Raw genomic sequence first — 72,089 nt, forward strand, 5'->3', positions numbered from 1 at the left:
GGTTGGTTTCCTAGCTTCTAGAGGTTTTGAAAGAATGGTTGCAGCTTGGGAAGATCCCTGTGGGTGTTCCTGTGTTTGTGCTTCCACAGGTTCAGGGATCATAGCTGTGCTAGATTGTATGTTTGATCTCATGTCAGGCATAGGGTAAGGGTAAGTCCTAAACCTCTCCAACATGAATGGAGTGATGCTTAGACTTACATTTACCTTATTCATTGTAGTAAGTGAACCAAATATTATTTTGAACACTTGCTTACAATTGCCTATTTTTGTACTATATATTCCATTCAATAAGTGTATGTCTGCTACTTTATTATTTAAAGTGGACATAACAAATCTAGGAAAAGAAATTTCCTTACCTCTAGATGTCAGGGGCATTGTTAGCCTGGTTGTAAGTTCTTCCAGGATCAACAGACCAACATTCAAGTATCTATTGTGGGCAATTAAATACACCAGCTTTTGCACAACACTTGAAACATTGTCATACCCTGTCTTCCTGCATGTGAAGACTGAAGGGTTTTTAGCACATAAACGCAGCGAAAATGTTAAATTTAAATCTTAAAAAAAACCAAAACCCTCCGCAGGATCCATGCGAAAAATAATATTTAATTCGTAGTTCAGTATGTTTACCTTAAGAAGCTTTACTTTATTGAAAAGATGGAGGTCTTTAATGGCGATCCAAAAACGATGAACGAAGATCCTTAGCAGCTGCTCCTCAAGTGTGAAACACTCCACCGGTATCCACCAAGAAAACGATGTAATGAAGGAGGAGGAGATAAAGAGAATTAGGGTTTTGTAAATCTTTTTGGTTGAGGCAAAAATAGGGTTTATAATAGTATATTTATAGGCAAAATTTTCAGCTGAAAATTTTCGCGTAAAATATTATTATTATTAACCCTTTATTATTCTCACTAATAATTAAAACACCTTTTAATGATTAATCCTTTTTCTAAACTCTTTAGAAATAATTCTCTCACTTGATTTAATTTCCAAAAATTAAATTCTTAATTAATAATATTAAGAACATTTTCTTAATTAATTTATAATCAATTAAATCTCATTTAATCAATTATTAAATTTGCCAATTAATTATTTATTTCATAAATAAATAATTATCAGCCATTATTAATTAATTCCTCCACCATTAAATAATTCTCTTTTATGGTGTGACCCTGTAGGTTCTATTTAATGTAAATTAGAAACTCCTTTCTAATTTCATTCACTCTGGCCAGAGATTCCTGAACTAACATAAGTGGATCAACATTGAACATTTTCTTCCTACACTGGAAGGGGTAGATCCTTTATTGATCATACACTATCTTCGTGTACAAATTCCTATACCCAGTAGAGCCCTTATAATTGTCCCTTGAGACTAAGAACTAAACTAAAGCATAGTTCAGTGTACACAAGATGACTATGATGACCTCAAGTCTAAGGATACTTGTACAACTATCACTATGTGAACAACTGCTGACACATGAGTGAACTCCATCAGTTGTTCAGCTGTGTGAGTCATGTTCAGTGAACTTATTCTATAATAAGCACCTACATACTAGCTATAGTATCACCACACAAATGTCTATGAGAACAGACATCCTTCATAATGAAGCAAGCATAGTATGTACCGATCTTTCCAGATTATTAATTACCAGTTAGTAATCCTACGACCAGGAACTATTTAAGTTTGGAGTTATCATCTTTTAGGTCTCATTATTATGATCTCATCACAATCCATAAAAAGCTTTACTCTAAACTGTGGTATATCTTATTTAAACATTTAAATAGATAGAGCCCGCAATAAAAAAACCAAGTCTTTTATTAATATCAATGAAATCAAAACAAATTACATAAAAGTTATTCCTAAATCCTCATACATGATTGGACTCAGGACATATCTCTTTCAATCTCCCACTTGTACTAAAGCCAATCACTCTGGTATCTAATACCCATCTTGTCTTTATGACGATCAAAGTGACTCTGAGAAAGTGGCTTTGTGAGTGGGTCTGCTACGTTGTTATGTGTGTCAACTCTCTCGACGTTGGCATCTCCTCTTTCAACAATCTGAATTGCACCACCATTCAGAGTAAACACGTACCCTGACATGGATTTGCTATCACTTTCTGATTGAAAACTAGAGTCAGTATAACCCTCTATTTTCAACTCAGATTCACCACCAAAAATAAGAAAAATGTCCTGAGTCCTTCGCAAGTACTTAAGGATGTTTTTCACTGCTTTCCAGTGGTCTTCACCTGGATTGGACTGATATCTGCTCGTCACACTAATTGAATAAGCAACATCAGGCCTTGTACACAACATCGCGTACATGATAGATCCTATTGCTGAAGCATAAGGAATCTTACTCATACGCTCTCTTTCCTCAGGTGTCTTAGGAGACATTTTTTTTGGAAAAGGACACTCCATGGCTCATCGGTATGAGACCTCTTTTGGAGTTTTCCATGCTAAACCTTTTAATCACTTTCTGGATGTATGTACCCTGAGTAAGACCTTTATTCTTCTAGGTCTATCTCTATATATCTTCATACCGAGAATGTAGGATGCTTCTCCCAAGTCCTTCATGGTGAAGTTCTTTGATAGCCATACTTTGACTGATTGTAGCATCGGTATATCATTTCCTATAAGAAGTATGTCATCCACATACAATACAAGAAATGTTACCGCGCTCCCACTAACCTTCTTGTAGACGCATGGTTCATCTATGTTTTTGATAAAACCAAACTCTTTGATTGTCTCATCAAAACGGATGTTCCATCTACGAGAAGCTTGCCTTAAACCATATATGGTTCGTAACAGCTTACATACTAGGTGTTCATTTCCCTTGGAAAGAAAACCCTCTAGCTGTGTCATATACACTTCCTCCTCAAGTTCCCCATTGAGGAATGCCGTTTTCACGTCCATTTGCCAGATCTCATAGTCGTAGTAAGCAGCAATCGCAAGCAAAATCTGAATTGATTTTAACAGGGCTACAGGCGAAAAAGTTTCATCAAAGTCAATCCCTTGCCTTTGTTTGGATCCTTTTGCCACGAGCCTGGACTTATAGGTCTCCACCTGGCCATCTGCTCCAATCTTTCTTTTGTATACCCACTTGCACCCAATAGGCTTAACACCTTCAGGCGCCTCAACCAGAGTCCATACTTGGTTGGTATACATAGATCCCATTTCGGATTTTATGGTACAATGCCATTTCTATGAGTCAACACTACTCATAGCCTCATTATAGGTCACAGGGTTGTCATCATCAATGATTGACAACTCATTGTCATTCTCAATGACAAGGCCATAATACCTCTCATGATGGCGAGACATTCTCCCTATCCTACGAATGGGCTGTTCCACAGAAGGTTGTTCAGTCTGAACAGGTGTTTCCACTTGATCCGTAGTAGTTTGTGCTTCTTGAACTTCATCAAGTTCAATTTTGCTCCCACTGTTTCCTTCAAGGATAAACTCCTTTTCCAAGAAGGTAGCATGTCTGGAGATAAACACCCGATGATCGGTGTAAAAGTAATACCCCAAAGTCTCTTTAGGATATACCAAAAAATTACATTTTACGGATCGAGATTCCAGCTTATCTGGGTCAACTTTCTTGACATAAGTTGGACATCCCCAAATCTTAACGTGTTTAAGACTCGGTTTCCTTTCTTTCCATATCTCATATGGTGTTTGAGGAACAGATTTGGAAGGCACCTTATTCAGTAAATATGCTGAGGTTTCCAATGCATAACCCCATAGGAATACTGGAAGATTCGCATAGCTCATCATGGACCGAACCATGTCTAACAAAGTTTGATTTCTCCTTTCAGATACCCCATTTAACTATGGAGTATATGGAGGAGTCCACTGGAAGACTATACCATTTTCTTTAAGATAATCTAGAAATTCTCCATTCAAGTATTCACCACCTCAATCTGATCGAAGAGTTATAATACCGTGTTTGGTTTGTTTCTCCACTTCATGTTTATATTCTTTGAACTTTTCAAAGGCTTCAGACTTGTGTTTCATCAAATACACATATCCGAATCTAGATCTATCATCTATGAAAGTAATGAAGTACGAAAATCCACCCATGGCTTGCGTAGACATTGGTCCACATACATCTGTGTGTACCAATCATAGCAAATCTGCAGCCCTCTCTCCATGTCCACTAAATGGAGATTTGGTCATTTTACCCAATAGACAAGACTCGCATGTAGGATATGATTAAAAATCAAAGGGGTCAAGTAACCCTTCCTTATACAATGTCCGCAGTCTATTTTCACTAATATGACCTAGCCTACAGTGCCATAAATAGGTCAGATTTTCATCATCTCGTTTTCTTTTATTAGTTTGTTCAATCTGAAGTAATCATGCTCTACGTCACATACATACATACCATTATTTAAAATGCCACGTCCAAAAAGAACATTATCTCTAAGGATAGAACATTCATTATTCTTAATAATAAATGAAAAACCATCCACATCCAACATAGGAATAGAAACAATATTCCTCACAATATGGGGAACGTAATAACAATTATTCAAAATAATAGTCTTGCCCGTAGGCATATGTAAACTAAATGATCCTACAGATATGGCCGCAACCCTTGCTCCATTGCCCATACATAGAATCACCTCATCTTTTTCAAGAGTCCTACTTCCCTTTAGTCCTTGCAACGAATTGCAAATATGAGAACCACAGGCGGTATCTAATACCCAAGTAGAAATTTGACCTAGTGACATATTAACTTCGATCATGAACATGCCTGAATCAGAAGCGGTAGTCTTACTACCCTTCTTCTTCTTCAATTCTGCAAGGTAAACCTTGCAGTTTCTCTTCTAGTGCCCCAACTTGTTACAGTGAAAACAAACAGCTAAATTAGGACCAGTCAACTTGTGAGCATCTAGTATGCTCCGGAGTGATAGTGCAGAAGACATGACGAATATAGTGAATCTGTAAATGATAAACACATAACAACACTGAGCAAATATTCAATTTCATTTCAAAACACTATATGAATCGGGTCTTTATTCATAAGTGTCTCCCACTAGTTTATCTAATTTTTTTTAACCTCCTAAGTGAAAATTAAGCATTCATAATGCTAGTGGGAATAGAGATCCTACATTCCATCACACAACCTCGGTTGTGGCACGAAACGTCATGTGATGTTCAATAGGCAGAAAAATCTTGTCAATTACATCTTATGTTATTCCCTAATATAAGTTTAGCCTCTTGAATAATTGAGTTACGACTGTGGCACGACAAACTCAATATTCTAAGTGAAGTCTAACCCAACATTTCATACAATTGAATCAGTCTCCAATGGCCCACGACTGTAGCACGTACCGACCTTTAGATTCTAATTCAATGTACACATCTTTATGTAATAGACAAGAATTTCTTATTTCGAAATCAAAGCCCTCGGCTGTAGCACGAAACGACCATGATTTAAAAATAAGAACCACTTTCTACCATGTTGGAAGCCCGTTGTGTCATTGGCCAATTACTACTTGATATTATTTAATTTTAGATGGATTATATTACGTTACAATCATACTCATATTATAAAGAGATTCTTCCTTTTAAATTAAATATTTCAAATCAATAATCGATAATCAGATGATTCCCAGATCGGGTGGAGCATTGTCAAGAGGCGTCACTTAATAACCCTTTCTTACAGATAGAAATCTGTTGTTGACAGAATCATCCTTTCTCTCAATATTAAAAATTCATATTCAATTACGTGTTTCATAAATACAAGAATCTCATGATCGTATTCATAATATTTATTGTTAAGGCAAGAAACGATTCCTATTCTAGATTTTCTAGGGCACATCTTATATTTATTTAAGTTCACCTAAATCTATCATCGCATGGTAAACATAGGCATATATCTCGTATATAAAATTAAATAAACAAGTAAATGTAAAGTGCAATAAAGTAAATGTGTTTGGTTATGGCCCCATCCTATGTGATCTTTATCAAGCTCATGATAAAGATCAAGGTCAATCTAATATGGTGATGGAAATAAATACAACTACTTATTACATAAGTCTTCTTCTTTGTTTAGACTTCTTGTATGCCTCGTCTTCTTCTTTGTATCACCTCCATTGGATAGCCTTCTTGAGTCTTCAATTACATTACATGATTGAAAGTAAAACTAATCTAATGAACTTACAAGAATTACTCGAGTTACATTCGAGATTTATGATTACAAAGATTGACGACATGCAAGTCGTATTTAAAACTAAAACCAAAACCATTACACTAAGGTCGAGAGACCATAACCATCCACCATTCTCATACAACACATAAAAGTATGTTAAAACACATAATCTGATCTTAACATATCATATTATCCATGATCTAATCATAAAAAGAATATATGACAAAAATCAGAAAAATCAGAAAAATAAGAATCACTGTTTACGGGCAGTAAACGGCGTCAAACGCCTTACAGACAAGTCGTTGATAGCTTTAGCTATCAGTTTTGTTCAGACGCTCGTTTACCTATGGAATAGGGTATTCATTTGCGTAAATCGGACACCGACCCAAATTTCAGCAAATCTGCAGCAGCCAATTCAGAATCCGTATCTAATATGATTCTCATAATTAGAACGAACATAAATCATGTATATATCACTATATATACAGATTATATAATCATCTTATGATTATACAACTCATATAAATATCATATATTCAAAATCATACATATATAAGCATATTATATCAACATCAAATCATGGTGAATCACGTACATGCTCATATATCGAAAACAGTTAAACACATAAACGAATTAAAAACTTTTCGCAAGTAGCTCTGATGCCATTGAAGGGTTTTTAGCACATAAACGCAGCGAAAACGTAAATTTAAATCTTAAAAAAAACCGAAACCCTCCGCAGGATCCATGCGAAAAATAATATTTAATTCGTAGTTCAGTATGTTTACCTTAAGAAGCTTTACGTTAATGGAAAGATGTAGGTCTTTAATGGCGATCCAAAAACGATGAACGGAGATCCTTAGCAGCTGCTTCTCAAGTGTGAAGCACTCCACTGGTATCCACCAAGAAAACGATGTAATGAAGGAGCAGGAGATAAAGAGAATCAGGGTTTTGTAAATCTTTTTGGTTGAGGCAAAAATAGGGTTTATAATAGTATATTTATAGGCAAAATTTCCAGCTGAAAATTTTCCCATAAAATATTATTATTATTAACCCTTTATTATTCTCACTAATAATTAAAACACCTTTTAATTATTAATCCTTTTTCTAAACTCTTTAGAAATAATTCTCTCACTTGATTTAATTTCCAAAAATTAAATTCTTAATTAATAATATTAAGAACATTTTCTTAATTAATTTATAATCAATTAAATCTCATTTAATCAATTATTAAATTTTCCAATTAATTATTTATTTCATAAATAAATAATTATCAGCCATTATTAATTAATTCCTCCACCATTAAATCATTCTCTTTTATGGTGTGACCCTGTAGGTTCAATATTAAGCTGGTAGTAGAAATAAATAATAATAAAACTATTTTATCATTATTTATATAAATTCTCTAATTCATCAAATATGATTAATTAATTAATCATATTTATTTTACATCGTGAGGGATACTTCTCAGCATATCGCGACTATCCGGATAATACGAATTCACTGCTTAGAATACCAAGAACCTATTCAGTGAGTAGTTACCGTACAATTAATTCCTTCTACCCTGCAATGTCACGATTAAATACAAGGTATGGAACTTGTGTCAAGCCTATCTTATTTAATCACTTGCTTTCCCATTCACTATGCTTAGTTCTATTTAATGTAAATTAGAAACTCCTTTTTAATTTCATTCACTCTGGCCAGAGATTCCTGAACTAACATAAGTGGATCAGCATTGAACATTCTCTTCCTACACTGGAAGGAGTAGATCCTTTATTGATCATACACTATCTTCGTGTACAAATTCCTATACCCAGTAGAGCCCTTATAATTATCCCTTGAGACTAAGAACTAAACCAAAGCATAGTTCAGTGTACACAAGATGACTATGATGACCTCAAGTCTAAGGATACTTGTACAACTATCACTATGTGAACAACTGCTGACACGTGAGTGAACTCCATCAGTTGTTCAGCTGTGTGAGTCATGTTCAGTGAACTTATTCTATAATAAGCACCTAATACTAGCTATAGTGTCACCACACAAATGTCTATGAGAACATACATCCTTTATAATGAAGCAAGCATAGTATGTACCGATCTTTGCGGATTATTAATTACCAGTTAGTAATCCTACGAACAGGAACTATTTAAGTTTAGAGTTATCATCTTTTAGGTCTCATTATTATGATCTCATCACAATCCATAAAAAGCTTTACTCTAAACTGTGGTATATCTTATTTAAACATTTAAATAGATAGAGCCCGCAATAAAAAAACAAGCCTTTTATTAATATTAATGAAATCAAAACAGATTATATAAAAGTTATTCCTAAATCCTCATACATGATTGGACTTATGACATATCTCTTTCAAAGACCCTCACCACAGAATCAAAGATGAATGACAACTCTTTCCTTAGATTAGTTTTGTTCAGGCATGACAAGTTGATTCTTCCACCATAGTTGATGAAGTCCAGAAACTTAGTTAGCTCATCAGGAGTTGGCACCTCCACCAGATTTGCAGTGGGTAATCCCAAAGCTAGGTTCACATCTTACTCATTAAACTCAATTTGTTGTCCTCCAACTGAGGAAGTCACCACCATAGATATAGAATTGTCATTCGTCACAGTCCTTAACACAACTGTAGTCCAAAACTCATGCAACACATCCAGGTACAATACTGGATTAGCAGTCAAGGCCCCTGCAATGTAAGGGCAACTCCAAGAGTGGAAGGGGTTTTTGGCCTAAATCTTGGCCTAAATTTGGACCGAGGCAACTCTCTATTCCTACAGTTCGGTCTAAATTTTGGCCCAAATTTATGTATCAATATTTTATTCTTTCAACTATTAATATATTATTATTTTAATGTGTTGATATTAATTCACGTACCTATTAATTCAATTAGACGCGGAATGAATAAAATCATCTTAATTTCAAACTTAATAAATTTATTAAATTAGAAAAATATTACACTTAAACAAGAAAAGTGAAGAAACATTAATGTTATATTTAATTAACTAAAAGAAAAGTAACAAATATTAAACTACTCCGAATTAGTATATTGTTCCCACAAATGCTCGATTAATGAATTTCCACAAGCAATATGAACTTCTTTATTTTTAATATATTATTAATTTAAATTAAAACAATTCATGGTGTTTAATATATTTTTTGTTAAATAACTATTATATATATATATGTGAAAATTTGAAAAAAAAATTAAAAACTACTTAATATATATATAATAACATTCAATTAACAAATTAACGAATATGTAAAACATAAAAAGATAATATTTAATTATTAAAAAGATTTAGGTCGGTGAATAGTGTCGGCCTAAATTTAGGCCGACACTATTCACTGGCCTAAATTGGAATGAGGCAATAGACCACTGTTGGGTAGATTTGGACCAAAATCGGTCCAAATTTAGGCCAATAGGCCACTCTTGGAGATGGCCTAAGATTCAGACATAAATTTCACAAACCCCTTGAAGCTATCAGGGGCTTGGTTAGCATCAGTAAAAACAAAATAGTTTGTTCCTTTCTCTGGGATAGTTGCTCTAACATTGTTTTGTGCCATTGTAGTTTAGTGAGTGAGAAAGGGTAAGAAGAATTTTTGAGAAAGGAGTAAAAATGAGAGAGAAATTGTTTTTTTTTGAAAGGCTAGGTCACTTGAGATCTCGAAAGTTGTAAGTATGTATATGTATCGAGAAGTCTGGGTATTTATAGTAAAAGTAAATGACTTGTCGAGAACTCAAAAACAGACGTTTGAAATTTATCTATCGAGAAGTCATTTTAAGAAATGAAGTACATATCGAGAAGTCATTTTAAATTACTCTTATAGAGAACTAAAAATTGACTTATTGAGATGTCAAATAAATACCCAGTCTGTCCAAAAATGGACTGATTTAATTCCAACTTTTATTTGAATAAATTCAAAATAAAATTAGAATAAATTTTCCAAGAGTATTTTACCAAAAGAATTTATTAAATTAAATTATTTCAGTTCTGAGTTATTGATAAGTCAAAAATTGTACTTGTAGAGAACTCTGTGAATGAACACTGCTAGAGAACTCTATAAGGACTTATCGATAAGTCATATTTAAGCCTATCGAGAAGTCACTCGAGAAGTCATTAAATTGACTGCTCGAGAACTCACTCGAGAAGTCCTAAAATGACTTGTCGAGAAGTCAATTAGACTTATCGAGAACTCAATTCTCTATATACTTTTGACCAATATAATTCTGCCTTATGTTAATTTTACATATTAAGGATGTAAATTTACAACTGAGCAGTTTACTTAGAATTTGAAAAATTCCAAGTTAAATTTTGAATTTGAAAAATAAATATGCAGAGATTTCTGAAATATTTATAATTTATACTTCAGTTAATTTCCAATTTAAATCAAATAAAGATTGATTTATTAGAAATTAATCTGCTGCAAAACATTAGCTGAGTTCTTGCCTTAGGATGAAGAATTAAGCATTCCAATTTCACCTACAAGTCTAGTGAAAGTTGCTTCATCCAAAGATTTAGTAAAAATGTCAGCTAGTTGTTTTTCTGTTGGAACAAAAATGAGCTCAATGATACCATTTTTAGCATGTTCTCTAATAAAATGGTACCTTATATCAATGTGCTTTGTTCTAGAATGATTAACTGGATTAGCTATTATAGATATATCACTAGTATTGTCACACATGATAGGAATTTTGTGTAACACTAGGCCATAATCCATTAGCTAATTTCTAATTCAAAGCACTTGAGCACAACAACTTCCTGCATCTATGTATTCAGCCTCAGCTGTAGAAGTTGATACATATTATTATTTTTTGCTATACCAGGATACAAGTCTTTGTCCAAGAAATTGACAGCTTCCACTAGTACTCTTCCTGTCAATCCTGCATCCAGCAAAATCTGCATCTGTGTAACCAATAGCTTCAAAACCAGTTCCCTTAGGATACCATAATCCTAAGTTTAGAGTTCCCTTCAAATTTCTGAAAATCCTCTTTACAACCATCAAATGTGATTCTTTTGAATTGGCTTGAAATCTTGCACATAGACATGTAGCAAACATGATGTCTGGTCTACTTGCAGTTAAGTAAAACAATGATCCAATCATCCCTCTATAGCTTGAGATATCAACACTCTTGCCCTGTTTTATCTTCATCCAACTTTATTGCAGTAGACATATGTGTAGATGCAGGTGAACAATCAACCATACCAAACTTTTTCAATAAATCCTTGACATATTTAGTTTGGCTGTGAAGATCCCATCACTTTATTGACTGACTTGAAGTCCAAGAAAGTAACTCAGTTTCCCCATCATACTCATTTCATATTCACTTTGCATAAGCTTAGAGAATCTTTGGCAAAACTTCTCATTTGTAGAACCAAAGATGATATCATCCATATAGATCTGAACTAGAATCATATCCTCACCATGTTTCTTGCAGAAGAGAGTCGTGTCGATAGTGCCTCTAGTAAAACCATGCTTCAATAGGAATTCTGAAAGTGTGTCATACCAAGCTCTAGGTGCCCGTTTTAGTTCATATAGAGCCTTGAGTAACTTGTACACAAAATTTGGAAATTCCAGATCTTCAAAGCCAGGCGGTTATTGCACATAAACTTCTTCTTCTAGCTCACCATTCAGGAAGGCACTCTTGACATCCATTTGATACACTTTAAAATTTGAGTGTGCAACAAATGCTAGAAAAATCCTTATTGCTTCAATTCTTGCAACTGGAGCAAAAGTTTCATCATAATCAATTCCTTCTTCTTGTGAGTAGCCTTTTGTAACCAACCTTGCTTTGTTTCTGGTAACTATACCATTTCCATCCATCTTGTTCCTGAACACCCATTTTGTTCCAATAATGCTTCTATTCTTTGGTGCAGGAACTAATTTCCAAACTTTATTTCTTTTAAACTAATTCAGCTCTTCCTGCATGAAAGATATCCAATAAGGATCCAGTAGAGCTTCATCAATTTTTTTAGGCTCTACTTGAGATAGAAAACATGCATGTAGGCACTCATTAACAGCTGCACTTCTAGTCCTCACACCAACAGTAGGATCACCAATTATTACTTCTCTAGTGTGACTTCTATCCCACTTTCTTGTATGAGTTTGTTGACTTGTGCCTTCATCATTTTCTTCATTATTGGTATGACTACTAGATTCTTCTTCTCTTTCTCCCCCTGAGTTTGTGCTATCAAATTCAGGTGTTTGAGATGAGCTTCCATTTCCATGATTTTCTTGTTCAGTAGACTCTTTATTTGTCTTCTGTTGTGTATCAACTTCATCTTCCCCATCACAATCACTATCAATGTTTAGATTTTCAAATACAAGGGTTTCAGCTTCATTTTCATTAAGGAATTCCAAGCCTGGACACTTGTCATCATCAAAAGTCACATATGTGCTTTCCATAATCTTCTTTTGATCTATCACATAAACTTTGTAGGCTGTTCTTTCCAATGACTATCCCAGAAAGACTGTTTCAAAGACTTTTGAGTCAAATTTTCCTACATATTCACAGTTGTCTTTCAAAATGTAACACTTGCTTCCAAACACATGAAGATGCTTTACAATAGGCTTTCTTTTAGACATGATTGAGTAAGGTGATTTGCCATGTGCTTTGTTAATGAGATATCTGTTCTGAGTGTAACATGCAGAATTAACAGCCTCTTCCCAGAAACTTATTGGCAACTTGGCATCTTGCAGCATTGTTCTAGCAGCTTCAACTAATGTTCTGTTCTTTCTTTCAACTACTCTATTTTGTTGAGGTGTTCTAGCAGCTGAGAATTCTTGAATAATGCCTTTACTTTTGCAGAATTCACTCAAAGTTGCATTTTTGAATTATGTTCCATTATCACTTCTCAATCTTTTTACACAATTGTGATCTTCAGCCTATTTTTCTATCTTCTTGATGTGCTCAATAATGATGTGTGGAGATTCATCTTTAGAGTGCATGAACACTACCCAAGTGTATCTTGAGAAATCATCCACCATCACAAGTGCATAGTTGTTTCTTGAAATTGATAAGACATTTACTGGCCCAAACAAGTCCATGTAAATAAGTTGCAATGATGCACTTATAGAATTCACAGTTTTTGACTTGTGACTTGATCTTTTCATTTTTCCTTTCTGACAAGCTTCACAAACTTCAACTTGAGCAAACTCCAATTTAGACATATCTCTAACTAACTCCTTTTTGACCAAGATGTTAATTGTCTTGAAATTCAAGTGAGACAATTTCTTATGCCACAGCTTGCTTTGTTCTTCTGATGCCTTAGTGTAGAAACAACAAATTCCATCCTTATTTGTTGAGTCTAAGTCTGCAACAAACAAGCTTCCTTTCCTTGCTCCTTTCAGAGCAACTTCACCAGTTTTCTTGCTGATAAAAGTGCATTCTTCTTTGTTGAATAAAATTAAAAAGCATTTGTCTGCAAATCTACTAACATTGAGAAGATTCACTTCAAGACCAGCTACCAGTGCTACATCATCAATGACAATATTTTCAGAAATAATCTTGCCATATCCCATTGTGAATGCTTTGCTGTTGTCTCCAAAGGTCACCAAAGGGCCAGCTTTCTCCTCAAACTGTGATAGCAGGGCTTTATCACCTGTCATATTCCTGGAACATCCACTGTCTATGATCTAGATGACTTTCTTCACTTTACCCTGCACACAATGAGTTTAAAGTATGTTTAACAACCCATGCAGTATTGGGTACTTTCTTCTTGTTAACTGATTTAGCAGAAGTAGAATGAGTAGTTTCAGATAAAATAGAGTTCATTGACTGGTGAGCATTTTCCCTTTCTGTTGTAAACCCAATTCTTGTTTCTTTGATGTCTACTCTCAGTTTGTGGTAACTTTTCATCACTTTCAAGTTGTAAGGAATGCAGTCAAACTTGTCACAGAAGGAGTAGGGATCATTTGCATTTATTTTATTGTATTTGCAGGCTCCTTCAGTTAACTTGCCAACTGCCTTTTTACAAAGGTGAGTTAGGTAATTCGCTGAGCCACATTTTTCACATTTCTCTTTTGGAGCATCTACAACATAAGCAAAGTTGTTACTTTTGTTTATCCCTATTTTCCCATTTCTATTTTTCTTTTTCTTTCTTGCATCTTCAGTTTTGGTTTCTTTAACAGGTGTCTTTGGACTTTGTTTATCCATGAGCTTCTCTTCAGTATTGGAAGACTGAGTTGATTCTGCAGTTTTCTTCTCTTTGTCCTCATCAACAATTTCTTGCTTGATAATCAATTCTTTTTCACTGAAGTTGACTTCACATGCCTTGAACATATGTGATACAACCTTTTTCAGTATAGCTGGAACATTTTCATTAACTGTTGCTTTTCCTTTGTCACCTATCTCTTTCTTCTTGTTGTTCAAGGCATCATAGTCAAGACCAATATCAATATTTGCACATGGTTTGTTTTTCTCATGGTATTGTCCAACTAACTCAGATGCATTTCTGAAGGACTTCAACTTCACCTCATTCTTTTCCAGCTTCTCCCTTAGCACCGCTTCAATTTTATTTGCACAAATTCTTCTTGCAGGCATATCAACTCACTTTTTGCTTTTGACAAAGGTATTTTCTTAACCTTTTTCTGAAATTAATTAATAACTCATTTATTAAATATAGAAACCCCTTTTTTGAACATAATGTGAGAATTTATTGGCGTCAACATACCTTTTTAATTACAGTCGGGAAGATTACCATGTCCCGAGGCCATGCTAAATATGAGCCAACAGCTTGGCGGACCGTCTCTATTTCACCACGTACGGGTACGGGAACCAAGGCTTCTTCTTGGATGCTGCCGTCCACCAGAACACGAACACATCCAGCTGGCATAGGCACTCCATGTATTGATTTATTCATATCTGAGTCTTCCAAAATTATGCCAAATGCAACCTTGTTCTCAATATTGTCCACAGCCAGCTCACATTTTTTTGCACCCTACATTTATAAGGGAAGACAAAAAATAAATAATTTATGCAAGCATGTGTTGTGTGCACTATCACATATTGATACTAGTACATGCTTCTTACCTTTGGGTCAGATGGATCTTTATCAAAAGCAATACATTCATCATCTTTAGCCACCAACAATTCCTTCGCAATAATTGGTTTTACACCTTCATCAAGGATTCCATGACATGATGCTGCTTTCTCAGATAAATTTGGAGAAAATTGAGCCTTTAGAGCTTCAATCTGTGCCGTGAATTCCTTCTTTAATCTATCCATCTCAGCATCCCTCTGTCGATCACGGTCCATCAACTCAGCCTTTGTAATTCTTGTTCGTTTCTCCTTAGGCAAATTGAAAAACAATGTTGGGGTGACAAACCCTCCAACGCCTCGAACCCGTCCTGAATGTTCAGGAGTTTCCAGGGTCGTGCTCAACACATCTACAACACCCAATGGTTGAAATTCTCCATTTTCCTTCTTCTCCAGTAAGGCGTCCTGTCAACAGAAAATAAGAAAACAAAAAGTAAAATTACTTGCTTCGAAGCTTGTAAAATCTACTAAAATATTTTACTTACAATTTTGGCATTTATTTCTTCCACTTCTTCATCATATGTCCCATCTTTCTTCTTACGGCCCTTTTTCCAAAAAATCGCCCTATCTTTCTTCTCCCCAGGCTGCAACCTCCCTGCTTTTATCTGTTTAAAATATAGAAATAATTAAAATCCATGAAAAACAAACAGAAAAGCAGACAACATTGATAATCACTTACTTCCTCTTCTTGTAAACTGATATACCCTTTCCTCGACATGCGGTGTGGATATTTCCGCTTTTTCACCCGCTCGCTCTGATCCTTACGCAATGGCTGTAGAAAAATACCAGTTTTTACTTGCACATCATAATTAAATATAAACAATATTTATAAAATTTTTATACCTCCCACTTCTTCGAAGTCCTATCTGCAACAAATTTTTTCCAAGCATCCTTGCTCACATAGGAATATTTCTTTGGAGGTTTCCTGAGCTTTTTCTTCTGTCCAACAAACGGCATAACATAGTCGGAAGTCAACATAGTTTTGAATTGCCTCCACTTCACTCCTGCCGACTTTAGCACCAAAGCCTCACATTCGGGAGGAATTTTGAATGTACTATGAAAACAATTAAAAACAGATTTAACAACAATTAAAAGCCTAAGAACATGTACAATTAAAAGCCTAAGAACATGTACAATTTTTACCTCAACATCAGACCATAAGTTGGCTTTTAATTCCCGATCCACCTTAGGACAGCTTGCAATATCGATTGGAATCATAGTTGTAGCTAGCATCCCAATGTAGGACTGAAAGTTGTGTCTAGTATCTCCTTCAGGCTCTCTATACATATTGCATCTGACTTTAATTTTCTTTCCCTGAGCTTTCTTGATCACGACTTTGTACATTCTTGAAATACCTTGCGCAGATCCATACCGCTCTTTTGAAGTTTCAGTACTGGTTGCTGGTTGAGTTTCTGTTTCATTTGGTGTTCCTTTTGGTCCTTCAGACCGACCACTGGCAGCTGTTCTAAATTCCCTACTTCTCTTCGGCTTTTTCTGCTTCTTAGCTGCTGGTACAAAGTCAACTGCTTTAGTTGTTGCTTCTTTTGGTTCAGAATGATCAGATTGTTCTGCTGCTTTGATCAGTAGAGGCAACTCATTGGCTTCCTCGGCTGTTTTAGATTCACTACTTTTATTGGACTTTTTCTGCTTCTTAGCTGCCATATCAATCCTTCAATCTATAAAGTGTAAAAAAATATTAGATATGCAGATATATATATAAATAATTAAATATGCAGATATACATCCAGATAGAACATGAATAATTAAATATGTAGATATAGAACATGAATAATTAAATATGCAGATAATTAAATATGCAGCTAATTAAATATGCAGATAATTAAATATGCAGATAATTAGGTATGCAGATAATTAGATATACAGATAATTAAATATGCAGATAATTAGATATGCATATAATTAGATATGCAGATAATTAAATATGCAGATAATTAGATATGCAGATAATTAAATATGCAGATAATTAGATATGCAGATAATTAAATATGCAGATAATTAGATATGTAAATAATTAAATATGCAGATAATTAGATATGCAGATAATTAAATATGCAGATAATTAGATATGCAGATAATTAAATATGCAGATAATTAAATATGCAGATAGAATATGAATAATAAATAATCAACTGATATAAATATGTGTATTAAGCGAAACGTGTAAAGTAGAAGTGCATTCATACAAAATGGTAACATAGTACATTAAGCGAAACGTATTAACTCTAAAAAGAGAATACACACAACATAGTACATACTTTTACAATATATAAATATATTGTTTAGTTTTTAACCCAAATTCCCGCAACATTTTCTCTAACCCTATGCTCCATATCATCAGCAACATCACATGCCGGGATAGTAGAGCAAAATGGCTGATGCTCCATTGTCGTGTCTCCTAGGTCATCTTCATTGTAGATATCGTGATAGTCTCGAGTCGTGGATTTTAATACAATGGACCAGGAAGCATCAACCGGATCTTCTACATAAAACACTTGCTTCACTTGATCAACGGAAACATATTTATCCTTCTTCTGAACCTGTCGACTAAAGTCCACAAGCGTGAAGCCAAGATGATCCACTTTGATACCTCTGTCATTCGATGCCCATTTACACAAGAATAAAGGGGCTTTGAAATCGTGGTAATCCAACTCCCATATTTCTAGAATGATGCCATCAAACATCATATCACTCTCGACCGGATTTAAATCCCTAGCACTACAAACTTGAACCATCTTAGCAACTAAACAAACACCGCTGTTCTGAACAACCCTTGGTTTATCACGATCTTTTGTGAAGTACCGAACTCCGTCAACTAGATATCCTTCGTAAGTCAAAACAGAATAAGATGGTTTGGCAACCAACCATCATATCATTTCTGAAACAGCGGCGCGGTTTTCCTTAAGTTCACTCCTAACCTGTACACATTGTCATTAACTACATATAAGCCACTTATTAATTATATTAAATAAAACTCACAATAAAAGTCAGAATAAGAGAAACCAACTTTTCTTTCGAACCAATCAGCATACAACCGATTATGTTCTCCCATGAGCCAATGAACACTCTTTTTCTTTCCTCGATGAATTTCTTCAAGATACTCCTTATGCTTTCTGATAAAAAAACATCTATTATATTCACTCACAAGAATACTTACCGAAAAGATATGGTTTTACAAGAACGAAAACTGAACTTACATTATATAAGGAAATACTTCAGAATTGTTTAACAGGACAGTTAAATGTGCCTCATCTCGCTCTTTCTCTTCGACTTCCTTCATCTTCACAACAGATAAGGGACCAGAAAGCCTGACTTGGTCTTTGGGAACACCAGCTGTTTTGAAACTCTCTTTAAGAAACTCGGTGTAGAATTCTACCGATTCCTCACCAAGATAACTTTCGGCGATACAACCTTCCGGATGATAACGGTTTCTAGCATAACTCTTCATCACTTTATTAAACCGTTCAAACGTACATCCACCTATACACACTGGTCCACACATACGCAATTCCCAAACCAAGTGGACTATGAGATGTATCATAACATCAAAAAATGAGGCATGAAAATTTTTTTCAAGCTCACACAAGGTCAATATCACATCTGACTGCAGTTTATCTAGTTTCGAAACATCGACTACTTTGCTGCACAAGGAGTTGAAAAAGAAACACAATCGTATTATTGTAACCCTAACATGTTTCGGAAGAACGGATCGAATTGCAACCGGGAGCAACTGTTGGAGGAGGATGTGGCAGTCATGGGACTTCAGCCCATAAATCTTTAAATCAGCCACGGACACGCAGTTTTAATGTTCGATGCATGTCCATACAGAAGTTTCATATTCAAGAATGACGACAACATTGTTCTTTTTTCAGCCTTTGATAAAGTAAAAGCAGAAGGAGGCAAGTAGGTTTTATTTTCTCCTACTTGTGGAGCTAAATCAGCCTTAACACCCATGTCAAGCATATCACGATGAGATGCCTCGCTATCTTTTGACTTATGCCGCATATTTAACAGTGTCCCCATCAGATTATCACACACATTCTTCTCGATGTGCATAACATCGAGATAGTGACGAACGTGGTGAAACTTCCAATATTCTAACTCAAAAAAAAATAGACTTTTTCTTCCACGGACAATCAACCTTTTTGGACTTCTTTACTTCCTTGCCATAAGAAAATTTAATTCGTTCCTGTTGTGCTAACACTTCTTCACCAGAAAGGGGTGGACGTGGTCGCCGAAGCTCTTGTTCGCTGTTAAAAGCCAACTTTTGTCTCCTATAGGGGTGATGGTCAACCAAATATTGACGATGGCCTTAATAATACATTTTTTTACTATGACTTAAATATTTGGAAACGGTGTCGTCACCACATATGGGACAACTCTTGTAACCCTTATTAACACAACCAGACAGATTTGCAAAACTAGGAAAGTCATTTATGGTCCACATCAAAACTACTTTTAAAGTAAAATAGGATTTACTATAGGCGTCATAGACATTTGGTTCACCTTCTACCCAAAGCTTTTTCAAATCATCGATCAACGGCTCTAAGTATACGTCAATATCATTTCCCGGCTCGTGCGGACCAGGAATTAATATTGATAACATTATAAACTTCCTCTTCATGCATAATCATGGAGGAAGATTATAAGCTACCAATACTACTGGCCATCAGCTATACCTATTGCTTAGGCCATTATTAAACGGGTTTATACCATCTGTTCCTAAAACTAATCGAAGGTTTCTTGGATCACTAGCAAACGAAGGCCACCGATAATCAATATTCCTCCATGAAGGAGAGTCGGCCGGATGCCGCATCTGACCATCATTTGACCGTTGTTTTGAATGCCAAATCAACTGTTTAGCGGTATCAGGAGATTTAAACATTCTTTTAAACCTAGGAATGATAGGAAAATACCACATAACCTTGGCTGGACTATTTACCCTAAGTTTACCATCTTTCGCAACCTTCCAGCGAGATAAATGACATTTAGGACACTCAGATCCATTAAGATTTATACACCTGTAGAGTATACAATTGTTTGGACATGCATGAAATTTAATGTACTCGAGGCCCAAGTCAGATAAGGTTTTCTTTGCCTCATACGCATTAACCGGTAACACATGATCTTGAGGAAGAAAAGAACCAACAGAAGTGAGAAGATCAGTGAAGGAGCTATCGCTAATACCAAACCTAGATTTCCAATTATGTAGCTTTAACATTGACTCTAACTTCGTACATTCACTGCCCTTAGACAAAAGTTTTTCTGCATCAGCTACAAACCTATTGAAGTCATATGAATCATGATCGTCCGAATTATAAGTAGCTTCACAAACGTCAACAGTTTCGGATTGAGCATTTTGCTCCTTAGGTAGAAATGTACTACCGACAGATGACCTAACACTCTTAGAACTAGTTTCTCCATGCCAAATCCAATCAGTATACCCCAAACTAAAACTTTTTTCATATAAATGACCCCGTATTACTTTTACGTTATATTTTCTAAAATTACCGCAATGCCCACAAGGACAAGGGATGTTATTAGGATCCTTTGAGTTCTCTTCTGCAAATATTAAGAAACTTTCAACACCTATCTCATATTCTAAAGAATCCCTGTCTTTGAAAATCCACGACTTATCCATTTATTTTTAAGACAAACAGCAACCTAGCAACCTACCTGTTTGTGATTTCAAACATTAAGAAGTAACGCTTAATTGTTTACTTATTTAGGATTAAACATAATTAAACATATAAATTAATTAGGGATATAAATTAAATATACGAATGCTTGTAATATGAATGCTTGTAATACGAATGCTTGTAACACGCATAATTAAACATATAAATTAATTATTACAATTATATATGTTTACACATATACAATTCCACACCTAAACTAAACAAGAACATAAATAAGAACATAAACTAAACAGGATCCATACACATGCATCTATTAAAATTAAACAAGAACATGTATTAAATTAACAAAACATAAAATTAACACATGAAACAAGAACATGCATTAAACACTTAAAAAAAAGAACAAGCATTAAACATATGCATCTATTAAAGTAACAAAAAATACACATGCATGTGAAATCTTACCTAATCGAGCAAACCCCCTTCAAGTTTAACCAAACCCAGCTCCAGAGACCGACCTGTACAAACAAACTCGATTAAAATCAAAACATAAAATTTGAAATTAAATTCGAAAAAAACTTACTTTTCACACACTAATCGAGTAGTCCACACTTCCTTCAAGGCTTTTCAGCACCAATCAACCTCGGTTTATGAATTAATCGAGCTTAATTCATATAAATTTAGGGGTTTTAGGTTAAAGAGAGTGAACAGTAAGTTTTAGGTTAAAGAGACAATGAGAGATGAGAGAGAAAAGAGAAGAGAGACAAGACAGTGAGAGAGAAGAGAGAATGAGAGAGAGAGAGAAGAGAATGAGAGAGCTGAGAGAGAGCATAGAAGGGGGGAAACAGTTTTGTTTAATGGGGGGAAACCGAAAATAAAAAATTTTGGTTAAGAGGGAATTTTTTGGTGTATTAACGGGGGAAAGAAAGAAGCGGGCATTTTTTATTTTTTTTAAAAACGATTATAGACATCGGTTGGTTTAGATACTGATGTCTTACAATACCTTTAACATCGGTTTGAAAGCAACTGATGTTAAAACTGCTTTTAACATCGGTGACATTTCTAACCGATGTTAAATGGGTGATGTCATAGGCACTATTTCTAGTAGTGTCTTTACTATAATGTTAGAGAATTTTCGAGCCAAATAGGCCATTGACTGATCTAGCTCATCCAGTTCATCAAGAGTGTAGAACTCATCTTCCTCCAATTCCAGAATAAATTGTTCCTGTGAATCATATATTCTTTGCTCACTTGTTGAGGCAACTGGAGTTTGAGATCTTGGCTCATCATTAGATGTTTGGATTTCATTGACAATTAAAGCACTTGAGCCAACTATTACATGTCCTTGTCCAGATCTCAATGATTTCCTTTGAATCATTTCTTGTTCATATGTTTTAAGAATTCCATTTAGAACTTCCAGTGTTATTTTGCTCAAGTCTCTCCCTCCCCTGATTGCTGAGATTTTCTGTTCCAAATGATTAGGGAGAGTAAACAAGAACTTTAATTCACTTCTTCAGCTTCATAGTATTTGTCATGGAGCTGCAAGTCATTTATCAGCTTATTGAACCTTTCAAACACATCTGTTATACTTTCTTTTGGCTTGGCCATGAAACCCTCATACTATGAAATCAGTATCCTTCTTTGATTCGATCTAACTTCTTCAGTACCCTCATAGAGTATTTCAATCTTTTCCCATATTTGGTGGCAGTATCACAGTTGACAATGTTGTTGTACATCACTTTGTCAAGTGACTCAATCAATATCAATTGCAAGCCACTATCCATGGAAACTTTCTCCTTTTCAGGCTCAGAATACTCAGAAGGATCTTTTGGAGTATAATGAGCTGGAATAACCATATCACCATCTGTTGATTCTTCAACTCTAACCATAGGAGTGAAGGGCCCATTCTTGAGAATCTGAATATAGAGTGGATTGGCCATCCTGATAAATAACAACATTTTCTTTTTCCAAATAGTGTAGTTAGCTTTGTCAAAGGTAGGAATTTTGATGCTACTGAATTTCTGTGTATTCATTCTTCCAAGATCTTGAATCTGTTTACTTTCAGATTTTGCTCCGATACCACTTGTTTGGAAATGAATAACACACGGGGGGGGTGAATGTATTTTATTGTTTTTAAGCTTTTCTAGAATCTTTTATGGTTGAACAAAGTAAATTAAATCTTGTACTGAAAGTGTGTTCATGCAGAAATTAAACTTGCAAGAATAAAGAACACAAATCTTCAAAACTCACTTAATTTTATATTAAAATAAGAATATTTTGCTACAAAATTTCTAGGCTCTTTGTTGATAAAGAGCTTAGATTTTTCTTGAGATTGTTACAAGATTTTCTATCTAAATTGTTATAACTGGCTAAAGGACCAGTGTTAACTTTATAATTCAGTTAGCTGCTGGTTTACACAGTGTATAATAAGACATGCTATTAGCTTTTGTAAACAGTCACTTGTCATTTCCATTTATAGAAAAGTATATCTTCTATTTTTGTCTTAGCATATCTTAACATCCCGTGTTTACTTTGATCCTCCTTTGTCAGTTAATCTTCACCATTGATCTTGCACATTCTCCAAGCTACTTTTTGTAGACTTGTCAATCCAGCTGTGTGAATTGTTTGTTGATTGTTAATCTTAGATATTGAACTAATTTGCAATTTTGTACTTTGAGATTTTACCTCGAGATCTCCAGTTTGATCTATAGAGAACTTGACATCTCGATAAGTATATTGGCTAATCGAGATATGTAGTACTCTATAGTTAATTTGGCTTGTAGAGCTCTCAAGTTCTTTATAAGAGAATTTTTCTTGTCGAGATCTGTAGTTTTCATATCTTCACTTAGACTTATCGATATATCTGAGTTCTCTAGTGGCTTATTGACTTATCGATAACTCAGAGTTCTCTAGTCAAATTTGACTTGTCGATAACTCAGAGTTCTCTAGTGAATTTTGGCTTATCGATATCTCTGAGTTCTATAGTGGAATTTGACTTATCGATAACTCAGAGTTCTCTAATGAATGTTGACTTGTCAATAACTCTGAGTGTTAGGTCACACACACTGTAGAAGGGGGTTGAATACAATGTATACTACAATCAAATTGAATTAAGAACACAAGTATGAAACACAGAATAATCTTACTAATAAAACAGTATTACAATGGAACCGTTCTCTCTCAGTGATAAACAAATATCATGAGAGCTGCTAGGGTTACAATGAATAATATTCTCGATTAAGATAACACTTATAGTATAAACCCTATGCCGTGTTTATATAGACACACAATTACAAGATAATCTTCTAATTGATATCGAATATAAGTCTGCATCCTAAAATAAATCAATTAGTTATCTTTTCCTCCAAGTCTTCTATTCTTCATAGAATTCTTCTCCATGCATATCTTTTCTTGTTTTAGTCTTGATCTTCTTTCCTTTCAATCATCCGCCTTCCTTATCTGAAAGTCTTCTTAAGTCCTGATATTATCTTCTGATGAATATCTTCTGATATCTTAAGTTCTGATAACTTAAGTTCTAATATCTTAAGTTCTGACTTCAGTATAAGTACTGATTTCCAGTTAAGTCCTGTTTTGTCCTGTTAGTCAAGATCTGAAAACTAAACATAAATCATTATTAGACATGACATCACAAATATATCTAACAATCTCCCCCAACTTGTAAATTAGCATAATATACAAGTTCAATAGATATTTGATGATATCAAAAACATTAAGTATAAATGTATATGAGAATTTGACTAGATAACTACAACTCACAGTTCTTGTAGCTTTTACCATCCTTAAAGTCTGATATCAGCTTTAGCCTGCATATTTTTCAAAGTTTAACAGTTGTAGTCCTTGACTTGGCTTCAGTGTTTGATCTCTTGGATGTCAGGAGTTATTCTGAGATAGTTCTTCAAAAGAGTTCTCTCAACATATTCAAGTTCATTTATCATCCTCCTTTTAGCATCTTTAAGTTCAACTGTATCTTCTCCTGCCTGAAAGATAACAGCCCTGAGATCATTAATCTTTGCTTTCCTTATTTCCTGATCCAGTCTGATCAGATAAGCTTTGTCAGACTTCAGATTAAATTCAATACCCTTAATACCCAGAAATGTAGTGATCTTGGCGGTATTAGGCTTCATCTCAACTAATTCACCATTATGAGCTCTGTACTTTGGATAGTATGGTCTGTCAGACTTTATATAGTAAAGTTTCTTCTATCTTTGAATATCAGATTTTAAGTAACTGGCAGCACCATCTGTTGACCTGTTCTTCACTTGAAGTAGAAATAAAACATGTTGCAGTTCTTCATAATACTTCAGTCAAATTGCATCCTTTCTTATCTGGAATACTCTCCCATTTGTCATAAAATACAACATTATGTCTTCTTTCAGCTTGGAATTGTAAACCATCTGTATAGACTCCAATTGATTTAGTCTTTCTGGAGTTGTCCCTACTCCTGGTTCAGAAAGAGAAGTAGGATCTAAGATAGAGTTGTTTACTCTCTTCTCATCAGCATTACCCAGTCCTGTTTCATCTCTAGCTTCCTTCCCTTGAAGCAATCTACCCTTAAAAACATTTGTTGAAGTCTTCATAGGTTGAGCAGATTGTTGAGCTTTAGTAAACCCGGGTAGTAGAATTTTTGTAATAACCCCAATTTTTTGAAATTTTTGAAACCCTTATGAATAGTGTTTTGCTGAATGAGAAAACTTTTCATACCACACTATGTAGGGGTTCTGTTATTGGTCTTCTGGGATATTATTAGTACTCTAGGTGGTATATAAGTGTATGTAAAGATCGTCAGAATCCAATTCCGAACACTTTGATTTTTCCCGGAAATCCACTAGATACGGAAAGAATTGAGTATAAGGTAACAGGATAAAAAGGATTTAAATTAAAGGATTATAAGAGAGGATCATAAAAGGAATATAATATATTGAGAAAGGTTAAGGGAACCTAAGTAATAAGATCCCGGGTATAATCCCTCAAACGATAAACGAAAACGAAAGTTAAGCGCACCGTATAACAGATCAGCGGTCATTAGGCAAACAATTAGAAGCTAATGAAAGAGATTAGTGGGGTTGATGTCACCCAACCAATGAGAAGAGGGCAAGTAAGGGATGATGACATAACAAATGTGACATAAGCATGACATGAGGGGGAAGGAGGTGTGGTTGATTTAGAACCACACAAAGTTGATGGTTAAAAAGGTAATTAACCAAAAGCAAGCTAAAAACAACCAACCAAAACAAATCAAAGCAAAACACAAATTTTTTTCATCTTCATCATCTTGCTCTCGGCTTTTGAAAGAAAAACAAGGAGGAGTTTTTCAAAAACTCAAGCTACACACCTTCAAAAATTATAAGGTTTGTTTCTTTAGCTTCCATACTTCATAATTTAGTTATGCTATAAGTTTGAATCCAAGAATCCAAGGTTTACCTAGTTAATAAATTCCTAAAAGTTTAAGGTGAATAGTAACTTTCAAGAACAATTTTTTGATTCTTGATTTTATTTGTAAGGACAAGGTAGCTTAAGCATAGATCAAGGCTTCCATGGACATTCCAAGGATCTTTCATGGATTAAAAGCTTCAAGGAAGGTATAAACTCCAAACCCTAGCTTTAGTTTTGAGTATTTAGGAATGGTTATGAGTAGTATAGTATATGTGAAGCATGAAGCTTGTTTGTTTAGAGTTTGGGTTGTAGTGGTAGTGGTATGAATGTTGAATCTTGTTGATTTGTTAAAGGAATTAAGTATAGTTTAAATTCATGATGAGAATAACATAAATTGGAAAAACTTGAGGTGTTGGGGCTGTTGGAGTGTGTTTTGGATGGATGTTGGTTGTATGATTGATTTGTGGTTGAATTGGAAGGGTATAAAATTGGGAAATCGCGTAAACATAGCCGTCGTAATGTCCGATTTACTTTAGGCTGTTTTTGTTCATAACATTTGGACCCGAGAACTCCCTGCTAGATTATGACCATTTCCATGTTTAGATAGTTCATGTTACGAGCTTCGTTTTGATATGTGGTTCGTTGGATTCCGATGAACGGTTTAGGAGAAACGGCCGTTTTTAAGTAACGACGTTTCGCGAACGAACCCTTACCCCTCGCCTTACTTTGAAACATAGATTAAAGACCTTAAAGGACTAATTGAAGTATGAAACATTTATGTAAGGTGTAATAGGCAGTTGGTAAGACACTCGCGAAGGAATCGCCTTAAAACTCATAATGGTTAAATTATTAAAAATGGTGGAGCCGAGGGTACTCGAGTGACTTAAGAGAATTAGTAAGCGCAAAACGAGAGTTATAGTCTAAGTTGGTTAATGTATAGATTTACAAGTGACTTTAGTTTAATTCCAACTTACTTATTTTTTATAGGTTACCAGACTCGTCCCGAGCCATTTATAACCCCCAGTCGCTCAGGCAAGTTTTCTATCCGTTATACTGTTGTTGTGATGTATACACTTGTATATGCATTATCTTGTAATAGATGCATGACGGTTATATTAGCAAATTCTTGCGATATATTGTAGCATGTGATATGGTACATATGCATGCCTGTTTCGTATTCTTGCCATATATATCTGTTGGTTCAGTTGATAATACCTATGCTAGAGAATAGTGGTAAATTGCATATACCCTTAGTATAGGGACCCAAAGGTGAAAATATTTTCTAAAACCGGGAGTCGAGGATCCCGAGTAGATTATATATATATATATATATATTTATATATATATATGGTTATAGTTTTCCAAACTATTAATCGAATAAGGTTTATTCGATAACTTTATTTTATTTAATGAATATTATTTGAATATTCATTCGAGGACTTATGACTCAGTTTATATTATTTAATGATTATTAATTGGATATTCATTGGAGGATGTATGACTCCGTTTATTTTATTTAATGAATATTATTTATAATGTTCATTCAAGGTATTATGACTCCGCTTATTATTTAATAATATTCTTTATTTTATTAAAGAATAATGTTTCGATAATCAAACTTATTTTCGATTATTCAAATAAAGATAGTACTTTCATATAAGTATATCTTTGGTTATTTAATATCCATTTCAAGTATAAGTTTTAAAACTTCTACTTCGATTATTTTTATAAGGATTATCTTTATGAGAATATTATTTAAATAATAATATTCAGATATTTTCTAATATATCGGGACTGATATATTTTAATAAATCAGCAGTACTCCAAACATTCTTAAAAATGTTTTCGAGTCTTCAAAATGATTTTTAAAGTTAGAGTGGACCCCAAAACTCATTATTTTTTATATTTAAGATCTTCCTTTCAAAGGGGATTTAAATACTCGCTCAAAACCTGGGAAATCCAGCTCTGTGGTGCATTTTACATTCACAACGTGGTTGCTGTTTTGAGAAAACTAATGAATTGATTACTTACCCAACGTTCGGGAAGTAAGCCCATCTAATTGAGTCGGCATAAGCGACAGGCCGGGGTACGGTCTATCAAAGTGTAAGTGGCTAGGTGGCAGTCCATCAACGCGTAAGAGGCCGGGTGGCGGTCCAACACAAGGTCCTTATGTGGCCAGGGTGATGACCGGTGGGGGATTCATCCATCTACTAGTAGAAAAGGTTACTTATTGGTATCTTTGCCTGATCAGCAAGATATCAGGTTTATGCCAAAATTTCTTTTCTTTCCAAATTCATTGGATATTGCAACCCTGTTCATACTTTACATGACAGAGGTTTTCAGGAAATGTATGAGAGATATATATAGGTGTATATATATATCGGGACTTAATGAAGTATCTCGTAACTTCATTTCATTCAATAATATTTCAAAGATTGAATCTATTCAAGTATTATCTTGTAGTCTCATCTATGTGATGAACTTTTGAACTAATTATAACTTGAACGGTGGTAGTTCAAGTAGTATTTGGAAAAGATATAAGTATATTGGAGTATCTTGTAACTTCATCTTTTAAACTTATATCTAGTAAAGGATTATCTTATGCATGACAAAGATTTTCAGAAAAACGTTGAGACAAGGTTAGATATATGAGATCACCTTGCAACGGTATTTTTATAAAGTTATACACTGGAACTTTGTGTATATTATACATGGAAGGGGACTTCCAAGATTTTGAAAAGTATATATGTATATATACTGAATATTTTGCGACTTCATCGCATTAAGATATCAAACTTGGTTCATTTCTTTTGACCAAGACTTTCATGAGTACTATGAGAAGGCTCATATATTGTTAATCATTATACATATTATTTTGGTGGGCTTGCTGCTCACCCTTGCTTTCTTCTTTCATCACACAATAACAGATAGAAAAGATGAACAGGACCAAGCTCCCGATTCGCGAGCGGATAGGAAACGTTCCGCAGTTTCCTATAGGCGTTGATGTCGCTGCAGCTGAGGTAGGAACTACCAATAGGCTAGGCTTTCAACTTTTGATGTACCAGATTATGTATATTTATGAATTGTAATAATGGCAAAGAAAATGTAAATTTATTCAGAAAACCTTTTAAGGTGTATTGGTAGATAATTGTGGAATAAAATGACTTGTGATTATTTTTGGATGTTCATCTCTGAGACTATAACGTGTGGTGTGTGTGTTTATTGTGGGGTCACAGTACAGAGTAGTTGATTAATTATTAAGATTGGGTGTTATTAAGGGAAATGGAACTCGTGACAACCCGGATCCCCGACCCCGGATTTGGGGGTGTTACAGAAGTGGTATCAGAGCTAAGCATTATAAACCTCAGAGATGATGCGACGTTAAAATAATAAGTTCACTAAGATAATAAGAACTCTTGCCAAGTTCATAGTCGGACTACCTAACATAGTACTGACAGTTAAAACCCTTATGGGAACCCTTATAAATATCGTGATAGAAGCATAGTTCATTATCGTATATGGTAGCGGGACTCCGAACCCTGAGGTTGAGAAGCAACAACGCGATGATGTTTTATTAAGTTATTGGAGATCAGATTGTGGATCCAATAGAACGTCCTAACGCAGGACCAGATGATGTTCATATTGAGGATGTAGTGGTTGAGGATGTTGTCCTAGATGGGATTGTTGCTGAGGAGAATCTCGTGGAGGATCCTAACAAGAATGAATAAAGGACCACTGAGGAATTGATGACCATGGTTAGGGCGACTACCAGAGGTAGGATTGGCCGGTCACTACCAGAGGTTCGTTCAAGTTTGTAAAGATAGTAGACCCTTTAACGCGGCTTACTCGTAAGACTGAGAAGTTCGAATGGACAGAAAAATGCGAGAACAGCTTTCAAGAACTAAAGTAAAGGGTGGTGACGGCCCTTATGTTGGCGTTACCGGATGGAAAAGGAGATTTTGTGATTTGTAGTGACGCTTCGTATAAGGAATTAGGGTGCTTCTTATACAGCACAACAAGATAATCGCGTCCGCGTCAAGACAATTAAGGGAATATAAAATTCGATATCCCCACCCATGAGTTTGGACTCGTGGCAATAGTTTTGTCCTAAAGATTGGAGGCACTACTTGTATGGAGAGAAGTGCGAGATTTACACAAGCCATAAGTGCTCTAGTGCATTTTCACGCAGAAAGAGCTCAACATACGCCAGAGGAGACGGTTAGAGCTAATTAAGAATTATGATTGGAAGATTCTTTATCATTCGGGGAAAGCCAATGTGGTGGCTGATGCCCTTAGTAAAAAAGGAGAGACTCAAGATAATAATGTCTTTGGGAGAGTTTATAAGAGATTTTGAGAAAATGGAAATGGAAGTGAAGGTAACCGGAGCCGGTACCGAAAAGCTGTTTGAGATTGCAATACAGACCGAATTATTGGAAAAGAATATATTGTGCCAGAAAAAGTGATGAAGGAAGGCAAAGAGCCAAAAATTAGATCAAAGATTAATACCGAGAAAGATGAGAAGGGAATAATAAGGTATTCCTACAGAATTTGGGTTCCAAATGTTCAAGAGCTTAAAGATGAGATCTTAGATGAAAGCTAGTTTGAGGAATAAGATTTAGAGCAAAACCTGAACCTGATAGTCAGGGAGGTCGCCATCAAGAAAGAAAGAACCCATAACATAATAGAGTGGAGAACAAGGTTTTTAATGTATAAGATAACCCCGATTATGGGAGAAGTTTGAAACATTTCATACTAAGGAAACAGAAAGTCGAGTAAGGAAGGGAGACCCGAGACGGTACTCCTATACGGCAATTCATGGACCTGTCTAAAAAGGACTTAGACTATTATCCCCAACCACCACCCTGAGGAAACAATGCGGTGAGAAATTCTTTCAGGACCTTTAAGTCTCTAAGCTCTCAGAGTTCCAAGGAACAGGTTGACCTAGTCGAGGCAAGAGCCTGGCTAAAGGAAATATAGGAATCATTTGAGATTCTAAATGATTGACAAATCACAAAAGACTGTTTTATCACTTACCCTCCTAAGAGAAGGGCCACCACTGGTGAAAGACCAAGAAAGGCACGGAGCCAGAGGTTAGAATAAACTGATTAAAGTTCAGTCAATTGTTTTCAGGAAAGTACTTCCCAAGGTTATGGAGATAGTGTAAAAGCTTTAAAGCCAGAACAAAGGCAGACGAGTATGATGAATTATGAATCTAAGCTGTAAAAGTTATCAAGATTCGTTCTGAGGACACGAATCCAGAATGACGGGATGTTGAAATCAATGCTTATGTTGTGTTGGTTCATGAAATAATGATAAGAGAAAGGAAAATAAAAAAAAAGAAACTGGAGTGGAAAGGAATATAAAGGCAATAGAGTTTGAGGAATGATAAGGGAGTTGGGTATGAGGAAACCCTAAAGACTCGTAGTAATAGAAATAGAAAAGTATGTAATCGTCAGGATGAGGGTGATTCACCATGAGTTAAAATTGATGGTTGAAGGCATAAGAGATACATATATTTTATCCCCTGTAAGTTGGGAGGATTCGAGGAAACCTTGAGATAGTTCGAAGGATAAATAATGAGACGCGGATAGACTGAGGAGACAAGGAAGTAAGAAATTAGGAAAATTGGATGAAGGAAGTGACCCTCAAGAATGTGAAGTGTAAGACCGGTGGCTTGATACCCAGAAAGGGAGACGCCAGGTATGAAAGATATCCCAACATTGAGATGACTGTTGAGGTAAACAACAAAAGTAAATAAGGAATTATTAAGAAGAAGTTCACGTTGAACACGACCAATATCTTCCAGAAAATCCTTGATATCGTTACCAAATTAGGCAAGAAAAGCGGATAACCGTTGTTATCTTTTGGAGGCCATATTGATTGACCTCATTTTGAATACAGATGTTATTGTGAAAATTAGGCATATACTATCGAGGTGGGAATGATTGAATAAGACACCCTTATCAGGGATATATGACTTGATTTATGCATGGAAGGATGCAGGTACCTTTTAAAGGTGGAATTACGGATAGAACATTGGTAACTTAAAATGAATCCTAGGGGAATGCATAAAGGTTGGCATTTCACCCTTAATAGGGACAGTATGAGTTTTGACAGTATGATTTGGAAAGGGTTAAGGTAACAACCTTTAAGAATCAGTGGAGAAATTTTTCAGAAGTATATAAACAATGGTTTTAGTATTAGTAAATGGTATTTTGATATGCCCTGTATCTAGGGAATTCATGAGGAACGATTCAAGGATAACCTTAGAGGTTTTACAAGGAGAAAGGTAAAATTCAAAATTTTCAAGAATAGAAATGTTGATAAAGGAAATATGACGTAATTATATTGATGCCAAGTGAGGCACGTGTTAAACCACGAGAAGGTATGGATCGAACCAGTAATGGTCGAAATTGTTCAGGGCAATTAGGACTTAAGATAAAAGATGTTCTAATTATGATTGAGAGTCAGTCATGACAGTGATTAACCTCTAAAGACTGAGGCAATAACTTATGGAAAAATGGTGATATTTTTTTACTTATCAGATTTTAAGGAAAACATCTTCACATAAGCTGTGATTGAAATGAGGTAGAAAATTATTTGGAGGTGGTTAAAATGACATTGACTGTAAGGAAATTTTACTATCAGGAAAGGCCAAAGAGGTGGCCGACACTTTAAAGGTAAGAGGATAATTATAGGCGCTTGTGCCAAAAGAATACAGTGATGATGGTTAAAGCTGTGAAGGTTTAATTCGTGTAATCGCCATGAACGGGCTATCTATCTTAGAAGGTCCTATCTTGAGATAAGCCAGGACCATGTTTCAAAAAGGACTAGACGAACCCTTGAGTTAAGTCTTCTATTTAAGGCATACGATTAAGAATGGTATTAACCTGCTATCGTTGCTTTGATTGAAACTCTTCTGCAATTTTATATACTTCATGTCATGAAAGTACGTCAGAGTTTGGAGTGTTCTTCATGAATCATGAAAGGTAATTATGTTAACTCCTTAGAAGAATTTGATACGACAGTTATGGACTCTGTATGGTTAGATATTAAGATTTCATAGAACATGAATGACGACAATAGGTCAATAGTGGACCATAGTAATGCAGCAATGATTCTGCGAGTAATGAGCTGGTTACAACCGTGAGAGTTGTATTGGAATGGATGTTGAGATTGAGTACCACTAAACGGGTCGTGGTAGTGTATAAGTTATCATTGATAGACTAATTAAGTAGAGTATCTACCTATTGAATATTTATTCTTTCTTATCAGTAGAGAGTCGTATTATTATACGAGGAAGGTTTCGATGCTAGTATAGAATTCTAGTAATGATGATGTCTAGAATGAGATCCCAGATTCGATTTTTGATATCGAGGGAATTTCAAAGGTGATTGTGTATAAGCTCGAGGAAGAGCATGGGTCCATAGAATGATGGATGGAATAATATATATTTAGGCATGTGAAATACGATGCTATAATATTTGATGTTGATATAAATACATATATGTTTTGTTCTCCTATGACAGACCTCTATAGTTCAGAGGTAGATTCCAAGCCAGATATTTTATGGCAATATTTTATTTCATATATACAATTCTCTTCAGTTCGTTCTTTTCTCTTCTTTTCATTTCATGTAAGCTGAGAAGAATAACCCTTCCAGAAGGGGAGGTATTGCCGAATGACTATCTATCTTTGTGATAGAAGCATAATAGGATACCACATGTTGTTTAATTGCTTGTCAAGTACTAAAGGCTGGCCACCTTCTGTACTAACTATGCGATATAACAAGTGTTCATGATCATAGTGATCTCTCAACAAATTCCTTTACTTCTATATGATTGATCAAATTTTGGAAAATAGAAACAGCTGAAAAAGGAGTAGTAAAGTTATGGTGGTATTTGGAATGGAAACACATTCGTGATACTAAGGTTGGCGAGGTTATTAAAAGGTTATAGAACGCTAACGAGCAAAAGTATAACCAGTATAATATTAGGAACGGAAGGTAGTAGTGATTACAAACTGGAAAAGAATGGGTATTGAGAAGCAAAAGCTCTAATGCTAAACGCTATAATGAGAGTCTGTGCAATAGACTTGAAAGAAATTGGAATGATCACTTAACACGGATTGAGTTTTCTTACGACAATAGATCATATGTTAATATCGAGATGTCGTCTTATGAGATCATTGAGGGAAGACAATATCGATCTCCCTTATATTAGGATGAAGTTGTAGAGCGCAAAATGCTCGGACCAGCAGTGGTCCAAAGGACCGAGGATATAATAGATCTAATCAGAGGATGGCTGGTAGTAGCCCAAGATGGACATAAGAAGTATGATGATTTGACACGAAAGGACAAAGAATATGAAGTAGGAGACCTAGTGTTGTTAAAGGTATCCCCTTGGAAACCCTTGGAAAGGATTGATGAGGTTCGGAAAGAAAGGAAAGCTAAGTCTACAATTTGTTGGACCCTTGGATATATTAAGACGTTTTGGGAAGTTAGCATATGAGCTAGCCCTACCCCTGAACATGTAGCAAGTCATAATGTGTTCCACGTATCAATGTTAAGGAAGTGTAATTCGGATGCCAGATAAATAGGGGCATATGAGCGCATAGACATGCAACCCGACGTAACCTATATGGAGCAACCAGGAAGGGTTATAGAGTAAAAAGGAACAAGTGCTTAGGAGAAGGGTTATCAAACTATTCAGAGTTTGATGGAAGAACCACAATGTGGGAAAATTTACTCGAGAGTTAGAAAGTGCAATGTTAATAAAGTATCCGTATTCATTTTCTATCTGATTCCGGGACAGAATCCTTTTAAGGAGGGGAGACTGTAATAACCCCAATTTTTGGAAATTTTTGAAACCCTTATGAATAGTGTTTTGCTGAATGAGAAAACTTTTCATGCCACAATATGTAGGGGTTCTGTTATTGGTCTTCTGGGATATTATTAGTACTCTAGGTGGTATATAAGTGTATGTAAAGATCGTCAGAATCCAATTCCGAACACTTTGATTTTTCCCGGAAATCCACTAGATACGGAAAGAATTGAGTATAAGGTAACCGGATAAAAAGGATTTAAATTAAAGGATTATAAGAGAGGATCATAAAAGGAATATAATATATTGAGAAAGGTTAAGGGAACCTAAGTAATAAGATCCCGGGTATAATCCCCCAAACGATAAACGAAAACGAAAGTTAAGCGAACCGTATAACAGATCAACGGTCATTAGGCAAACAATTAGAAGCTAATCAAAGAGATTAGTGGGGTTGATGTCACCCAACCAATGAGAAGAGGGCAAGTAAGGGATGATGACATAACAAATGTGACATAAGCATGACATGAGGGGGAAGGAGGTGTGGTTGATTTAGAACCACACAAAGTTGATGGTTAAAATGGTAATTAACCAAAAGCAAGCTAAAAACAACCAACCAAAACAAATCAAAGCAAAACACAATTTTTTTTCATCTTCATCATCTTGCTCTCGGCTTTTGAAAGAAAAACAAGGAGGAGTTTTTCAAAAACTCAAGCTACACACCTTCAAAAATTATAAGGTTTGTTTCTTTAGCTTCCATAATTCATAACTTAGTTATGCTATAAGTTTGAATCCAAGAATCCAAGGTTTACCTAGTTAATAAATTCCTAAAAGTTTAGGGTGAATAGTAACTTTCAAGAACAATTTTTTGATTCTTGATTTTATTTGTAAGGACAAGATAGCTTAAGCATAGATCAAGGCTTCCATGGACATTCCAAGGATCTTTCATGGATTAAAAGCTTCAAGGAAGGTATAAACTCCAAACCCTAGCTTTAGTTTTGAGTATTTAGGAATGGTTATGAGTAGTATAGTATATGTGAAGCATGAAGCTTGTTTGTTTAGAGTTTGGGTTGTAGTGGTAGTGGTATGAATGTTGAATCTTGTTGATTTGTTAAAGGAATTAAGTATAGTTTAAATTCATGATGAGAATAACATAAATTGGAAAAACTTGAGGTGTTGGGGCTGTTGGAGTGTGTTTTGGATGGATGTTGGTTGTATGATTGATTTGTGGTTGAATTGGAAGGGTATAAAATTGGGAAATCGCGTAAACATAGCCGTCGTAATGTCCGATTTACTTTAGGCTGTTTTTGTTCATAACATTTGGACCCGAGAACTCCCTGCTAGATTATGACCATTGCCATGTTTAGATAGTTCATGTTACGAGCTTCGTTTTGATATGTGGTTCGTTGGATTCCGTTGAACGGTTTAGGAGAAATGGCCGTTTTAAGTAACGATATTTCGCGAACGAACCCTTACCCCTCGCCTTACTTTGAAACATAGATTAAAGATCTTAAAGGACTAATTAAAGTATGAAACATTTATGTAAGGTGTAATAGGCAGTTGGTAAGACACTCGCGAAGGAATTGCCTTAAAACTCGTAATGGTTAAATTATTAAAAATGGTGGAGCCGAGGGTACTCGAGTGACTTAAGAGAATTAGTAAGCGCAAAGCGAGCGTTAGAGTCTAAGTTGGTTTATGTATAGATTTACAAGTGACTTTGGTTTAATTCCAACTTACTTGTTGTTTATAGGTTACCAGACTCGTCCCGAGCCATTTGTAACCCCCAGTCGCTCAGGCAAGTTTTCTATCCGTTATACTGTTGTTGTGATGTATACACTTGTATATGCATTATCTTGTAATAGATGCATGACGGTTATATTAGCAAATTCTTGCGATATATTGTAGCATGTGATATGGTACATATGCATGCCTATTTCGTATTCTTGCCATATATATCTGTTGGTTTAGTTGATAATACCTATGCTAGAGAATAACGGTAAATTGCATATACCCTTAGTATAGGGACCCAAAGGTGAAAATATTTTCTAAAACCGGGAGTCGAGGATCCCGAGTAGATTATATATATATATATATTTATATATATATGGTTATAGTTTTCCAAACTATTAATCGAATAAGGTTTATTTGATAACTTTATTTTATTTAATGAATATTATTTGAATATTCATTCGAGGACTTATGACTCAGTTTATATTATTTAATGATTATTAATTGGATATTCATTGGAGGATGTATGACTTCGTTTATTTTATTTAATGAATATTATTTATAATATTCATTCGAGGTATTATGACTCCACTTATTATTTAATAATATTCTTTATTTTATTAAAGAATAATGTTTCGATAATCAAACTTATTTTCGATTATTCAAATAAAGATAGTACTTTCATATAAGTATATCTTTGGTTATTTAATATCCATTTCAAGTATAAGTTTTAAAACTTCTACTTCGATTATTTTTATAAGGATTATCTTTATGAGAATATTATTTAAATAGTAATATTCAGATATTTTCTTATATATCGGGACTGATTTATTTTAATAAATCAGCAGTACTCCAAACATTCTTAAAAATGTTTTCGAGTCTTCAAAATGATTTTTAAAGTTAGAGTGGACCGCAAAACTCATTTTTTTTTATATTTAAGATCTTCCTTTCAAAGGGGATTTAAATACTCGCTCAAAACATGGGGAATCCAGCTCTGTGGTGCATTTTACATTCGCAACGTGGTTGCTGTTTTGAGAAAACAAATGAATTGATTACTTACCCAACGTTCGGGGAGTAAGCCCATCTAATTGAGTCGGCATAAGCGACAGGCTGGGGTACGGTCTATCAATGTGTAAGTGGCTGGGTGGCAGTCCATCAACGCGTAAGAGGCCGGGTGGCGGTCCAGCACAAGGTCCTTATGTGGCCAGGGTGATGACCGGTGGGGGATTCATCCATCTACTAGTAGAAAAGGTTACTTATTGGTATCTTTGCTTGATCAACAAGATATCAGGTTTATGCCAAAATTTCTTTTCTTTCCAAATTCATTGGATATTGCAACCCTGTTCATACTTTACATGACAGAGGTTTTCAGGAAATGTATGAGAGATATATATAGGTGTATATATATATCGGGACTTAATGAAGTATCTCGTAACTTCATTTCATTCAATAATATTTCAAAGATTGAATCTATTCAAGTATTATCTTGTAGTCTCATCTATCTGATGAACTTTTGAACTAATTATAACTTGAACGGTGGTAGTTCAAGTAGTATTTGGAAAAGATATAAGTATATTGGAGTATCTTGTAACTTCATCTTTTAAACTTATATCTAGTAAAGGATTATCTTATGCATGACAAAGATTTTCAGAAAAACGTTGAGACAAGGTTAGATATATGAGATCACCTTGCAACGGTATTTTTATACAGTTATACACTGGAACTTTGTGTATATTATACATGGAAGGGGACTTCCAAGATTTTGAAAAGTATATATGTATATATACTGAATATTTTGCGACTTCATCGCATTAAGATATCAAACTTGGTTCATTTCTTTTGACCAAGACTTTCATGAGTACTATGAGAAGGCTCATATATTGTTAATCATTATATATATTATTTTGGTGGGCTTGCTGCTCACCCTTGCTTTCTTCTTTCATCACACAACAACAGATAGAAAAGATGAACAGGACCAAGCTCCCGATTCGCGAGCGGATAGGGGCGTTGATGTCGCTGTAGCTGAGGTAGGAACTACCAATAGGCTAGGCTTTCAACTTTTGATGTACCAGATTATGTATATTTATGAATTGTAATAATGGCAAAGAAAATGTAAATTTATTCAGAAAACCTTTTAAGGTGTATTGGCAGATGATTGTGGAATAAAATGACTTGTGATTATTTTTGGATGTTCATCTCTGAGACTATAACGTGTGGTGTGTGTGTTTATTGTGGGGTCACAGTAAAGAGTAGTTGATTAATTATTAAGATTGTGTGTTATTAAGGGAAATGGAACTCGTGACAACCCGGATCCCCGACCCCGGATTTGGGGGTGTTACAATTTTTGAAGGTTTAACATGAGCAATGTCTGAGGTTTCCTTTTCTTCTGATGTCAAGACAACTTGAGCTCTGTCAGAGGTTGCTTGAATATTGCTTTTTTTCTTTAAAATCAGAGTTGCATCTTCATCAAATTTTGCTTCCAGATCCATAGTTGGACTTGGCCTTAGATGCCTCAGTATCTGTCCTCTCTTTGATTACAATGCCCTTAGGCTTAGGTGGTTTCTTTACAATGACTTGAGCTTTAGACTTTGACTTAGATTTGTTATTTTCAGCTTTCAGTTTAATCTCTTCTTCCTTCAGACTTTCAATATTCATGCCTGGATTGTCCTTTAGGAACAGCCTTTTGGAGATCTCTTCATCAAGTTTCATAGTTTGTTCATCAGAACTTATCCTTTTACCAGTGTCAGAACTTGTTCTTTGAATGTAGTTCTGGCTTTGCTTGATAAAGAACCCCTGCCTTGACTTAGAACTCTACTCCTTTCAGAGTTTCCCTGGTCTTCATTATCATCATCCTTACCCTTAAGTGGTTGATCAGTTTTGTATTTGGACTTAATCACTTTCTCCCCCTTTTTGGCATCATCGGGTAGAAGTAGGGAGACAAGAAATTCCACAGAGTTTTAGATTTCATTGAGTTGGTCTTGTTGAGCAGATTGATTCTTTAAGATATCAGATAGTTGAGCTTGCTGCTTTTCCTGAGTCTTTTCTATATACCCAATGCGGTCAAAGGCTGGCTGAAAAACCTTTTCTTGTCCAATTTGACATTCATGTCTTGCTGAATCAGTGATTCTTGAATTTTGTTCACCTTGGCTTGAGTTATTGAGTGTTGACCTTGAAGGTTCCTGGTACTCAATGCAGTAACTCTAAGCTGTGCTTTGAAGTCATCATTCATCAGCATCTCATCAGCTTTAGCCAGGTGCTCAGCAAGAATATTTGCAGTATGAACAAAATGAACTTTGTTCCACTCCTTGATCCATTTTCTTCCTTTGGAGGTTTCACTCCAAGGTACTGGTGCATCCTCTCTCACAAACTTTTTAATCAAATCAGCTTTATAAACTGTTTGTAGAGGTGCATGTCCTAAAGGACCGGCTACATCAACATTTTCATTTGTAGCAGCTTCACCAGTATTGTCAGCATTTACTTCAACAGGACTTGCAGAATCTTCAGTATCAGCATCTTGTGATAGAATAATTGTATGTGAAGCAATAGAAGATTCATCTGCATTAACATCAGCATCTAGCAGTAGAGTTGTTGGTGGAGTGTGTTGAGAAATGGTTGAAGCTTCCAAGTACAGAACCTCTGGTATATTCAAGTTGTGAATATCTATTTCAGCACTTATACCTGGATTTTCAGCATGTACTTGATCAATGATAGGAGACACAGGAGGTGTAGGCATGTGTTCTTGAGTATTCTCTGGCTCTTGAATAGAAGATTTGTGAGCTTCAGTAAAGTCTCGTTCAGTAGAGGGAAGAGATTCAATCACAATTGGGTCTTTTGAGATCAGAGATTCCTGACCTCCTTTCTCAGCTACTGATTCCATTCCTTCATCAGAGATTGATGATTCTACAGCCCTCCTTGCTCTTTTCTTTTTAAGTTTCTTAGATGATGGAGAGACTCTGGGAGCTTCATCATCAGTGTTTAGCTTTCTAAGCCTTTTTAGGGGCCTAGAACTCCCAATTTTTTGAGCTTTCTGAGAAGAGACCTTCTCAGCTACTTCAGCAACAAGTTCTGATGGTTGAACCTGTACCTCATCATCAGACTCATCTCTTAAAATTATCTTCCTTCTTTTCTGCTGTGACTGAGGGACTGTCTTAGTCCTCTTTGCTCTAGAAGAAGAAGGCTTCACTTGATTATGTGCTGATGGTTGGTTGGCATATTCTGATGTGAGTGTTTGTGGAGTGACAGTAGTAGGTGCTGATGGCTGTTGTGTGTTGGACATCATGATATAACAATGAATAGGTAGCAGCATCAGCATTTATAAGGGCTTGCTTTACTGATAAAGGAATGCTACGGGGTCTCAAAACTCCCTTCTTGTTGTCAGCAGTTAAAAGATCAGTAAAGCCCTCTTAGCTAATCTAAATAGTTCTATCTGTTCACTTGCTGATTATGGTTCATCTGATGTACAGTAATTGTAAATTAACTGACAGAATCTAGCAAAGTAAACTACATTCTTGTCCTCTTTCATTCTATCTCCTATAAAACATAACACAGTCTTTGCATAATCAAAATGAGACTGGTTTAAGAGTGCATACCCAATTTGTTGTGCCAGAATAGGAATGGCATCAAAATTTGAGCACTTGTTGGCAAACGTCTTCATGATGCAATCGAAGAAGAAGCTACATTCCTTTCCAATATACGGGCGTTTGAGTTGACCCAACTTAGCCAAACTCTGTTCATACCCAAGATTAGCAATCATTTGCTGTAGCAATGGCTCCTCAACAGCAGAACTGAATTGACAGTTTTCAGGTAGATGTAGAGCTTTTCGAACTGTTGCCGGAGTAACAACATACTCAACCTCCTTTTCTGTAAACACGATGCTTGGAGTCCCATTCTTACCACCATCATCATAAAGTCCTGTACGCCAAAACGTCAGAACTTGAGTTCCAGATAAATAGGATGGCTGCGTCAAAGCGAACCCAATTTCACTATGAGATAAGAAATCCTGAATAAAATGAAGTTCTGAAGGAGCTTCACTCTTAGTGAGAATGGTAGCATAGTTGTTGGGGGTGAACTTTGCTCCATTAAAGATTATATCCTTGGGTGCCATTGAAAATGAGTGAGAATTTAGAGTGCCTGAAAGGTGTTTGATAAAATGTCTGTATAGAAAACCGTCAGAGAATATGAGAAAATATGAAAAAGAGAGAGAGTATAGAAAGAAATATAGGTAAAAGATTTTTAAAATCTTTTATCTCTTTTACTTATATACTCCACTTGACAGCAGATATTGAGAAGTGGAACAGACTATACACCTGTCAGCCATGCAGTAATTAAAATAAAAGTTAATGAGCACGAGAAATAAGTAATGATTACTATGCACATGCAGTTTTTAAAAAAAATTGTTCCCACTAAACAAATAATTATTACTGTCTTTATCTCACATAAACCAATATTCTGATAAAATATAGCCGTTCAAGTATTGACCTAAAAATAAATCAAGGAAATAAATACTGCCACGTTAACATCAGAACTTTGGTTATTATCAGAATTTAAAAGTCATCAGAATCTGGCTCCTTTACTCAAAAAGTGAATGTTTATTTCTGTAATTCTTCACACAAATACTGATATGGTTTCAACAGAACTTAATCATCAGAACTTCCATCAGAACTTGTCCTCAGAATTTATGCAACTGACACTTAAACTGTTCATCTAAAACAACATTGATCACCACAGTAATTTTCATCATTCATATGGAGTGTAAGTGTGTGCTTTAAGCTAAATATCAAACAAAGAGTAAAGTCTGATTCACTTCAGTACATCTTAGAAATAAGGCATAACTAAGAACTTTGCTTAAAATCTATCATTAGTCTGAAGTCTACTATAGAATGAGTTCATGCATGAGTCCACCTCAACTATTTTGTGCTCATTTTATGCATCTTTTGAAATTCATTTTTACAGTGGCTTCTCAGTGTAAGTGAGTCACGACTGCTTATCAGAATTTATGCTATTATCAGAGTATTTCTCCAGTAATCAGGGAATGTGAAAAGTCACAAGGAAAATTTTGTTTTGCTTTTCTAATGCATATTACTTAATACCAGCAATGCACTTGGGTCTTCCCTTCCACATACATTTTTCTCTAGATCTCAAAGGAGTACCTGATATTTATTTCTTTTCTTTACTTTTTCTTTTGATAAGTGAGGCTTATCAGCACTTAGTACATCCATAAGATTTACCAATATCAGGACTTAACAGATAAGAAGCACTATTCTAGTTTTTGACTTAGTAATAAGATACACAAAATAAACCTAACCAAGCTCAATATCAGAATTTGCTTGTGTTAAAAGATTTCCACATAAACAATTACTTCAAATATGGGATCTTTGGTATATTAGAGACTACTAGGTCAGCATCTAGTACATTTATCCTCATTGGATTGAATAGTCACAGAAACATTCATATCACTATCAGAGTTTAGAAATTCACATTAGACAACAATCAACACTTAGGTAAATTTCAATTTAAGCACAGATTACATAAAGATAGTAATATATGTGAATATTGATTATAAAATCTGATGTACCAGAACATAAACTAAGCAGATTTAGAGAAAGAACCTGAAACCATTCCAAGTTCATTTATCAATCTTGTAAAAGTAGCTTCACATAGTGGTTTTGTGAAGATATCTGCTAGTTGTTGATCTGTTGGAACAAAATATAATTCCACTGTACCTTCCATCACATGCTCCCTTATGAAGTGGTACCTAATGCTGATGTGCTTTGTCATTGAGTGCCAAACTGGATTACATGTCATAGCAATAACACTTTGATTATCACAGTAAATAGGGATTTTAGAAAATTCTAGCCCATAATCCAGTAAATGGTTCTTCATCCAAAGAATTTGTGCACAACAGCTTCCTGCAGCAATGTACTCTGCTTCTGCAATTGATGTGGAAATTGACTTTTGTTTCTTGCTAAACCAAGAAACTAATCTGCCTCCAAGAAATTGGCAGCTTCCACTTGTACTTTTCCTGTCAATTTTGCACCCTGCAAAATCTGCATCTGAGTAACCTATTAGCGTAAAGTCTGATTCCCTAGGATACCACAATCCTAGATCAGCTGTACCCTTAAGGTACTTGAAAATTCTTTTCACAACTGTTAAGTGAGGTTCTCTTGGATCTGCTTGAAATCTTGTACAAAGACAGGTATCATATATAATATCAGGTCTACTTGCAGTTAGATAGAGTAGTGAGCCAATCATACCTCTGTAATCAGTAATATCTAATGATGTACCAGTATCCTTGTCCAATTTTGTTGCAGTGGCCATGGGAGTGGATGCACTTGAACAGTCTTGCATTCTAAATTTCTTGAACAAATTTATGGTGTACTTAGATTGACAAATAAAAGTTCCTTCTTCATTCTGCTTGACTTGAAGGCCTAGAAAATAGGTAAGTTATCCCATCATACTCATTTGATATCTTGACTGCATTAGCTTGGAAAACCTTTTACAAATTCTGTCATTTGTAGAACCAAAAATGATATCATCAACATATATCTGCACCAAAAGTAACTCCTTTCCATGGTTGAGATAGAATAAAGTTTTCTCAATAGTCCGTCTGTTAAATCCACTTTCCAGAAGAAACTGAGCTAATGTCTAATACCATGCTCTTGGAGCTTGCTTAAGGCCATAAAGTGCTTTATCAAGTCTGTAGACATGATTAGGAGATTTTGAATCTACAAAACCTGGAAGTTGTTCAACATATACTTCTTCTTCCAATTCTCCATTAAGAAAAGCACCTTTTACATCCATTTGAAACACTGTAAACTTTTTGTGAGCAGCATAAGCCAGAAATATCCTTATGGCTTTAAGTCTAGCAACTGGTGCAAATGTTTCATCATAATCAATTCCCTCGTGTTGAGAATGTCCTTTTGCAACCAGTCTTGCTTTATTCCTTGTAATTATGCCATCACTGTTAGTTTTATTTCTGAACACCCATTTTGTACCAACAACTGATCTGTTCTTTGGTCTTGGCACTAGGGTTCATACTTTATTTCTTTCAAATTCATTTAACTCTTCCTGCATTGCTTGCATCCAATCAGCATCTTGAAGAGCTTCTTCCACTTTCTTTGGTTCAACCTGAGAAAGAAAAGAATGATAGAGACATTCATTTGATGTTATTGTTCTAGTTCTAATACCCGCTTTAGGATCTCCAATAATCAAGTCAGGTATATGTGCTTTAGTCCACTTCCTTGCAGATGGAAGGTTATCTCTAGAACTGGATGCTCCCCCATGATCCATGCTGTCTCCATCAACATTTTCTGATGCTCCCCCTGAAATTATGCTCTCTGAGTTGGATCCTTCAGAATTTGAGTTTCCAAAATTATCAGAACTTGGCCCATCAGAACTTGATGAATCAGAATTTGAGTTTCCAGAATTATCAGAACTTGGCCCATCAGAACTTGATGAATCAGAACTTGAAGAGACTGTTCTAGGTTCTGATGCTTCTTCAGATGTGGTTGGATCTTCAATATACCCCCTGCACAGGTGCATTTTCCTTTGGCGTAGTCACCACAGTTTCAATAACATCAGAGTTTAACCCATCAGAGTTTGCAATATCAGGATTTAGACTATCAGAATTTAAAACTTCATTCTCAAATCACAGCTGATCATGATCATTGAAATTTTCAAGTCCAGTAATCTTCTTATCATCAAAAGAGATATTGATAGATTCCATGACAACCCTTGTTCTTAAATTTTAGACTCTGAAGGCTTTTGTGGAAAGTGGATATCCAACAAAAATTCCTTCATCAGCTTTTAGATCAAATTTGGATAGCTGTTCAGGATGAGTCTTAAGAACAAAACACTTGCATCCAAATACATGAATGTACTTCAGATTTGGCTTCTTTTTCTTCACCATCTCATATGGTGTCTTTCCATGCTTGTTGATAAGTGTTGCATTCTGAGTAAAACAAGCAGTCTGCACAGCTTCAGCCCAAAAGTAGGTTGGTAACTTTGCTTCATCAAGCATAGTTCGTGCAACTTCAATAAGAGTTCTATTCTATCTTTCAACAACTCCATTTTGCTGTGGAGTTCCAGGAGCAGAAAATTCCTGCTTTATTCCATGGTCTTTGTAGAACTCTTCCATAATCATATTCTTGAACTCAGTGCCATTATCACTTCTTATGATTTTCACAGAGTCTTTGACCAATTTATCTAGTTGTTTGACATGATCAATCAAGATAGATGCAGTTTCACTTTTTATGTGCAAGAAATACACCCATGTATATCTGGTAAACTCATCTACTATGACCATAGTATATTTCTTCTTTACAATAGACATGACATTCACTAGACCAAATAGATCAACATGTAATAGGTGATAAGGCTCAAGAATTAAAGATTCAGTCTTGCTCTTGAATGAAGATTTTCTTTGTTTTGCCTTTTGACATGAATCACAAAGGCCATCAGAAGCAAATACTGATTTTGGCAGTCCTCTCACAAGATCTTTCTTGACTAGTTCATTTATATTGTTGAAATTTAAATGAGAGAGTTTCTTATGCCAATCCCAGCTTTCTTCAATTGATGCTCTACTTAACAGACAGATTGGAGAACCATCAGAACTTGTTGAAAGCTTGGCCTCATAAATGTTACCATGCCTATATCGCTTTAGAACAACTTTGCCTGTAGATTTGCTTACAACTTCACAGTGTTCTTCAAAGAAATCCACATGATAACCTTTGTCACAGATTTGACTAACTCTCAGCAGATTGTGTTTAAATCCTGAGACTAGAGTTACTTTTTCAATGATGACATTCCCAAGATTGATATTGCCATATCCCAGAGTTTTTCCCATGTTGCCATCTCCATAAAAAACTTCTGGGCCAGCTTTCTCCACAAAGTCTGATAGCAAGGCTTTATTTCCAGTCATATGTCCTGAACATCCACTGTCCAGAACTAGGATATTTTTCCTGTTGCCCTGCAATCACAAAGACCACTAATGATTTGTATTAAGGACCCAAACTTGCTTGGATCCTTTGGCCTTATTAAGTTTGTTGAAATTTGCAGCGGATTTAACATCATAGTTTATGTTAACATTTTTCTTATCAAAATTTACATTATCAGACTTTGCATCAGAACTTACACTAGAAGGAATAATGCTAACTTTCTTCAAAGAAGGTTTTATTTTATAATAATCATAGTACAAACTATGATATTCCTTACATGTATAAATGGAATGCCATAAACTACAATAATGAAAACAAGGATTTTGTGGTTTAAACCTAACATTCTGACTCTTAACTCCTGATTTAGGAGGTAAAGAATTTATATCCTTATTCTTCCTGCAAAAAGAAGCAAGATGGTTAGTGTTTCCACAGTTATTGTATTTCTTTCTAGGAGCATTAGGAACAGACTTATAATTATTGTTTCTATTCACACATTCCTTTCCATTCCTATTTTTCCTAGGTGGCTTTACCTTGTTTACATTCTTAATCTCATTCAGCTTATACTTAAGTTGCTTCTTTGTCATTAAGCCTATGTTAACTTCAGATGGTTTATCCTGTTTTAATTTGTCAGAAGTTGACTATGCCTTAACTTCTGTATTAATATCTTTCATCTTTTCAGAACCAGACTTTACAGTTTTAGCTACAAATTTAACAGGATTTACCTTTGGCTTATTAGTCTATTTAACAATAATTGGATTAATTTGTTCAGCTCCTGATTCACTGTTATCATCTCCATAACCTAAGCCCTCTTTCCAGTTTCCACTACTTAGTAAATTCTGAGTTGTTCTGCCAGAGTTAGTCCAAGTCCTGATAATCTCTCTTTCCTTTTCTAACTCAGTTTTTAGAGATTGATTCAATTTTAACACTTCATCTCTAACATAAAAAGCATCATCTCTTTCTTTCTGAGTTTGATGAAACTTAACTAACTCTTTTTCTAAATAGTAATTCCTTTTCTTAAAAGCCAGATTTTCAGAAGTTAACCTCTCACATGGTAAAGTCTGATCTCTATAACTAATGAATATGGTTTTAAGATAAGATCTCAACTCAGTAATATTATCAGTATGAAAAGCATAAGTTCTTTGAGGTACCTTTAACTCAGCAGCATCAGAACTGCTATCAGCATTTGGCATCAAGGCAAGTTCACCTCATTTTCAGAATCTGAAGTGTCTGTCCAGCTTTTCTTCTTTGTGACAAGTGCCTTGCCTTTATCACCTTTTCCTTTCTTGCAATCAGGAGATATGTGGCCTTTCTCACCACAATTGTAGCATTTAACATTTGAGTAATCTCCTTTGTCAGACTTTCCTGCTTTGCCTTCAGATTTTCTGAATACCTTCTTATCAGAACTTCCACTTTTCCTGGAAAATTTCCTTCCCTTTCTGAATTTCCTGTAGGCTATCTTTGTGATGCCCTTCACCATAAGAGCACACAATCTCATCATCTCTTCATCAACATCCATCTCAGATAAACTTTCAGTTTCTGAATCCTCATCATCATCATCAGAACTTGATGAATCTGAATCAGACTTTGTGATGAGAGCCTTTCCTTTTCCTTTCTTTGAGACTGCCACTTTGGGGGATTCCTCCTCAGACTTAAGAGCAACTATCCTTGACTTTCTCCCATATCTCTTGCTTCTTTGATCCATTTCAAGTTCATGAGTTTTGAGCATACCATAAATTTCATCAAGAGTAATTTCATCAAGAGCATAGTTGTCTCTTATAGTAGTTGCCTTCAAATCCCAACTTTCAGGAAGAGCTAAAAGGAATTTAAGATTAGTATCTTCAAGATCATATTCCTTATCCACCAGTGACAGATCATTCAAGAGTTTGACAAATCTGTTATATAAACCAGTTAATGACTCATCAGGTTTTGAGTCAAAGTGCTCATACTCTTGAGTGAGTATAGTCCTCCTGTTCTTCTTAATTGCATCAGTTCCCTGGCATCTTGTTTCCAAGGCATCCCATATCTCCTTTGCAGTCTTGCAGTTAATTACCCTGTTTGACATGACATTATCAATGGCACTATGTAGAAAATGCCTTACCTTTGCATCCTTGGCAATAGATGAGATATCTTCAGCTGTATACTCACTTTTCTCCTTTGGTATAGACTTTGCTGGCTGATCTGCAACTACAACAGAGAGCTTGGTTGGCTTATGTGGTCCTTCATTAATTCTGTCAAGGTATTCTGGATCTGTAGCTTCCATAAACATAGTCATCTTCACTTTCCATATGGTATACTCAGAAGGTCTCAGTATGGGAACCCTTATTGTCTCATATCGATTATGGATGTGAGTCTTTGGATTTTCTTCCATTTTGATGGGCTTGGTTGGAGTTTGTTCTTCTTCAGACATGATTGTTTTGGATCTTTACTGTATATTTGTTAACAGATTGGCTCTGATACCACTTGGTAGGTCACACACACTGTAGAAGGGGGTTTAATACAGTGTATACTACAATCAAATCGAATTAAGAACACAAGTATGAAACACATAATAATCTTATTAATAAAATAGTATTACAATGGAACCGTTCTTTCTCAGTGATGAACAAATATCACGAGAGCTGTTAGGGTTACAATGAATAATATTCTCGATTAAGATAACACTTATAGTGAAAACCCTATGTTGTGTTTATATAGACACACAATTATAAGATAATCTTCTAATTGATATCGAATATAAGTCTGCATCCTAAAATATATCAATTATTTATCTTTTCCTCCAAGTCTTCTATTCTTCATAGAATTCTTTTCCATGCATATCTTTTCTTATTTTAGTCTTGATCTTCTTTCCTTTCAATCAACCGCCTTCCTTATCTGAAAGTCTTCTTAAGTCTTGATATTATCTTCTGATGAATATCTTCTGATATCTTAAGTTCTGATAACTTAAGTTCTGATATCTTAAGTTCTGACTTCAGTATAAGTACTGATTTCCAGTTAAGTCCTGATTTGTCCTGTTAGTCAAGATCTGAAAACTAAACACAAATCATTATTAGACATGACATCACAAATATATCTAACACTGAGTTCTCTATTAAAGAAATGACTTGTCGATATCTCCAATCTTCATGTCCTCAATTTGGCTTTTTATATCTCTGAGTTCTCTATAAGCTTTACTGAGTTCTCTATAAGTCATTCTGGAGTTCTCGAATGACTACTCTATAACACTAAATCTGTGACTTGTAGAGATCTCGACTTAGAGTATTTTTCCTAAAATAGATTTATTCAACTCCAAGATTCTTCATAATTCTTCTGAGGCATAATCTTCTTGATCTTCTTCCAGATAGAATTCTTAGGCTTGACACTGTTTATAGAAAAAGACTCCAGTCTGCTCCTTTGACATTTTTACAGACTTTAAGTGTTACAAGTACAAAATACAAATTAAGATAACAATACAACTTACTTAGGGTTGATAAATTGTCTTAGTCTTGTTAAAGTACAAGCATGTCTTGTACAATATAATTCTTATAAATGATAATTTTGTTAATTTAAAATATTCCAAAAACTTTTTGTGGAAGTTATTTGATTTGAGATACGATTTGATAATTGTGGAAAGAAGTGTAAGAATAATTTAGAAAATCGAAATCTTTTTAGTTTAGGTAATTGTGTGTGTCAAATATTTTATTAATGGAATTTACTTGGAGAAGTTATATTATTTCCTAGTTAAAATTAGCTTTTTATGTGCCTATATAAGACCCTTATAGACAACAGAAAAAAAAGTCATACAGGTTTCGCCAATTCACCGCAAAGGTGCGTTAACGTATATTGCTTTTATATTTTGTCTATCTGTCCTTCCATGCTAATTACTTATCTATTCTGTATCATGAAATTAGTATAGCTAAGTTAGCAGGCTCCGTTGCATTTCTAGGCCTGTTGAACTCGTTGTTTGCAGAAGTAGTCCACTTGAACGTAAATTTACAAAAATGGTCCACTGCGCCACTTGAAGTGGCGAGGGAGTCCCCGTGCGCTACTTGAGCTGGCGCAGTGTGTATTCTATTTATTTTTTTCCTTTTTTTGTTCCCCTATTGGCCGTCTAAATCATGTTTCAACAACGGTTTTGGGAGGATTAACAAGTATAATATATTCTTATAATATAAATTTTTTTTCTGCATAATGTTGCAGTAAAATTACAATACTTCCATTTGCCAAAAAAAAATCAGGGAAAAAATTAATGAAGATATATTTTTTGACACCCGAAAATGGTTCCTCAGAAGGAGATTTGAACAAGTATAATGGAGATTGATTATTACTTTTTTTGGAAATATAGTTATTTACTCCAAATTTTAAATTTTGTGACTTTATATAATACCATTTCTACACTACTTTGACAAAAAAAATTCAATTCAAGAAAAAACTTTTTAGATTTAAGGTTTTATGGAAGCAAAGGAAAAAGTTTAGATAAAGTGGGTAGTTTTAATTTAATTGAGAACTTATATATATATATATATATATATATATATATATATGAATTTCCTACAAATTGGCTAACGAGACATATTTCTATAATCTCAAATATTGTGTTCCTGAAAGCCATTTTCATAGATATAAATTATCACAATTAGTACATGGTAGCTTAATAACATTATTGTCATCAACTTTGGAAATATGATCACAATTAGTACAAAAGTTTCTATAATGTTGTAGACAAATAAATGTGATGACGAGTGCATATCTCATTGAAATGGGGAACAAAGTATATTGCAAGGGAACATCGAATAAGTAAACATAAAATAAGAAAAATACATTGCAACTGAAAATGGGATAGTGAAAGAAGCTCTCAAATTTTTTAGTCATCCACAAGATTAACTACGTACTGATCAAACTCTGGATCTGCAATCTCGTTAGCAATCTCATCATCTTCATCCACATCCTCTTATATCTGAGGGGATGAATGCTTATGACCTCCCTCCCCATATCCGTGGGTCGAGGCGTGCCTACTCGAGCAAGTATCATCCGATGGCCATGTGTCGAGGCCCTGAGTGCTATGACAGATGGTTGTAGCCATACTAGCATCATTGTGGCCTTGAGAAAAATCCACAAGTTTGACAATATATTTCGCATATTTTTTATCCCACTGCTGGTCCTCTTCACGTATCATTTCAGCCCTATACCTTGCGACGGCATCCTCGTACTCCCTTTTCATCATCTCAATCTCGTCCTCCATGAAGTGGTAGTGTCGACACATTTGGTTTAACTCGTATTCATGTTCCTCCTTTGAAATGTGACCAGCATTGAAACTTTTATTAATGTTTTCTTCATACTCGAATGTTGATTTCATAAAATTCAAATGAATTTCCCCATAGCCAACAAACTGTTCATTGTCACAGAGGGCATACCCTTGTGCGGCCCGTATACCTCGCATTCTTCTAACAAATTATTTGACTTCATAGATTTTTGCTCATTGAGTTTCAGTAGGTGCCTAAGATTCGGTCCATTTATACCAATTAACTTCCCCGTTATTACAAATATTAGAACTTGCGTGTCCCTTGCCCTTGTCCATGACCTGAGTGTAGCATTCTTAAAATTTAGAAAATGTAATATTAGAAAGGTGGGAAATTTAGTTGATGGCTTATAGTTTTGTAGCAGCAGCAGCCGCAGCAGCCGCAACAGCCGCAACAGCTGCAGCAACCGCCTTCCTCCTCCTCCGTTCAGCAACATACAGGTCTCTCTCCCCCCATATATCTCTCTCTTCCCATATATATCTCTCTCCTTCCCTCTCCCTCACCCTTCTACCTCTCCCTCCCTTTCTCACAGTCTCCCTTTCTCTCCCCACTCCTATGTATGTATTTATTGATTACTTGATGAAATTGCTGAAGATCTGTCTGCTACTATTTTGTTTTTCCTTTTTTTTTAATTACATTATGTTGTTTTTTATTTTAGCCTATTTTAATGTTCTTGCTTGTCCAGTTTTGTTTACTGATTTTGAGTAATTTCTTAGACTATAAACTGCAGACTATTTCTTAGATTGCTAGGTGAATTAGTGAGCTTGTTAGTGTAGAAAAATTAGTTTAGATGATAATACTATCATGCCAAACACTCCTGGGTTTTATAAGTCTGATTATGCAATTAAATGGAAGTAAGTCTTGGTGAAACAAGAGTCTCGGATTAAAATCTAAATATTCTTACTTGGTGATACTTGCTGGAATAGTCTGAATTAAAGTTTACTTGAATGATTAAATAACTCAATGATACTTGGTAGACTATCACTAATGTGTGCTCTATAAAAAATATGATCCCCACTTGAATATGTATGATGGAGTTATTTGTATGTCAAGAGTAGTTGTGTAATAATATCAACCGAGAAGAATGCTTAGAGCATAATATAATAATAAGCTATAATTTTAATTTTTAAAAATGAGGAACACATTGAAATTATATTTAGGTATAAGTTCTAAAAAGAGGAAAAAATATAATAATAAAAAAAATTATTACAATTAGAATTTGAAATACAAATTTTAAAAAAAATATATTATATTAAATACAGGCAACAATTATCTTAATAAAAATAAATATAAGTGACAATTAATAAATCATTTGTCAATCAGGTTGAGGTAGTACATTTTATTGGAAAATATATTATTCATCAAGAACATAAAATTTATTTCGGGAATAAAATTAAGTACTGATTTCTTAAGTTCTGATATCTTAAGTTCTGACTTCAGTATAAGTACTGATTTCCAGTTAAGTCCTGATTTGTCCTGTTAGTCAAGATCTGAAAACTAAACACAAATCATTATTAGACATGACATCACAAATATATCTAACAATCTCCCCCAACTTGTAAATTAGCATAATATACAAGTTCAATAGATATTTGATGATGTCAAAAACATTAAGTACAAATGCATATAAGAATTTGATTAGATAACTACAACTCACAGTCCTTGTAGCTTTTACCATCCTTAAAGTATGATATCAGCTTTAGCCTGTATATTCTTCAAAATTTAACAGTTGTAGTCCTTGACTTGGCTTCAGTGTTTGATCTCTTGGATGTCAGGAGTTGTTCTGAGATAGTTCTTCAAAAAAGTTCTCTCAGCATATTCAAGTTCATTTATCATCCTCCTTTTAGCATCTTTAAGTTCAACTGTATCTTCTCCTGTTTGAAAGATAGCAGCCCTGAGATCATTAATCTTTGCTTTCCTTATTTCCTGATCCAGTCTGATCAGATAATGTAACACCCCCAAATCCGGGGTCGGGGATCCGGGTTGTCACGAGTTCCATTTCCCTTAATAATACTTAATCTTAATAATCAAACAACTACTGCGTACTATGACCCCACAATATACACACACACACCACAAGTTATAGTCTCAGAGATGAATAGCAAAAATAACACAAGTCATTTTATTCCACAATTATAAGTCATTACACCTCAAAAGGGTTTCTGAATAAATTTATATTTCTTTTCCATTATTACAATTCATATAGATACATAAGTCTGGTACATCAAAAGTTGAAAGCCTAGCCTATTGGTACTTCCAACCTCAGCTACAGCGGCATCAACGCCTACAGGAAACTGCGGAACGTTTCCTATCCGCTCACAAATTGGGAGTTTGGTCCTGTTCATCTTGTCTATCTGTTGTTGTGTGATGAAAGAAGAAAGCAAGGGTGAGCAATAAGCCCACCAAAATAATATGTATTATAATTAACAATATATGAGCATTCTCATAGTACTCATGAAAGTCTTGGTCTAGAAAAAATGAACCAAGTTGATATCTTAAAGCGACCAAGTCGCAAAATATTCAGTATATATATACATATATAATTTTCACAATCTTTGAAATCCTCTGACATGTATAATATACACAAAGTTCCCGCTTATAACTGTATAAAATATCGTTGCAAGGTGATCTCATATATCTAACCTTGTCTCAACGTTTTCCTGAAAATCTTTGTCATGCATAAGATAATCATTTACTAGATATAAGTTGAAAAGATGAAGTTATAAGATACTCCCATATACTTATATCTTTTCTGAATACTACTTGAACTACCACCGTTCAAGGTATAATCAGTTTTAAAAGTTCATCACACAGATGAGACTACAAGATAAGACTTGAATAGATTCAATCTTTGAAATATTATTGAATGAAATGAAGTTATGAGATACTTCATTAAGTCCCGATATATATATATATATATATATATATATATATATATATATATCCATATATATCTCTCATACATTTCCTGGAAACCTCTGTTATGTAAAGTATGAACAGAGTTTGCAACATCCAATGAATTTTTGGAAAGGAAAAGAATTTTGGCATAAACCCGATATCTTGCTGATCAGGCAAAGATACCAATAAGTAACCTTTTCTACTGTAGATGGATGAATTCCTCGCCGGTCATCACCCTGGCCTCATTAGGACCTCGCGCTAGACCGTTACCCGGCCACTCACGCGTGGATGGACTGTCACCCAGCCTCTTACACCTTCATAGACCGTACCCCGGCCTGTCGCTTATGCCGGCTCAATTAGATGGACTTACTTCCCGAACATTGGACAAGTAATCAAATTATTTTCTCAAAACAACAACCTCGTTGCGAATATAAAATACACCACAGAGCCGGATCCCTAAGATTTTTGAGCGAATATTCAAGTCTCCTTCGAAAGGAAGATCTTAAATATAAAAATGAGTTTTGGGATCCGCTCTAACTTTTAAAAATCATTTTGAAGACTCGAAAATATTTTTAAGAATGTTTGGAGTAATGCTGATTTAATGAAATAAATCAGTCCCAATATATTAGAAAATATCTGAATATTATTATTTAAATAATATTCCCAAAAGGATAATCCTTATAAAAATAATTGAAGTAGAAGTTTTAAAACTTATACTTGAAATGAATAGTAAATAACCAAACATATACTTATACGAAAGTACGATCTTTATTTGAATAATCGAAAATAAGTTTGATTATCGAAACATTATTCTTTAATAAAATAAAGAATATTATTTAATAAATAAGCGGAGTCATAAGTCCTCAAATGAATATTCAAAATAATATTCATTAAATAAAATAAACGGAGTCTTAAGTCCTCGAATGAATATTCAAAAATAAAAATTCATTAAATAAAGTAAGCGGAGTCATAAGTCCTCGAATGAATATTCAGAATAATATTCATTAAATAAAATAAAGTTATCGAATAAACCTTATTCGATTAATAGTTTTGAAAACTATATCAATATATATATATATATATATATATATATATATATATATTATACTCGGGAACATCGACTCCCGGTTTAGAAAAATGTTAACCTTTGGGTCCCCTATACTAAGGGTATAAGCAACTACTGCTTATATCTAGCATAGGTATTATGCAACTTATAAGCATTTGAATTGATAATAGAATATCAAAATTACGAAACACGCATGCATATAAATATCATATCACATGCTCCAATATATCGCAAGACTTTGCTAATAATAATCATGCACTTATCACAAGATAATGCATATACATATATACATCACAATAACAGTATAACGGGTAGAAAACTTTCCTGAGTGTTCCCGGTTAGACTTAAGCTTAGAGTGGGTCCGATAACCTATGAACAACAACATAAGTTGGAATTAAACTACGGTCGCTTAAGAAACTAGACTTTAACCAATTGAACCCTAACGTTTGCTTATGGTCATTTATACGCTTAACAAATCGCATAAGTCGTTCGAGTACCCTCGGCTCCACCATTTTTAATAAATTAACCATTAAGAGTTTTAAGGCGATTCTTTCGTGAGTACCCTATCAACTGCATATTCCACTTTACATAATTGTTTCATAATCCAAATTAGTCATTTAAAGTCCTTAACCAAGGTTTCAAAGTAAGGCGAGGGGTAATGGTTCGGTCGCGAAGCGCCATTACTTAAAATAGTCGTTTCTCCTAAACCGTACATCGGATTCAAACGAACCACATATCAAAACGAAGCTCGTAACATGAACTATCTAATCATGGTAATGGTCAGAACCTTACAGTGAGTTCATGGGTCCTGATGTTAAGAACAAAAATAGTCTAAAGTAAATCGGGCATTACGACGACTATGTTTACGCGATTACCAAATTTTATCCTACTCCAAATCAATCCACAATCAACCACAATTCAACCATACAGCCAAAATCCATCCATACATTAATAAAACAGCCCCAAAACCTCAAGTTCTCCAATTTATATTATTCTCAAACATGAACTAAAACTATTCTTAAGTTCATTAACTAATAACCAAGATTTACAACTCCAAAAACATCACAAAACCAACTAATCTCTACATATTCAATCACCATGCTTCTCATGAACTATACTACTCATAATAAGCTCTTAATATTCAATAACAATGATAGGTTAAGAGATTATACCTTCCTTGGTGAGTAAGAGTAACTAAGGAGCTTGGAATCACCCTTGAAAGTCCTTACCAAAGCTTAATCTAACCAAAAACACAAGATCAAACAATTTAAATTTCTTGAAAAACACTATTCACTCTCTTCTTAAATGATTTATTGAAAGAGATTGTGAAGGAATTTGGAGCTTAAACTACTAGGATAGCCATAACTAAACATAAGGAACCTTGGATAATTACCTTGCAATTTAACAATTGTTGGATCTTGGATTTTGAAATTTTCCTCTTTGAAAAACAAGTAAAGCCGAGAGCTTCTCTTGAATAATGAGAGTCAACTTTGTTTTTGTGTTTTTTAATTTGTTTGGCTTGGTTGATCCACTTTTGTTTTGATTTATTACCTTTTAACCATGGTGAATTTTGTGTGGTTTATAATCAACCAACCTTCCATCCTTTTTGGTCATGCTTAGGTCATCATTCTTATGTCATCTTCCCATGCTTATCCTCTTCTTATTGGTTTAATGACATCATCCTCACTAACCTCTTTGATTAGCTCCTAATTACTTGGCTAATGACCGCTGATCTGTTATACGGTTCGCTTAACTTTCGTTCTCGTTTATCGTTTGAGGGATCATACCCGGGATCTTATTACTTGGGTTCCCTTAACCTTTCTCAATAAATTATATTCCTTTTATGATCCTTTCTTGTAATCCTTGAATTTAAATCCTTTTTATCCTGTTACCTTATACTTAATTCTTTCGGTATCTGGCGGATTTTTGGGAAAAATTAAAGTGTTCGAATTTGGATTCTGACAATCTTTACATACACTTATATCCCATATAAAGTACTAATAAGATCTCAGAATAACAATAGAAGAACCCCTACATAGTGTGTCATGGAAAGTTTTCTTATTCAGCATAATCAGCAAAACACTATTCATATGGGTTACTAAAAGTTCAAAAATTTTGGGTTATTACAGTCTCCCCTCCTTAAAAGGATTCCGTCCCGGAATCAGGAAAAAAAATGAATAGGGATACTTTCTTAGCATTGCACTTTCTAACTCTCAAGTCAATCTTCCCACATTGTGGTTCTACCATCAAACTCTGACTAGTTTGATAGCCCTTCTCCTAAGTACTTGTTCCTTTTCAATCTATAAGCCTTCCTGGTTGCTCCATATAGGTTACGTCGGGTTGCATATCTATGCGCTCATATGCCCCTATTTGTCTGGCATCCGAATTATACTTCCTTAATATTGATACGTGGAACATGTTATGAACTTGCTACATGTTCAGGGGTAGGGATAGCTCATATGCTAACTTCCTAATACGTCTTAATACCTCAAAGGGTCCAATAATTCGTGGGCTTAGCTTTCCTTTCTTTCCGAACCTCATCCATCCTTTCCAAGGGATACCTTTAACATTACTAGGTCCCCTATTTCCTATTCCTTATCCTTTCGTGTCAAATCAACATACTTCTTATGTCCACCTTGGGCTACTACCAGCCGTCCTCTGATTAGGTCTATTATATCCTTGGTCCTTTGGACCACTACTGGTCTGAGCATCTTGCGCTCTGTAATATCATCCTATCATAAGGGAGATCGACATTGTCTTCTCTCAAGGATCTCATAAGGCGATATCTCAATACTGACATATGATCTATTATTGTAAGAAAACTCAATCCATGTTAAGTGACCATTTCAAATTCTTTCAAGTCTATTGCACAGACTCTCATCATAGCTTCTAACATTATAGCTTTTGCTTCTCAATACCCATTCTTTTCCAGTTCATAATCATTACTATCTTCTGTAGATAATACTATACCGGTTACACTTTTGCTCGTTAGCATTCTATAACCTTTTAATAATTGCGTCAACCTTAGTATCATGAACGCGTTAGATTCGGAATACCACCGCACTGATACTACTCCTTTCTAGCTGCTTCTATCTTTGAAAGCTTGATCCATCGTATAAAAGTAAAAGAATTTATTGAGAGATCACTATGATCATGAACACTTGTTATATCGCATAGTTAGTACAGAAGATGGCCGGCCTTTAGTACTTGACAAGCAATTAAACAACATGTAGTATCCTACTAGGCTTCTATCACACAGATAGATAGTCATTCGGCAATACCTCCCCTTCTAGAAGGGTTGTTCTTCTCAGCTTACATGAAATGAAAAGAAGAGAAAAGAGCGAACTGAAGAGAATTGTATATACGTAAAAACTATATTGCCATAAATATCTGGCTTGGAATCTACCTCTGAACTATAGAGGTTTGTCATAGGAGAACAAAACATATACGTATATATATCAACATCAAGTATTATAGCAACGTATTTCACATGCCTAAATATTTTTGCTATTCCGTCCATCATTCTATGGACCCATGCTCTTCCTCGAGCTTGTACACAATCACTTTTGAAACTCCCTCGACATCGAAAATCGAATCTGGGATCTCATTCTAGACATCATCGTTACTAGAATTCTATGCTTGCACTGCAACCTTCCTCGTATGATAATACGACTCTCTATTGATAAGAAGGAATAAGTATTCAATAGGTAGATAATCGACTTAATTAGTCTATCAATGATAACTTATACATCACCACAACCCGATTAGTGGTACTTAATCTCAACATCCATTCCAATACAACTCTCACGGTTGTAATTAATCGGCTCATTACCCGCAGAATCATTCCTGCACTACTAGGGTCCACCGTTGACCTACTGTAGTCATTCATTTTCCATGAAGTCTTAATAGCTAACCATACGGAGTCCATACATCTCGTATCGAATTCTTTTAAGGAGGTAACATGATCAGCGTTCATGATTCATGAAGAACACTCCTGAACTTGATGTACATATGGCATGAAGCAGATAAAATTGCAGAAGAGTTTCAATGAAGGCAACGATAGCATGTTAATACCATTCTTAATCATATGTCTTTATTGGGAGACATGCATCTCAAAGGTTCATTTAGTCATTCCGTAACATGGTCCTGGCTTATCTCAAGATAGTACCTTCTAAGATAGATAGCCTGCTCATGGCGATTATATGAATTAAACCTTTACCAAACTACTATTACGGTTGGGTATTGCACAGTCATCAGAAGGAATGTCAAGCTTCCAAACCATAATACAACCTTCACGGCTTTAACCATTATTACTGTATTCCTCTGGCACGAGCACCTATAATTATCCTCTTACCTTTAAAGTGTCGGCCACCTCTTTGGCCTTTCCTGATAATAAAATTTCCTTACAGTCAATGTCATTTTAACCACCTCCAAATAATTTTTGTACCTTATTTCAATCACTGCTTATGTGAAAATGCTCTTCATTACGCCTTGGTAAAAAAAAATATATCATCACTTTTCCATAAGTTATTGCCTCGGTCTTTTAGAGGTTAACACTGTCACGATTGACTCTTAATCATACTTAGGACGTCTCTTATTTTGGGTCCTTCTTGATTTCACCAGTCTCGACCCTTATTGGGTCAATCTATACTTTCTTATGGTTCAACATGTGCCCCACCTGGCATTATTATAATTACGTCACATTTCCTTTATCAAAATTTCTATTCTTGAGAACTTTGAATATTACCTTTCTCCTTGTAAAACCTCTAAGGTTATCCTTAAATCCTTCATCAGGTACAACCTAGGCACAGGGCATATCAAGATACCATTTACTAATACCAGAATCATTGTCTATATACTTCTGAAAAATTTCTCCATTGATCCTTAAAGGTTGTTGTTACCTTAATCCTTTCCAATTTATACTGTCAAAACTCATACTATCCCTATTAAGGGTGAAATTCCAACCTTTATGCATTCCCCTAGGATTCATTCTAAGTTACAGATGTTCTATCCTTAATTCCACCTTTAAAAAGGTACATGCATCCTTCCATGGATAAATCAAGTCATATATCCCTGATAAGGGTGTCTTATTCAATCATTCCCACCCAGATAGTCTATACCAATTTCACAATAGCATGCTTATTCAAACTGAGGTCAACACATATGGCCTTCAAAAGTTAACAATGGTTACCCGCTTTTCTTTCCTAATTTGGTAATGACAACAGGGATGTCCTGGAAGATATTGGTCGTGTTCAACGTAAACTTCTTCTTAATAATTCCTCATTTACTTTTCTTGTTTATCTCAACAGTTATCTCAATGTTGAGATGTCTTTCATACCTAGAGTCTCCCTTTCTGGGTATCATGCCACTGGTCTTACACTTCACATTCTTGAAGGTCACTTCCTTCATCCAATTTTCCTAATTTCCTACTTTCTTGTCTCCTCAGTCTATCCGCGTCTCATTATTTATCCTTCGAACTATCTCAAGGTTTCCTCGAATTCTCCCAACTTAAAGGGGGTACAGTATGTACATCTCTTATGCCTTCAACCATCAACTTTTAACTCATACTGAATCATCCTCATCCTGACGATCACATACTTTTCTATTTCTATTACTATGATTCTTTAGGGTTTCCTCATACCCAACTCCCTCATCATCCTGTTATTCTGGATTCGTGTCCTCAGAACGAATCTTGACAACTTTTACAACTTAGATTCATAATTCATCATACTCGTCTGCCTTTGTTATGGCTCTAAAGCTTTTACACTATCTCTCTATCTACCTTAGCCTTCCACCAGCGGGTGGTCTCTCTCTTAGGAGGGTAAGTGACAAAAATAGTCTTTTGTGATTCGTCAATCATTTAGAATCTCAAATGATTCCTCTATTTCCTTTAGCCAGGCTCTTGACTCGGCTAGCTCAGCTTGTTCCTTGGAACTCTGAGAGCTTAGCGACTTAAAGGTCCTGAAAGAATTTCCCACCGCATTGCTTCCTCAGGGTGGTGGTTAGGGATAAAAGTATAAGTTTTGTTTAGGCAGGTCCATGAATTGCCGTATAGGAGTACCGTCTCGGGTCTCCTTTCCTTACTCGACTTTCTGTTTCCTTATATCTTAATTGCGACCTCCCTGATTATCACATTCAAGGTTTGCCCCTAATCTTATTCCTCGTGGGGGCATAATGCTTGGAAATTTTTTGAAAATCTCTGGATATTTGTCTTACTTACTTTGCTTAAATCCTTCCCTCGTTCAGTCCTTGCATGATTGCAAATTATGAATTCTCAAGTTCTATAAACTTCATGACACTTTCTTAAGTGTTCACAGCGTAATTAACAATATGAACTTATCACAAACAAACTGATCTGAACTGAAATTAACGAATATATACTTAACCATTTGTTCGAGGGTACAACAACTAAACACATTAAAGAGAATTATATCATTTGAGCTGATCGCTTCTATCCCAAAAGTACTACCATAGATAATCATCTAGTCATTAAAACTAATCATTCATAACTTAGGCTAATCCTCCAAAAGCGGTGCTGCATGAAATCCTTGTCAGATTGCTCAGACTCTGCACACTAATATGGATCAAGAAATGCGGGCACACACGACATCACTAACCTGCTCCATTAAAGCGGTGATGAGGTCAAAGATAGTTGCAAGTAGAGCTGGATCAATCTGACCCTCAAGATGGCCTCTAGCTGTAATTTGGGTGGTAGCCTCAATCCTTTCCATGCTATAAGCTAATCCTGCCGGAAGTACCCCGCCCTCAATCCTTGGTGCAGTAAGTCGATCCAACAGATCACTCCTAACATTACGGGCCTCAGACAGGCCACCCAAAGTCATATAATAATCGGTGATAAGAGAAGCCTAAGTGGTAGCATCTAGCAGTCCATGGGGTGCAGGTGGTGCAGACCCAGGAGATCCAAATGGATAACTAAGCACGGTATCAGGTGACCATGGTGCAGGAGATAAAGGTGGCATTTCCTCAGTAGGTGCTAGGCTCTGTACAGGGGAGGAATAGGAATTGGTGGAACCTCATGGATGTCTACAGGAACCTCTGAAAGAGGGTATGATACTGGTATAATTGGTGCCGTGGAAGGCCCCACTCCTTCTGCCCTCATTATCCTTTGTGCCCTTGGTAACTCTTCATCCTCTTGTGCCACCCTCACGGCCATTCTAGCTCTGGTAGTCGCCCTGACTACGGTCATCAATTCCTCAGCGGTCCTCTCTTCATTCTCGTCAGGATCCTCCACGAGATCCTCCTCAGCAACAATCCCTTCTGGGATAACATCCTCAACCGCAACATTTTCAATATGAATCTCATCCGGTCCCTCGTTAGGGTACTCTATTGGATTCACAATTTGATCTCCAATATGAAATAAAACATCCTCATGCTGATGCCCCTGAACCTCAGGGTTCGGTGCCCCGCTGCCCTATATGAGAACGAACTATGTTACTATCATGATATTTATAAGGGTTCCCATAAGGGTTTTAATTGTCAGTACTACGCTAGGTAGTCCGACTATGAACTTGGCAAGAGTTTTTATTATCTTAGTGAACTTATTATCTTAACGCCACATCATCTCTGAGGTTTATAACGCTTGGCTCTGATACCATTTCTGTAACACCCCCAAATCCGGGGTCGGGGATCCGGGATGTCACGAGTTCCATTTCCCTTAATAATACTTAATCTTAATAATCAACCAACTACTGCGTACTGTGACCCCCACAATCTACACACACACACCACAAGTTATAGTCTCAGAGATGAATACCAAAAATAACACAAGTCATTTTATTCCACAATTATAAGTCATTACACCTCAAAAGGGATTCTGAATAAATTTATATTTCTTTGCCATTATTACAATTCATATAGATACATAAGTCTGGTACATCAAAAGTTGAAAGCCTAGCCTATTGGTACTTCCTACCTCAGCTACAACAGCATCAACGCCTACAGGAAACTGCGGAACGTTTCCTATCCGCTCGCAAATTAGGAGCTTGGTCCTGTTCATCTTGTCTATCTGTTATTGTGTGATGAAAGAAGAAAGCAAGGGTGAGCAACAAGCCCACCGAAATAATATGAATTATAATTAACAATATATGAGCATTCTCATAGTACTCATGAAAGTCTTGGTCAAGAAAAAATGAACCAAGTTGATATCTTAACGCGACCAAGTCGCAAAATATTCAGTATATATATACATATATACTTTTCACAATCTTTGAAATCCTCTGACATGTATAATATACACAGAGTTCCCGTTTATAACTGTATAAAATATCGTTGCAAGGTGATCTCATATATCTAACCTTGTCTCAACGTTTTTTTGAAAATCTTTGTCATGCATAAGATAATCATTTACTAGATATAAGTTGAAAAGATGAAGTTACAAGATACTCCCATATACTTATATCTTTTCCGAATACTACTTGAACTACCACCGTTCAAGGTATAATCAGTTTCAAAAGTTCATCACACAGATGAGACTACAAGATAAGACTTGAATAGATTCAATCTTTGAAATATTATTGAATGAAATAAAGTTACGAGATACTTCATTAAGTGTCGATATATATATATCCATATATATCTCTCATACATTTCTTGGAAACCTCTGTTATGTAAAGTATGAACAGAGTTTGCAACATCCAATGAATTTTTGGAAAGGAAAAGAATTTTGGCATAAACCCGATATCTTGCTGATCAGGCAAAGATACCAATAAGTAACCTTTTCTACTGTAGATGGATGAATTCCTCGCCGGTCATCACCCTGGCCGCATTAGGACCTCGCGCTAGACCGTTACCCGGCCACTAACGCGTGGATGGACTGTCACCCAGCCTCTTACACCTTCATAGACCGTACCCCGGCATGTCGCTTATGCCGGCTCAATTAGATGGACTTACTTCCCGAACATTGGGCAAGTAATCAAATTATTTTCTCAAAACAGCAACCTCGTTGCGAATATAAAATACACCACAGAGCCGGATCCCTAAGATTTTTGAGCGAATATTCAAGTCTCCTTCGAAAGGAAGATCTTAAATATAAAAATGAGTTTTGGGATCCGCTCTAACTTATAAAAATCATTTTGAAGACTCGAAAACATTTTTAAGAATGTTTGGAGTAATGCTGATTTAATGAAATAAATCAGTCCCAATATATTAGAAAATATATGAATATTATTATTTAAATAATATTCCCAAAAGGATAATCCTTATAAAAATAATTGAAGTAGAAGTTTTAAAACTTATACTTGAAATGAATAATAAATAACCAAACATATACTTATACGAAAGTACGATCTTTATTTGAATAATCGAAAATAAGTTTGATTATCGAAATATTATTCTTTAATAAAATAAAGAATATTATTTAATAAATAAGCGGAGTCATAAGTCCTCAAATGAATATTCAAAATAATATTCATTAAATAAAATAAACGGAGTCTTAAGTCCTCGAATGAATATTCAAAATAATATTCATTAAATAAAGTAAGTAGAGTCATAAGTCCTCGAATGAATATTCAGAATAATATTCATTAAATAAAATAAAGTTATCGAATAAACCTTATTCGATTAATAGTTTTGAAAACTATATCAATATATATATATATATATATATATATATATATATATATATATATATTATACTCGGGAACATCGACTCCCGGTTTAGAAAAATGTTCACCTTTGGATCCCCTATACTAAGGGTATAAGCAACTACTGCTTATCTCTAGCATAGGTATTATGCAACTTATAAGCATTTGAATTGATAATAGACTATCAAAATTACGAAACAGGCATGCATATAAATATCATATCACATGCTCCAATATATTGCAAGACTTTGCTAATAATAATCATGCACTTATCACAAGATAATGTATATACATATATACATCACAACAACAGTATAACGGGTAGAAAACTTGCCTGAGTGTTCCCGGTTAGACTTAAGCTTAGAGTGGGTCCGATAACCTATGAACAACCACATAAGTTGGAATTAAACCACGGTCGCTTAAGAAACTAGACTTTAACCAATTGAACCCTAAAGTTTGCTTATGGTCATTTCTACGCTTAACAAATCGCATAAGTCGTTCGAGTACCCTCGGCTCCACCATTTTTAATAAATTAACCATTAAGAGTTTTAAGGCGATTCTTTCGTGAGTACCCTACCAACTTCCTATTCCACTTTACATAATTGTTTCATAATCCAAATTAGTCATTTAAAGTCCTTAACCAAGGTTTCAAAGTAAGGCGAGGGGTAATGGTTCGGTCGCGAAGCGCCATTACTTAAAACGGTCGTTTCTCCTAAACCGTACATCGGATTCAAACGAACCACATATCAAAACGAAGCTTGTAATAACCCCAATTTTTGGAAATTTTTTGAAACCCTTATGAATAGTATTTTTGCTGAATGAGAAAAATGTTCATGCCACGCTATGTAGGGGTTCTGTTATTGATCTTATGGGATATTATTAGTACTCTATGTGGTATATAAGTGTATGTAAAGATCGTCAGAATCCAATTCCGAACACTTTGATTTTTCCCGGAAATCCACAAGATACGGAGAGAATTGAGTATAAGGTAACAGGATAAAATGATTTAAATTAAAGGATTATAAGAGAGGATCATAGAAGGAATACAATATATTGAGAAAGGTTAAGGGAACCTAAGTAATAAGATCCCGGGTATGATCCCTCAAACGATAAACGAGAACGAAAGATAAGCGAACCGTAAAACAAATAAGTGACCAAGAGACAAGCTTGTACAAGAAGCCAGGGATTGTGACATCATCAAACCACAAGGTATGGACAAGTGGGAGCATTATGACATGTGCAAGGTGACACAAGCATGACATGGGAAGGAAGGAGGTGTGGTGGCTTTTTAACCACACAAATTCAAGGGCAACAAGGTAATTAACTAAATCAAACACAAAAACAAGCCAACCAAGCCAAGCAAAATCATTTTCATCAAAATCAAAAAGAAACCAAGGCATGGTTCATCATGCTCTCGGCTTTTTACTATTGCAAATGGGCAAGAATTCAAAAACTCAAGATCCAAGCCTCCTAAATTGGTGAGTTAATTCCCTAATCATCTTCATGCTTAGTTAGGGCTATATCATGAGTTTAAGCCATTAATTCCTTCTCAATCTTCTTCATTTAATCAAAGAAGAAGACTATGAATAGTGTTTTCAAGTTTTTAACTTGAAGTTTTTCTTGTTTTCTTGAAGATCCAAGCATTCTTAAGACTTCTCAAAGCTTCTTAAGGCTTCTTAGCTCCTCCCACCACTTCAAGGAAGGTATACCATCTCCAAACCCTAGATTCCTATATATTATAAGATGATTTTGATTAGTAGGATGATATTGTAGCTTGTTGTTGTGATTAGAGTTTGGGATTTGAAATGGTAGTGAAATGGAATGGTAAATGTTATGGTTTTGATTAATAGAACTTAAGTATGATTAAAGTTAAGCTTAGGCATAAGTATGAATGATTAAATTTAATTGGTTGGGGTTGTTATGATGTGATGAGGATGGATGTTGGTTGTATGTTGGATTTGAGGTTGATTTGGAATGGGTTTGAATGGTTTAAAATATTGGAAATCGCGTAAACATAGCCGTCGTAACGTCCGATTTTCTTTGGACTGTTTTTGTGCATAGCATTAGGACCCGAGAACCCCCTGCTAGATTATGACCACTGCCATGTTTAGATAGCTCATGTTACGAGCTTCATTTTGATATGTAGTTCGTTCGATTCCGATGCACGGTTTAGGAGAAACGACCGTTTCAAGTAACGGCGTTTCGCGAACGAAACTTTTCCCCTCGCCTTACTTTGAAACATAGGTTAAAGACCAATAAGGGTTAATTAATGTATGAAACATTTATGGTAAGTGTGTTAGGCAGTTGGTAAGACACTCGCGAAGGAATCACTTTAAAACTCGTAAAGGTTAAATTATTAAAAATGGTGGAGTCGAGGGTACCCGGGTGACTTAAGCAAATCAGTAAGCGCAAAACAAGCGTTAGAGTCTAAGTTAGTTAAAGTATAGATTTACAAGTGACTTTGGTTTAATTCCAACTTACTTGTTGTTTATAGGTTACCAGACTCGTCCCGAGCCTTTTATCACCCCAAGTCGCTCAGGCAAGTTTTCTACCCGTTATACTGTTGTTGTGATGTAAATATATGTATATGCATTATCTTGTGATAAGTGCATGATTGTTATTAGCAAATTTTGCGATATATTGGAGCATGCTGATATGGTATATATGCATGTCTGTTTCGTAATCTGGTTATCTATCTGTTGATTTCGATGCTTATAGTTGCATAATACCTATGCTAGAGGATAGCGGTAACTTGCATATACCCTTAGTATAGGGACCCAAAGGTGAAAATATTTTCTAAAACCGGAAGTCGAGGATCCCGAGTAGATTTTGTATATATGGATATGGATATATATATATTTATATATATATATATATATGGTTATAGTTTTCCAAACTATTAATCGAATAAGGTTTATTCGATAACTTTAAGTTTATTTTATTATTTGAATATTATTTGAATATTCATTCGAGGGCTTATGACTCAGTTTATATTATTATTGAATATTACTTGGATATTCAATCGAGGATGTATGACTCCTTTATTTTAATGAATATTATTTATAATATTCATTCGAGGTATTATGACTCCGCTTATTACTGAAATATATTCTTTATTTTATTAAAGAATAAGGTGTTAATAATCAAACTTATTTCCGATTATTCAAATAAAGATAATACTTTCATATAAGTGTATCTTTGGCTATTTAATACTCGTTTCAAGTATAAGTTTTAATACTTCTACTTCAATTATTTTTATAAAGATTATTCTTTATGGGAATATTATTTAAATAATAATATTCAGATATTTTCTAATATATCGGGACTGATTTACTTCATTAAATCAGCATTACTCCAAACACTCTTTAAAGTGTTTTCGAGTCTTCAAAATGATTTTTAAAAGTTAGAGCGGATCCCAAAACTCATTTTTATATTTAAGATCTTCCTTTTTAAGGGGATTTAGATACTCGCTCAAAACCTGGGGAATCCGGCTCTGTGGTGTATTTTATATTCGCAACGAGGTTGCAGTTTTGGTAAGCAATTTGATTACTTGCCCAATGTTCGGGAAGTAAGTCCATCTGATTGAGTCGGCATAAGCGACAGGCCGGGGTACGGTCTATGAAAGTGTAAGTGGCTGGGTGGCAGTCCATCAACGCGTGAGTGGCCGGGTAACGGTCTAGCGCGAGGTCCTAATGCGGCCAGGGTGATGACCGGTGAGGAATTCATCCATCTACAGTAGAAAAGGTTACTTATTGGTATCTTTGCCTGATCAGCAAGATATCTGGTTTATGCCAAAATTCTTTTCCTTTCCAAAATTCATTGGATGTTTCAAACTCTGTTCATACTTTACATAACAGAGGTTCCAGAAAATGTTTAAGAGATATATATATATGGATATATATATATCGGGACTAAATAAAGTATCTCGTAACCTTATTTCATTCAATAATATTTCAAAGATTGAATCTATTCAAATCTTATCTTGTAGTCTCATCTATGTGATGAACTTTTGAAACTGATTATAACTTGAACGGTGGTAGTTCAAGTAGTATTGGGAAAGATATAAGTATATTGGGGTATTTGGTAACCTCATCTTTTAAACTTATATCTAATTAATAATTGTCTTATGAATGACAAAGATTTTCAGAAAAACGTTGAGACAAGGTTAGATATATGAGATCACCTTGCAACGATATTTTTTTATACAGTTATACACTGGGACTTTGTGTATATTATGCATGGAAGAGGACTTCCAATATTTTGAAAAGTATATATGTATATATACTGAATATTTTGCGACTTCATCGCATTAAGATATCAAACTTGGTTCATTTCTTTTGACCAAGACTTTCATGAGTATTATGAGTAGGCTCATATATTGTAAATCATTATATATATTATTTTGGTGGGCTTGCTGCTCACCCTTGCTTTATTTCTTCATCACACAACAACAATTAGGAAAGATGGCCAGACTCCAGCAGACCCAGCGCAAGCGCGTGGGAAGCGTCCCGCGTCTTCCCATTGATGTTGTAGCTGCTATAGCTGCAGAGGTAGATCTATTGTAGATCAGACCATCTACTTTTGAGAATCAATTATGTATAATTATAACTTGTGGCAGATAATGGCAATTAACTGTAAATTTATCAAGTAATCATTTTGGGTTGTAATAACTTTTAAATTGTGGATTCAAAGACTTGTACTTATTTAAATTTCATCTCTGAGACTATAACGGGTTGTGGTGTGTGTTAGTGTGGGGTCACAGCATAAGGTTATTTATTATTAATTAAGTGAAGTGATATTGTGGAAAGTTAGACCGTGACGACCCGGATCCCCGACCCCGGATCTGGGGGTGTTACAAAGCTCGTAACATGAAATATCTAATCATGGTAATGGTCAGAACCTAACAGTGAGTTCATGGGTCCTGATGTTAAGAACAAAAATAGTCGAAACTAAATCGGGCATTACGACGGCTATGTTTACGCGATTACCAAATTTTATCCTACTCCAAATCAATCCAAAATCAACTACAATTCAACCATACAACCAAACTCCATCCATACATTACTAAAACAGCCCCAACACCTCAAGTTCTCCAATTTATATTATTCTCAAACATGAACTAAAACTATTCTTAAGTTCATTAACTAATAACCAAGATTTACAACTCCAAAAACATCACAAAACCAACTAATCTCTACATATTCAATCACCATGCTTCTCATGAACAATCCTACTCATAATAAGCTCTTAATATTCAATAACAATGCTAGGTTAAGAGATTATACCTTCCTTGGTGAGTAAGAGTAACTAAGGAGCTTGAAATCACCATTGAAAGTCCTTACCAAAGCCTAATCTAACCAAAAACACAAGATCAAACAATTTAAATTTCTTGAAAACACTATTCACTCTCTTCTTAAATGATTTATTGAAAGAGATTGTGAAGGAATTTGGAGCTTAAACTCCTAGGATAGCCATAACTAAACATAAGGAACCTTGGATAATTACCTTGCAATTAAACAATGGTTGGATCTTGGATTTTGAAATTTTCCTCTTTGAAAAATAAGAAAAGCCGAGAGCTTCTCTTGAATAATTAGAGTCAACTTTGTTTTTGTGTTTTTTGATTTTTTGGCTTGGTTGATCCACTTTTGTTTTGATTTATTACCTTTTAACCATGGTGAATTTTATGTGGTTTATTATCAACCAACCTTCCTTCCTTTTTGGTCATGCTTAGGTCATCATTCTTATGTCATCTTCCAATGCTTGTCCTCTTCTTATTGGTTTGATGACATCATCCTCACTAACCTCTTTGATTAGCTCTTAATTACTTGGCTAATGACCGCTGATCTGTTATACGGTTCGCTTAACTTTCGTTCTCGTTTATCGTTTGAGGGATCATACCCGGGATCTTATTACTTGGGTTCCCTTAACCTTTCTCAATACATTATATTCCTTTTATGATCCTTTCTTATAATCCTTGAATTTAAATCCTTTTTATCCTCTTACCTTATACTCAATTCTTTCGGTATCTGGTGGATTTTCGGGAAAAATCAAAGTGTTCGAATTTGGATTCTGACGATCTTTACATACACTTATGTCCCATATAAAGTACTAATAAGATCTCAGAATAACAATAGAAGAACCCCTACATTAGTGTGGCATGGAAAGTTTTCTTATTCAGCATAATCAGCAAAACACTATTCATAAGGGTTACTAAAAGTTCAAAAATTTTGGGGTTATTACAGATAAGCTTTGTCAGACTTCAGATTAAATTCAATACCCTTAATACCCAGAAATGTAGTGATCTTGGCGGTATTAGGCTTCATCTCAACTAATTCACCATTATGAGCTCTATACTTTGGATAATATGGTCTGTCAGACTTTACAGAGTAAAGTTTCTTCTATCTTTGAATATCAGATTTTAAGTAACTGGCAGCACCATCTGTTGACTTGTTCTTCACTTGAAGTAGAAATAAAACATGTTGCAGTTTTTCATAATACTTCAGTCGAA

General features: G+C 35.1%; 1 protein-coding gene across 1 annotated transcript; it reads right to left on the minus strand.

Annotated features, from left to right (window-relative positions):
• Nucleotides 1–19,893: 19,893 nt before the first annotated feature.
• LOC141659944 (uncharacterized) lies at nt 19,894–20,865 on the minus strand. The gene has a single exon (XM_074466887.1). The coding sequence runs from the start codon at nt 20,863–20,865 to the stop codon at nt 19,894–19,896; it is 972 nt and encodes a 323-aa protein (XP_074322988.1).
• Nucleotides 20,866–72,089: the final 51,224 nt, after the last annotated feature.

This window comes from Apium graveolens, chromosome 5 (genome assembly GCF_009905375.1).
Source record: "Apium graveolens cultivar Ventura chromosome 5, ASM990537v1, whole genome shotgun sequence".
In the NCBI taxonomy this organism is placed as follows: domain Eukaryota; kingdom Viridiplantae; phylum Streptophyta; class Magnoliopsida; order Apiales; family Apiaceae; genus Apium; species Apium graveolens.

Excerpts from the sequence above, each read along its gene's own strand:
- LOC141659944 (XM_074466887.1), bottom strand. The coding sequence starts at position 20,865 with ATGGATAAGTCGTGGATTTTCAAAGACAGGGATTCTTTAGAATATGAG.